Source organism: Engraulis encrasicolus, chromosome 4 (assembly GCF_034702125.1).
Source record: "Engraulis encrasicolus isolate BLACKSEA-1 chromosome 4, IST_EnEncr_1.0, whole genome shotgun sequence".
NCBI classification, from domain to species: domain Eukaryota; kingdom Metazoa; phylum Chordata; class Actinopteri; order Clupeiformes; family Engraulidae; genus Engraulis; species Engraulis encrasicolus.
The window spans coordinates 34,022,817-34,094,905 of NC_085860.1; the positions used below are offsets into that span (position 1 = coordinate 34,022,817).

At 43.3% G+C, this 72,089-nt stretch overlaps 3 protein-coding genes across 4 annotated transcripts in view; 2 read left to right on the forward strand and 1 right to left on the reverse strand.

Annotated features, from left to right (window-relative positions):
• The first annotated feature begins 3,897 nt into the window (after positions 1-3,897).
• On the forward strand, positions 3,898-12,184 carry LOC134447676 (metallophosphoesterase MPPED2-like). Of its 2 annotated transcripts, XM_063197263.1 has the most exons (8): positions 3,898-3,989; positions 4,589-4,781; positions 6,264-6,445; positions 8,964-9,180; positions 9,625-9,740; positions 9,979-10,092; positions 10,679-10,860; positions 11,996-12,184. In XM_063197263.1, exons 2-7 carry the CDS (start codon positions 4,666-4,668, stop codon positions 10,825-10,827), a joined length of 894 nt encoding a protein of 297 aa, XP_063053333.1. In that variant the 5' UTR covers positions 3,898-3,989; positions 4,589-4,665; the 3' UTR covers positions 10,828-10,860; positions 11,996-12,184. The 2 variants fall into 2 exon arrangements, with proteins under 2 accessions (XP_063053333.1, XP_063053332.1); XM_063197262.1 differs by lacking the exon at positions 11,996-12,184 and having other exon boundaries at positions 10,679-11,587.
• Positions 12,185-13,968: 1,784 nt separating this feature from the next.
• LOC134447678 (receptor-type tyrosine-protein phosphatase beta-like) lies at positions 13,969-49,093 on the reverse strand. Its single transcript, XM_063197265.1, has 36 exons — positions 48,919-49,093; positions 48,158-48,562; positions 45,757-47,225; positions 43,423-43,696; positions 40,253-40,531; positions 38,521-38,781; positions 37,855-38,115; positions 34,684-34,956; positions 33,782-34,051; positions 33,124-33,384; positions 32,370-32,636; positions 30,924-31,187; positions 30,458-30,558; positions 30,063-30,225; positions 29,377-29,640; positions 28,512-28,778; positions 27,704-27,973; positions 24,746-25,009; positions 24,197-24,463; positions 22,874-23,158; positions 22,230-22,508; positions 21,504-21,647; positions 21,011-21,251; positions 20,534-20,631; positions 19,982-20,087; positions 18,738-18,815; positions 18,166-18,183; positions 17,979-18,060; positions 17,785-17,875; positions 17,387-17,463; positions 17,093-17,227; positions 16,744-16,866; positions 16,128-16,291; positions 15,689-15,824; positions 15,360-15,480; positions 13,969-14,534 (listed from the first exon to the last, which is right to left on the reverse strand). Exons 1-36 carry the CDS (start codon positions 48,968-48,970, stop codon positions 14,512-14,514), a joined length of 8,133 nt encoding a protein of 2,710 aa, XP_063053335.1. The 5' UTR covers positions 48,971-49,093; the 3' UTR covers positions 13,969-14,511.
• Positions 49,094-67,394: 18,301 nt separating this feature from the next.
• The window catches only part of LOC134448065 (leucine-rich repeat-containing G-protein coupled receptor 5-like), a 35,800-nt gene continuing 31,105 nt past the window's right edge, over positions 67,395-72,089 (forward strand). Inside the window, exon 1 of the mRNA XM_063197826.1 lies at positions 67,395-67,597. Coding sequence (XP_063053896.1) covers positions 67,395-67,597 — 203 coding nt within the window. The remainder of the gene's footprint in view (positions 67,598-72,089) is intronic.

A 72,089-nucleotide genomic window follows, 5' to 3' on the forward strand; every position in this document is an offset into this window, starting at 1 on the left:
CATTGTCACGCAGGCTCCATCCTGTCCTGGAGTCAGAGTAGCAGACGTGTTTATTTACTTCAAGAGAGCTAGTTGAATGAGCAGCCAGTCAACTCCTCCTCCCCCCATGATCCACAGTAAAAACATAGTGTTAGTCCAACACCAAGAGTGTCGATTTAGCATCTACAGTGGATTTGATCCCAGAGTACTCTCTAAGTGTTGATTAAACACTCCTTTTTTACTGTGTGTTGAGGTTATTTGAGAGAAACTTGTAATAGAGGGCACTAAAGGTTGACCACTGTTGACTAAATGATTCACCAGTAAAAGAACAGTGTAAAACATTGCAGCCAGTTAATTGTAAATAAAAGTCAGTTGCCCTGCTGCCTTAAGTTTGTAAGTTGTTAACTCAACTGGAGAAAGCTTCGAATTGAGTTAAGTCGGGAGTTGAGTTAACTTACAAACTTAAGGCAGCAGGGGAACTTGCTTTCTTACGTTTCACTGACTTGCAATGTTTTACAGTGAAGAGCAGCTCAAGCCAGAAGCGCTGAAATAGGTTATGGGGGGGGGGGGGGGGGGCAGCATGGGTGAGCACGGGGTCAGGCCACTGTCCACCCCGCAGCTCACTCCTGTCATGCCACTTCCCTGCCTCTCCAATTCAGAGGTGAAGATTGGTCACCTCTGACTGGATCCACACAAATCATGTATGGCCTGTGCATGTGTGTGTTTCCTAAATGGGATGAATGGAATCTTTGTAGGGAGGAACAGCCGATGCTTTCATAGGGCTTATCAGAGGGCATGCACGGGAGGAGGAGTGTCCCACCCACGTGTTCTCTGTCCACACACCTCGGCAGGGAAGGATTTCACACACTTGGGTTGAAGGAAAACGGGAAATCTGAGACGCCTATGCCCCCTGCTGGTCATATGATAATGGTGGGAAAATATACAGTCAATCTTCATCTATCTATTCATTTAGTAAGTCAATTCCTTCAAGCGTGCTTAAGAAACCAAGTGATCTCCTGTCTATTTGGATTTACCTTCTCAACCATGGGACCCAAACCACACCTGCTTAGAATTGTCCACATAGGTCTACAGTCTAGTATTGTTGTGAAATATGGACTCAGTCACAAAGGAAGACATTTCATATTGCACAATGTTTGAAAACAACTTTTCTGCATCCATAATGGTTGTCTGCTTATGATTGGATGGGAGAGGTTCCTGTTCTCTGATGGGCACCCCTCAGTGGTGTAGTTGCAGTAAGTATTACAGTTTTTCTCAATTGGTTTTGTACAATTCTCACAACAGAATAATAATTCTCAAAACTTTTTGTTCATTTGTAACTTCCTGGTGTTACCTGCACATGATAAAATCAGTTTCTCATAGTTTTCAGCATATAGCAAATGCTTTCATCCACCATGGCTGTGTACAATTCTCAGCTTTTTCGTACGTTATCAATTGCTTTTGTCATATCACTCAAAAAGCTTTGTCACTGAATACATGAAACTATCTCACCCCCCAAAACATTTAGGCCCTAGGTCATATATAAGTCTTGACATGCAAAATGATTTACGAAGCTGTCATAATGTGTTGAGCACTGTATAATTTCCATTGGATTTTTGTCTACAAATGTGATCTGAATGGGTAAATTGCTTGCAAGTTAAATATTGACTCTGTCTAATCAAAGGCAGTAGAAGGGAAAGAGAAAACAGGCATGCTATACAACAATAGGCACTGTGCTGCGTTACATTACTCTATGCCTCATGTGCCCTTTATAATTACGCTCCACGCAAAATTACAATATTTCCCTAGAATTTCACAAGACAGTACGTGCATTTTATACAGTATCAGTGTATTGTTTCAATTTTATTTTGCTTTACAGTTCTATATTTTTTTCACATGGGCCTGCAAGACAAGAAGACAAGAAGTAAAAAGGGGTGGTAGAGGGTGCATTTTGACACCTCAACCAGAGTTGCTAGTTTTTGTGTTTACAGTTTTTCTCGATTGGTTTGGCTAATTTCTCAAAACTGAGAAGAAATTCTCAAAACAACACAAACAAATCCCCAAACCAACTTGCAATTTTCCAAAACAGAATGGCATTTCTCATTGCTTTCATCAAATATCAAATGCTTTGTACATGTCTCAAATGATTAGTAGGCCTACATCTCTGCATATGGCTATGTACAGATACCCTACAGTTGACACACTGAGCATACATTTAGCACATTTTCCAAATAAATTGGCTTTGCTTATCCAAACGAATTAGACAATTGTCAGTGTAATGGTTGCCCTCTCCAAAACATGTCAGCATGATTTCATTGTGTAAGTCATCATATGCAAAGTAGTCTACACAATTGTCAAAACAGTCAAGGACATAATATTTTAAGAATTTTATTAAACAGTAAATTCACGACAGTGTTCAACAGGCCAGATGATATTGTAACTTTACTAGTCTGTAGAAAATGATTTTACAACCATGTATGCTACAATTTCCTCTGTTATTTGGCTCATTTCTTGACATTTTTCCAAACGACATTCTGTTTTGAACAATTGCTAATTGCTTTGGGATTTGTCCATGTTATTTTGAGAATGTTATCTCTGTTTTGAGAAATGGGCCAAACCCATGAGAAACCTGTAATATATGGGCATTACTTTCTGTATATGAATCTACAGTAAAGAAAGTTACTGATAAATGTCCTTGGTGAATTGTCTGTGTTGTCAAACTTCAACGGTTTCACTCACTTTTTCACTAGTCAAAATCTGTTAGCTGAACGTACAAAACATCTAACAATTTTGACTTGCTGTGCTTACACAATGACAAAGGGACAATGTATTTTGGGGGTACTGATGATATATGTGGGGAAGGAATTTAGATTTGACACACGGGTAAACTATTTTTGGAGTGATATAAGCAAATGATGAGGATCCATGTAGATGCTGAACCATCCAGTTTATTTTGACAGAAGGACTAAATGAATGCAAATGAGCCAAAGCAATTGAGAAGGATCTATGCTATGTTGATGGTACTGACCATTTATGTGGGAGAAGGTCTAGTACTGATTCAAGAATGAGCTGTTTTGGGAGGTATATGACATTTTGCTAGTTATCCGAACTGTTGTGCAGAAGTGTAAGAATGTTTAGCCAAATGACCCAAAATTTATAGAAATGTCATCTCGGTTTCAAGAAATTAGCCAAACCAATCGAGAAAAACTGTAAAAGATTCTTCGCCATTGCTGGGCCTATAGGCCTATATCTAGACGCCCCTAGTGACCAGAAATTGAATTGCGGGGACTCCACAAAAAGAAGGCAGAAAGACTTAGGGTGTAACATAGGCCTAGTCAAATGTATCAAGCAGCTTCCTTGGTGGAGGTCTGCGCTCTCTGAGTGCTTCTAGTTGTATTTTGCAATGAGACAACCTGTCAATAAATAGGTCATACTCTAAATATATATCTATTACAATCTTATCTGATCAATGTAATATAAAGTCGAATTCACATTTCCCATCCAATCTAAACAACATTTCGCTTCAGAAAAAATCCTCGAGAGTGTAGGCCTACTCAATTGACAGCGTGACAAATCCATTTGACTAGCTTGTCCATACACTGACACAATGATTAACCATTCTGCTGGCACTGACACGTTCATTGACACTAAAACTTAGTTTTGAAAGACAAACTAAGGATTTTGAGCAAGAGACTTGGTTTTGTAGGTCACCCACGGTGTTTTGCCATTTGTTAAAGCTGTTGTGAGAATGAATATTATGTTTTGCAAATTGCGAGAGAGATTAGAGAAATGTCCAAAAGAAATTGAGAAAAACTGTAATTTGGTTTGGTTGGCTGCCTTTTTGGTCCAAGTTGCCTTTAACAATCGGGCTTCCAGGTGGCCCCTCCTACCGCCTCCTAGCCATAGGCCGTGCGTCGCATGTCGCGCAACGGGAAGTAAATATGGAGTTCCCCTGTCCTGAAATGACAAGTCGAGGTATCAGGGATCTATAACTTCTATTTCAGCGATCGAAGGTAAGGACGGTTTGCCATAGTTGTGGGATACACTTAGGCTAGCCTAGTACTAACGTATTTCATATGAAAACCGTACAAATACGATTTCTCTGCTAACAGGTGCCCATTGTGTTGCTGATGTCTAAATATAAGTGGTAATTGTACTTATGGACACAAAATGTTTGAAAGTGTAATGTTTACAGAGCCAGATCATTTTGGACGTTTTGCGAAATGGCAGGAAGTGGAATAATAGAAACTTACTGGCACAATATTATGCAACAGTCCAGAAAAGTAGCCTAAAGTAGGATTGATCTCTCTCTCTCTCTCTCTCTCTCTCTCTCTCTCTCTCTCTCTCTCTCTCTCTCTCTCTCTCTCTCTCTCTCTCTCTCTCTCTCTCTCTCTCTCTGCGTGTGCGTGTGTTATTACATTATTGTTATTATCACACTATTACAATATAGCCTATGAGCTGATGTTTTGCTGTGGTATTGACTGCTTAGTGATAATGTCTTAACCCTCAAGAGATAACTGAATGCTTACCATTCTGCCTTGGCGCTGAGGCATGCTTTTGCAATATCTTCATGAGGAACAACACATTGTGTATGTAATGTGTTTCTTTGCAGTCTGAGCTTCCCCTCTTGATGACAATCTGACTTGAACTGGAAGCAGGACCCAACTGACCAGTTTGTGAACTCTTGCTATGGGCCAGAGGATGTCCTCTGTAAGCAGTACAATCCTGGTAGATCAGTACAGCACCAACCCAACCCAAGCTTTCGCCCGTAAACAGAGCCGCTTCCTGCCACCGCACGTTCAGGTGTAAGTTCAATGAGCTCAGCTATTGTATTACCTGTTTCCAGGGGTGGAAAAGTAACTTATTACTTTTACTCAATATTGTACTTGAGTAGCTTTTATGAATACTTTGTACTTTTTAAGTAATTTTTTAAATTAATACTTTTACTTGTACTTGAGTACATTTTGACCCAAGTACTTTACTCAATTACACTGGAACCTGGCCTGAGTACTGAGTAAAAAAAAATTGACTGAGAGACAAAATGCCATGCACAATAATGCCACAATCCGCCGGAAATGAAAGATTGTGCAGGATGGCACACAGCATTTCCACTATTTTACTATCTCGTATCAATGTATTGGATGATGGCTGGTGCCAAGCAAGAGATAGAGGTTATGGAGGATGATATTCAAGAAAAATAAACATGACATTCTCAAGAGGAAAGCTAATTAAAAGTAACTAAGTACTTTTTAATCAAATTACATTTTAAGTGAAGTACTTTATACTTTTACTTGAGTAGATTTTTAGATAGGTACTTTTACTTGTACTTGAGTAGAATTTAGGCAAAGTAAAGATACTTTTACTTGAGTACACATTTTCTGTACTCTTTTCATCTCTGCCTGTTTCTCTGTTTGTCTGTGTCTGTCTGTCTGTTTGTTTGTATGTTCGCCTGCAGTGTTTTGGGTTGCCTGGGGGTGGCGCCAATCACACAACATCACGTGCATCTGGAATTGGCAATGGGGCCAGGTTGCCATCTCTGGTTGCTCTTGTTGTGCATTGAATTGAATAGGTGTCCAGAGTTGGTTGCAGCCATTTCAGCACATTCCAGCATTATTATCATACCATAATGACCATAATTCAGTAGCCTACTATGTAGGGGCGATATCCCAAGCAGCAGTTCCCTACTACAAAGGTTGCCTCATATTATGCACCATTCCACCAGTGGAACGCCTCACTATTGAAAAAGCTTTACTGCCATAGTACCAGAGAGAGTAGAGAGATATATACTTAAAGAATCTCTGATAGTACTAGTAACCCATTGATGCTGGGTGTTACATTGCGCAACATTGGCCTTGGCGCCTGGAGCTGCATGACGCAACATTCAGGCTCGTGAGATTTGAGACAATTCTATTAAAAATCTGGCTACGTTAGAGCTGAATGAACACATTGTAATGCAAGATGAGGATCTTAGCATTTAAATGCAACTCATTGCATGTTTTTATGTGCTTCAGAGGCTGAGATATTTAGGTTTTTATAGGCTGAGGGCAACTTTTCTTAAAAAGGGCTTAGGCATTCAGCAGCCTTTTTTGCAGGTGCTTTAGGCATCAATGGGTTAATGCTAAGACATCATACAGTACAGAGTTTAAGTAATACATTACAAGTTGGTCATTGCCATTCTGATAACAACAGACTTTAACAGGAGATGTGTCTCTTATCACAGTAAAGGCAAAATGAAATGTTGAATGTTCAGGATGATGTTAACTTGTTGGCCTTTGATCTAAACCCAGGGTGGAGCCTACGCCCTTTGACACCCCGAAACCTGCGGGTCACACTCGCTTCGTCTGCGTGTCGGACACACACTCCAGGACAGATGGCATCCAGATGCCAGACGGTGACGTCCTGCTGCACACGGGGGACTTCTCAAATCTGGGCCTGCCGTCTGAGGTCAAGAAGTTCAGTGAGTGGCTAGGTAAGGGATCTTGTCCCCCATTACCTACTGTCTATTTGAGGGAGCACTGGCAGCTAAAGAGTATGCAGTGTAACACAACGGCAAAGAGCTGTAATAGAAACTGAGAAAACTGTCTTCAAAGCCTTGATAGTAGGTTGGATATTGTAGTTCCTACAACTTAAACATAGCTATATATCTACGGGGCACATTTGGACCATAAGAAGACCTTAAGAAGATAAAGGAGGTGTGTTAACCATTTTCAGTCTACTGCACTTTGCCTTTGTAGGGTAGTATACTAACGTTGACATAACATTACTTGTTATCCACCTTATTATCCGCAGTTGAACGGGCGGCGGCATTATTATTTCGGTAGATGTTGCTAGTGGCTAATCAGTCAGAAGGTCTATACGCAGCCTAACAGGAAATAGTTAGGAAACCGGAAATGTTGAAATGGGTGGGGTTAGAAGGTGTGGTAATAAGCACAGACAGTAGAGAGAAGTGAAAGTGAAAGCCCAATTGGGAAACTCCAACTCCCATTGTCATTGTGACACAGCACACAAGTGAACACTACACACAACGAAATTGCATTTATGCCTCACCCGTGCAAGGGGGCTAGCCTGATTATCATCGACGTTCAAATCTCTTCGAGACTTGGTCTGACCAAGAGCATAACAATTAACATTTCCCAAACGGCATGGTCCCATCTCCCTTGGTTTGCTTATGGTTGTTTGCTTCCTGACAAAGTGAAAGCAGTTCCCGTATTTTCGGGAACTCAGAAAGTACTTGCATTGCTCTTGACCTGACTAGTTGCAACGCCGAAGGTGTTGCATCACTAGGAGGGTGTGGCCTGGCTACAAGGGGGCAGCCCTCAATGGCGCCCCAAGGGAGCAGTGCGGTGGGACAGTACTACCTCAGTCATGGAGGAGGATGGGGTAGAGCACTGGTTAATTACTCCCCCCACCAACCTGGCAGTTTGCGAGTCGAACCGGCAACCTTAGGCTACAAGTCTGATGCCCTAACTAAACCGCTTACCCATGACTGCCAATGAAGGCGGTTTTCTTCAAAACAAAAACATACCATTTAGGGGGCTAAAACACACCTGTCACATTGGAGTTTTTATTTCTATCCACATTTACACGTGTAACCAGCACCTAAAACTCAGTTTACATGTAAATGAGAGGTCAATGCGTTTTCAAAAATATCCATATAAGTGTAAACAGCTTCTAAGTCCTGTCTTGTGTTGTGTTAAACTTTATATGTAAACGGATTCAAAAATTAATCTGTGAAAAAAACCTAATATGCCTGACTAGCCCCTTGTACACAGGGGAAGCACACGACAGGACACTATCAATAAAACACAGGTGGGCAAACAAGAATAAAGAGAACATGATCATGAAATGGTGAACTGAACAGGTAACAATGAATCAGGCTGTCTACTTAGGGATAGGCGAGAACAATGGAACTAAGAAGACAACAATAAACAATAGGTTTAAACAACAATCAGAAACTGAGGGCAGGTGAACACAACGAGGAACCAGGCAACAGACAAATGGGAAACAGGTGAGGATGAAGGGAAAGTAATAGGTGAAAAAGGGAAAACAAACAAACAAAGATCGAGGAGTCAGGATAACACAGTAAAGCTTGGAAGCTTATGCTCACTGTGGTCCTCTGATGTTGGATGGAAGATGTTAAAATGACAAGAGTGACGCTGACACAACAAACATCAAACCACATTACATATAATGCATACACATTATTCACATTGTTTACTATAAAAATGCATATCATACACTGACCGATCTCTAAGCCATGTTTTCAAAGCATGTTTAAAACCACCTAAGCTAGTGATTATCGTAGCCTCTTACTGCAGATGGGCCCGTGCACAAGCCTATTCGGTACTTGCTAACAACTCTCAACTACATCCTAACAACATTGCTTTGACAATGCAGAGAGTCTTACCGTCAGTAACCGATTAAGACTTGATCGTTAACATTTTGGTGACAATATGGTAATAATAGAGACTCTGCGCTAAGGGTTAAACAAGAGCACATGGAAACCAAAACTGAAAACATGAGAGAAGAAGGAAAACAGTCCCAATCCCAAATCCCAACACCTTGATGGTGAAGATGCATTGCTCTAACTCTGATATATAGCCATAGATTTATATTTAGACATAGGCCGTGACTCAAACCGCTGAGACACCATAGGCCTATTATTTAATTCTAGCCCAAGCTCATTTCCCGATCTTCCCCCATCTCTCGCTCCCACTCATCTCCTGTCATCCTTGCAAACTGTCATGTCTGAATAAAGGCGATTCATAATTGTGTGAATATAACCATCACAGTTACACAAAATAGGTTTGCCAACACACATCTCACTGGCTTGTCATACTGACCTTTCTTAAGAGTACTGTAGGCCTATTTCATGGAAATTATTGAGCAACCAATTATCGAGCAATACACATCTCTGCAACATTTTGAATTCTGTTATGAACTGTTTTAAAATATCTGTACCATTTTGTGTCCTAAACAACCTGTAGATAGTTTGCCTTATGAGACCAAGGTCGTCATCGCTGGGAACCACGAGCTGACCTTTGATAAGGACCTGATGGACAGGATGGTGAAGCAGGAGTACTTACGTTTTCCCAAGCTGAGGGACGTGGACTACGAGAACATCCAGTCTCTGCTCAAAAACTGCATTTACCTCCAAGACTCTGAAACCACAGTCAAGGGATTCAGGATATACGGCTCACCATGGTGAGTAGTAGGCCAAACCTGCAGAGCCACAGGAAGAATGGGCCAGAGGAGGGCAGAATGTTTCGTTCGTACTCCTTCATTGGGCTTTTGGAGCAGATTTTTGGTCACATGTTACTTGAATAGTCCAGAGGATGAGGTGAATAGCAAACTGTTTGCCTAAACCTATTTTTATTTGTATATGTAGTCACATTGAAGAAAATGCCTCTTTTCCAAGTGAGCCCTAGAACTTAATGTTTTAACATTTGGGTTTAATTAAGTTGATCAGTGAGCAAAATGAAATTGAATTTCAAAAAATCATTTGTTTCATTTGTCTTCGTGCGGCCTAACTAAATCAAGTTTTTATGTTAATAAGGAACTGGATCTCATGTGTAAGCAATGGGCCTTTCCATTGTCTATGATTATATATGACCTCTGTGACCCCATTATCAACTTTGTTTCCAATAGGACACCGGAGTTTTACGACTGGGGCTTTAACCTGTCGCGTGGCCAGGCTCTGCTGGACAAGTGGAACGAGATCCCTGAGGGCATAGACATACTCATGACTCATGGACCTCCTCTTGGTAATTTTCCAATGATTTGGTCAAATATTAGCCCACTTGAATGATGCAATCTTTTCAACAATGCATTTTTTCCACTGAGAGGAAACAACTAATCTTTGTAGTAGCTATTGTCTGTGAATCTAATCTGTAGCCACCAAGCACTCCCAAGATTCTTGCAATTCTTGATCTTGTTTTTAATCAATATCAGAACTGCTGCATATTTTCAGTGTTGAATTCTGTGATGTAATTTTGTCCGTAGGTTTCGGGGACCTTATGCCCAGGCAGAAGCAGCGGGCGGGCTGTGTGGAGCTGCTGAACACTGTGCAGAGGAGAGTTCGGCCCAAGCTGCACGCCTTCGGACACATACACGAAGGTCAGCAGCTGATCCAAGAGTTGAAATGACCCTGCCAGACACTTGCACTTACCTGTCTATATATACTGGCTCATTGCAAACATTTGGCCCACCATGGGGTTAGAACAAATGAAAAAAAATATGTGAAGAGTTCAGATGCAAAACCCCCTAACTCCATTTCTGAAGACCTGCACTTCTATATTTTTAGAGAACCCCGTTGTTGGTTTGGTTTACATTCATGTACTTGATAATACATATAAATAGTTATATTACATAAATAAAATAAAAATATATGCAATTTTTATAGCTTTGTATTAAATAAAAATAAATTAAGATTATTTTCTGAAATGGCACTTAGAGGGTTTTGCATCTGAACTCTTCATGTGTGCTATCTGAGGCCTTACGGTCAGGCTATTTGTTTGGCCCTCAGTGTCATTTGCACTACATAATTTGGCCCTTGGTGAAACATAATTGGAGACCACTGCTCTAAGGCATTTTCCTTTTTCTCTGATCTTTGTCATTGTTAGCCTTTAACATACTTAACCTTTAACATGCCTATGAAAGGTAGTCATTTTGTACTGTGCTGTGTGTCCCCACCTCTAACTAGGATATAGTGTGATGACAGATGGCCACACCACGTTTGTCAACTCCTCCACCTGCACAGAGATGTACAAGCCAACCAACCCACCTCTTGTCTTTGACCTTCCCAACCCAGAGAGACCTTCAGAGGCCCTGTCTCAGGATGACACGAGTTAAAACTAATGAAGACACGTGGAACTCGAGCTCAAAGTATCAATTTTGATGCCTCCACTGTCATGTTGAAAGTCTGCCATGTTGAAAGCATTGGGCACCAACATTCCTGAATCAATTGATGTTCCTATTATAGAGTATCAACACACAAGATTTCAAATGAATATGTCCACCTGGTCAAAAGTTAATGCACAAAAAAACCCTTATTGTGATTGGATGCACACCCAGCTGGACAATAGAAGAGCAGTAATTCCACTCTGATCCCTTCAGGTGGAGGCTTAATAATCAGAACACCTGTAAAGGAAATACGTAATGCTCCACATGGGGACTACATGAAAAATAAACCTCTGAATTCAGCTGTGCCAGCAGTCTATAACATGTGCCACTGGCAGTTATTTGTCATGCCATACTGTATATCTTAACGGACAGTCTGACGCGCTAGTGTTCTCGGAAACAGAGGTGCTCATCTCAGTTTGAATTTTTATTTCATTTTTTAATTTACTCAATATGGGCCTAGTCTTGGTGCTGCATTTACTGTGTGAAATTCACGGTTGGTGTGCAAAGGGCATTAGTGCTGTGTTTACTATTGTAGGGTTTTGTAAAATGATATTGGACTGTTATGCATAGTGTATTGCACACTTGTACCTGATTTGTACGCAAATTTCACTCACACCTCTCATGCCAGCATCTGCATCAGATAGAGCTGTGTTTCCCAATAACTCATAAGTAGAACTTAAACCTATATACAGTATTTTACAAACAATGTTTTTCTAAAAATGTATACATACAATCTTTTATAACCCTACAAACATTTCTCTCGCACATGCACTTCACACAAGCATTTTGTTTGCATGTGCGAGAGAAATGTTTGTAGGGTTATAAAAGATTGTATGTATACATTTTTAGTGATGGGTGCCATACTGAAATGGGAGCTTGCGTAAATTCTACCAGGGAGACTTGAATTTCTCGGCTGTCAAACTTACTAGGCTAACCATCCAATCTCCCTTTTGACAGATCATACATGCGTCATCATTGCCCAGGGTCGTCAACCAATCACAACGCGAGATTTGGGAATCCCCGTTACGCATCACTCATGCATCGTTCCCTCTCAGCCAATGGATCACATTCACGTTTGTTTAAAAATCAGTCACTCATTCTGTTCTCTGCTTTCCAGTTAAGCCGACTTTGAAGCCACCACCACCCCTCCGTCCACCGTCACCAGTGGTTCCCGTCTGTTAGGGGGCAGGCTACGCCCGCCTCCATCTCCGCTGGAGGATATGCTGTCCTACCCCGGAGTTCAACGCGAAGACGGGAACCTTCGCCAAACAGATTCATGCATTTTGTATCAAGTGTAATTGTTCGCCAAACGCATTTTTGTATCATGTCTATTGTTCAATAAATGTTAATAACGTTCATTTGCCTCTCGAGTCTTCATGGTAGAAGTACTGCTTAGGCTTAAGTACTACTTCAATGTTTTTGGGAAATGCCGGGAATTGTCCTTTTTGTTCTCTCACTACTTGCACTGTTCCCCATATACTATCAATTTTCACTGTTATATACTTTATTATAATTGTATATATTACTTATATACAAACAAATACTTGCATATACTGTAGCATCTCTACCTCATACTTACCATCGGTCTTAATATGATTATTAATCACTGGACATGATTTTTTTTTTTTTACTGTTTACTGTACAGTCGTAATATTTAATACCAAAGGAAATTATGGTAATATTTAATGATGAATGCTAAATGTATATTGGCGTATTATTATTATTATTATTATTATTATTATGAAAAAAGAACAAATATTCATAGTTATATGCTGCAATATCTCCATGATGAATTCACCTACAGTATGTCAAGGTTAACGAGGGTTGGCAATTGTAATGCATAGTTGTTTGTTTATTTGGATGAATAATCTGTCATGCCAGATATTGAATCTCAACTCACTGAACTCATCAACCACAACTGAACGATATAAAGATAGTTCTTTGGTCATGATTAGAGAGACTGGATGCAGTGGAGCATGTGGTGAGATTTCTGATTCCAGATGTATCTGTATTTATTCCACTAGTCCATCAATTATCAATATTACCTTAGCTGAAAAAACAGCTTAGTTTGAAGACAAGCTTCACTGTCAAAACAATTTGTCAAATTTGACCTTGTCTAACATACACACCTTTCCCCTATTATAAGACCATAAATATTGTTTTGTTGAAAATGATCATTTAATCATGTATTCATTAATTAATTCTCATCATGCATAAAACGTGCCACTATTATAGTTTGTTTTTTTGAATCAAGTGAATTAGACTGCATCTATGTCGTGATAAGGCTATGCTTACGTGAAGTATAATGTGATGAAAAATCATGTGCAATATCATTCTTTTTTCAAATCATACAGATATGGTTTATTCATAATAAAATACATACACAGTAATCACAGGTTAACACTGATGGTAATGTTATTTGATACAAAATATTATATTAGTGTCTATACAATATTTACATAGCCTGTAAAGATCATCTGTTTTCAATGACTTTGTTTCCAGTATACTCAAGTAATGTAGAATACTTCTATACATATAAATACACTATGTAGATTATTTAAAGACATTCATCAAAAGGCATTAATTAGTGGGTAAACAACAGTGGAATGACTCCCAATATGACTCAGTTCTTTCTTCCACTGAGGTTCCAAAAAAGTTACAATTCCGTCAGTGGGTAACACTTCAGAATAACAGTCCCTTAAAAAGCTTTATATTTGTCAACAAAACATTTACAAATGTTTGTAATTGACAAAGAAATACTATTTTTTGAACACAGCAGAAACAGCACAGTTGCAGCAATCCTGGAAGTCTGTCCTTCAAAGAGCAAAAAAAGATGAAGGCACAAGATATAGAAGTATCCGGCAGGAAAACACACATCAAACTCCTCTTATAGTTGATTCTCCCTCCGCTGTGCAGCTGTAGGTTGGTTCTTATGCATTTACAAAGATCAATAAATGTTTTCTTAATAATTAGTTAATTAATAAATGTAAATAAAGTGTTAACAAAGCTTTTTAAATGTAGAGGTATTTATAAAGTGTTACCAGATAGGTTAATACTTAACTATGTTGACAGATATGCAAAACTTAAAAAAAAAATTGCTTCATGATTCCCTGAAACGTCAACCAATGATATGTAGACAAAAACAAAAGCACCCTCATCACCATCCTTACAACGAAATACAGTAATGGACATCAGTGGAATGCTCCAATTGAATAACTACCTTTCACTACCTCTCAAATACAATGCTCCCATTTTCCAGTTTAATGATAAACAGTAAAATCCTCCAGTGGTTTGACACGTTGTTGTAACTCAGATTATTATAATAGATTTGACCGCAACGTTTTTGTGCCATGTAAAAATTCACAGAGAAAAATGCTTACGTATACAATACAGTGTAATTGTTACTCCCAATTTATCACAAATGTAATGTGCAAGGAAAGCAAGTATATATATATACAGATCTGTTACACTTAAATATCAAGAACGTCCATTCACAATTAATACTGCTTACAAAAGTCATACACAAAGTATAAAAATAGAGTCGCTATATAGCTTCTTAGTGCTTTGCATATTATAATTTCACATGTGATTCCCTTTCTCCACCCTTCTTCTCCTCAGTAGTTCATTCAGTCCTTAGCGCCTGGTGTACACCTTATCTGTGTAAAAGAAAAATAGATTTAAAAGATCAATAAAAAAGAGAGAAAACGCACAAAGCAGATTGGTTACAGTGCCACTGCATTTCGATTAACACTTAAATTAACTGATTAAAGTCTTCTCTAAAACATATAACAGTGTTTGGTATAAAAATATTAAATACTTGTATTTTGACATCTTTGTCATTTTGAATTTTGCTCAGGGTTATCTAAGAAAAGGAGGGCGTACTTTGCATCAATTTTTTCTTTATTTTTGTGCACAGACGCGTTTCGGCGTATGCCTTCCTCACTTTGCAGAGGAGTCTAAAGCCCGATTCGGACGGGACTTTTATTACCTATGGACCCCCGGTAATTCGGAATAATTACAGAGAATGTCTGAGTTCTTAGTCCTGTGCGAATGTGCCATGTCTGCGATTTGTGAGGTAATAATTCCGCCGCGAATTACCTACTGTAATTGGGGTAATTTTACATAGGCGCACCGTCTGCACTCCCTTGTAATGTCTGTGTAAGTGTAAATAACAGACGTTTATTTATCCCGTCCGAATGCGCCCCGAAAAATCACGGCGGTCCAGGGGTAATTGCGAAGTACCAGGGGTCCATAGGTAGGCCTAATATTTATCCCGTGCGAATAGGGCTTAAGTATTTATTTAGGCCAGGACCCTTAAAAGTTATCAAGAAACCAGAGTGAAGCCTGCTACATATCATACTTGGCTCAGGGTTATCTAATAATAATCATTGGTAATGTAGCATACAGTACTGTATTACTATATGTGTGGTAAAGTAGAGCGGAGAGGCTGGTGTGTCATGTGATGTCACGAGCCGTCTCACCTCGGTGGTAGTCGGGGTTGACGTTCTCATAGATGGGGTACAGAGGGTTCTCCTGCTCATTCCTCAGCTTGCGAGCCCGCAACACATCCCGCACGCACTGGTGAAGGTATGTATACTGACACTAAAGGGCAGACACAGACACACACACACACTTCAAGTTCAGCCCAACAACACACACATCTACTATGTGCGTGTGATGTGTGAACTACTGTACTCTACAAAAATAAACCAATGTAAACATCTCTGATGGTGTAGTCTATTCTAGGTAGCATGTATGCAATGTACTGCTAATGTGAACTAGTAACATAAGCCTGTGTACTGTACTTTACCTCTGTCTGCACCATGTGGGAGCGGTGTACCCTCAGGTCAAACACTGCACCGTACAGGTCCACTGAGTCCCTGGCGTCCAGCTGCTGCAGCAGTCTGTCCAGCGCTATGAAGGTCCCAGTACGGCCCACCCCAGCACTGAAAACAAACCACACCACAGCAACGGTTTTGAAGTTTTGTTGTCAATTAATTACCACAGATTGAAATTGATCAAAGAGCAGCATGAAACAGTTTATTCGCCATTCGCCAGAGTCATTCGCCATCATGATCTAGTAAAGATGTGTACTCTTCTAAATGTCAGTACAGTCAGTGTAACACAATTCATTGTACAAATATCAGTCTACTGCAGTGTAACATATATAAACATATATATGTATATGTATAGCATAACATACTTATGTATACCAATGTATAACATTGTGTTTTTTGCTCTGGCCTCACCTGCAGTGCACCACGGTGGCTCCAGAGCCTGGTGTCCTGTTGATGTAGTCCCGCACCGTCCTCACAAACTGGATCAGGGACTGCGTGGTCTCAGGAACGCCGTGGTCGGGCCAGACGGTGTAGTGAAACTGGCGAACCACCCTCGAGAAATTCAGCTGATCCTCCTGATTATAAAAAATAACATTAGGATTAGCATGTGAATCCACAGCAGAATGACTTTTGTATAGAAATATGGGGCATTTAGATCCTGTAATGATGTGTACAACTTTCCATTTAACCCATTTAAGCCGAAGGCACCTGCAAGAAAACGCCTGCTGAGTGCCTAAGCCCTTTTTGAGAAAAAGTGCCCTCAGACAATAAAAACCTGAATATTTCACCCTCCGAAGCACATAAAAACATGAAATAATTTCCATTTAAAAGCTAGGGCCCTCATTTAGCATTAAATGGCTTCGTTCAGCTCTTACATACCCAAATTTTAAATTTAAACCCCCCTCAAATATCAACAGTCTGAATGCAGTGTCTATGTGTCGCTCCCGACGCCTAGGTCAATGCAGCATATACACAGGATCAGACTTAAATGGGTTAAAAAAAAGTTGATACAAAGGGCTATACGTACGCTACATATCTTGAACTCCCGGATGGTCCATTCAGGAAGAACTGATTCAGAAAGCATCTGGACAATGAGGTCTCCATAGTAGAGAGGATCCTGGTCAAATGGCCAGTAGTGATCACACTTGACCTGCCAACAACACATATGGACAGACATGTGACATCATAATGGAGGGATGAAAGTAGTAAAGAAAAAAATTCTCAAGTAAAATAAAGGGTCAGGGGTGCAGGATGACATCTGGATGAGGAGAGAGAGAGAGAGAGAGAGAGAGAGAGAGAGAGAGAGAGAGAGAGAGAGAGAGAGAGCGAGAGAGAGAGAGGGTAAATAATACACAGAAGGCAAAAGAGTCTCTTACCCTTCCTTTCTCCACACACTGTGTGACCATGACAACATTGTGTACGTTATGCTCCCACACCATCTTCCAGAAGTCATCCTTAGTGCCAGGCAGAGGGCCCTGGGTGGCAATGTACTCACGCCTGAAGCTATTTCCCTATACACACACAAAACACAGGACAGAGTAATGCTTGTAGGCTACCAGCACATTCCTTAGGTGAACACAGAAATTAAATAGATTAGTGTGTAGAATAGTGTGTGAGTGTGTGTGTGTGTGTGTGTGTGTGCGTGCGTGCGCGCACTGATTTTGTCTTACAGGGATGTAGCTGGCATTGATGTAGTCTGAGCAGGGGTCATCGTCCACATAAGAAAGCTTCACCCTCGTTGAGTCATCTATTTCAGGGAGAAAGGAGAGTCCGCAAACACTAGATTAGAATACCAGAATACCAGTACACATTAAAGCTCATGACACTACACACACCCCTCTAATGCCTCTTTTCAACTGCCGGTTTTCTGGTAGGTCTACAGCTCGACAAAGCGTGACTCGGCTGCCACTTTTTGCTTTTCAAATAGGTATGACACAGCTCAATCATAAAGCAAAAAAGTGGTGGCTGAGTCGCGCTGTGTCGAGCTGTAGGCAGTGGAAAAGAGGCATAAGATACAGGACAAATCTTGAATATGTGATTTCATACACATATGGACAGATGGGCTTACAGGGGAGAATGTTGTTGTATCTGTTTTTCCCTCTGTTTTCAGGCAGCAGGGCTGTGTCCATTGGCTGGTTGCGACCAACATCTTTCAAATCCTAAGACAGAAAGGGGGGGGGGGATTCATGAGGGTTGCATTTTGTGACTTATTCAGTGGTAAGTCACTATTGTACATAATTAGTTGTATGCCATCTCTCTCACCTCAAATTCCTCAGAGAGGAGGTAGTTGGAGTCAGCTTGTAACTTGGTGAGATGGCCCTCAAAGTGCAAAAGCTTGATGGGGCTGTGAAGAGGATTGGAAGTGAAGTTAGACACCAATACCCAAATAATATACAGTAAGATGACACTAGTTGACCAACATCAAAACATGATGACAAAGTTAGGTTACCTTGAAATGCGTCGATTTCTGAAAAGGGTGAAGAGAACAATTACTGACTAAGTGAAAACATTATTGACCGTCAACAAACAGTACAAATGCAATGTGCCACTATTGCTGACTCCACACTTACTTCATCTACCATCAACATACCCACTGCACACCAATAACATCTCGCGACCTTGAGCTAGACCTCAAGCTAACCCTCTGAGGAGAACCTGAAGCTACGCTTGGCCAACATCTAATTTTTAAAACCTAGACATTTCAAACATAGATATGTTGGCTCAATGAACAACATTCAAAAGACACCTCACACTGCTTACTTTTCTTTACTTTATTTTTCGGAGCGAACAACGCGTTTCGCCCAGTGCGTCATCAAGTTCGCTATGGATAGATATGTTGGCATTTAATGTTTGTTTATGCATGTGAAGTTGGTAGGATATGTATAGCAAGTTGTGTTCATGAAGTGGTGCAGAAGTATTTATATTGCATTACTTCAAGCCTGCCTGTTGCCTCCTTCCTTTTTTTTAATAAACTATTTTCAAATACGGCACAAGTCTAGTAGAGGTCAGAGGTCAGCTTACCCTCGGTTGGCAAGGTGTGTTCCAGGGAGTGGACGCTCCCTCCTTATGCTCATTCTCACCACGGGCTCCTGCACACTCCTGTAACAACACAAAACAACTCAGTCAACAACAACGCAGACATTGGATTTCACAGAAGAGCAGTTTCCCCACACGGAGTACATTAACATCCTACAAACCATCCGAGTTTTGAAGTTGATTTGCCCCATGTGTGGTATTTCAGCTTCTGATGAAATTTTTGGAAATGTGATCTCTGAGCCGGGAGGGAGGAAGCCATACAGGACGGAGGCAGAGAGAAACAAAGGAAGTAGTTCCACAAGTGGCAGGTTCACACACCTGCCGATATGTAGTAACCGAGAAGATCTAGTGGGCAGGGCTATTATAGGCTACAACACACACCCCTTATCAATTCAGCCAGTCAGGGAACACCCGCCGAGAAAATGTGGTCGCTCTTGTTTTCCTCCAACTGATTGACCCTCCCCTTGGATTTACGACCTGCTGGCGGCTTATTGAAATGGTTTGTTGCGCAACAAACCTGTGGCGTTTGCTCCGTTGTAGTCACAACATGCCTAGACTTTAGTGTCATCCGCCCTGCCTAACTCAGTCCATTATGTCAAACCCTGCTTCCGCAGAACAGCCCTCACTCACGCACACCTTGTAAGATGGGCTGGGCAATTTAGAATGTAAATGAACGTCATTTGTGGTGCGGTGTGGTGACCAGTATGCCCCCTCAGCCTCTGTGTGTGATTTACTAACATTGCCACTCAGGGCTCTGTTCAAAAGACATGAGTAGTAGTACTAACTGGTTAACTTTAGTTAACTTAACTTAACAGTCTTGTATATGTCTTGTCCTGGCATGGTATAGAGAGAAAACGTAATTTCATTTCCCTTGTATGCCTTGTGCATATGAAGAAAGTGACAATAAAAGCTGACTTGACTTGACTTAAAATATTTGTCACTAAAATTGGCTAGAAAGTCTAGTATATTTCTAGCCAATTTTAGTGACTTTCCCTTGCCAATTTTTCTGGTGAAAAGAACTTTTCGTCTACCTGTTAATCTGTAAGAGGACTAAGGGTTTATACTGTAAGTGGCAAACCTGGACTATGTAAGTTTACAAACGCAGGTCAATGATCTACTGTAGCTGAGCCATAGAAACACAAAAAGTCCCGATTGGTCGCATGCCCAAAGTGGAAAAATGACTTCATGAGTAATGCTTTAAAAACCATTGAAAAATTAAAGCTACTCACACTTTGCGGGCCTTTTGCCTGCATATGAGCAGGGCTGCCACACCCACCATGGTGGCAATGAGGAAGAGACCGGCACTCACGCCCTCAATGACGCCACTCAGAGGCTCTGTGGACACAGGAAACAATCATAGGCTTAAATACTTTGCAGAACAAACATTATTTTAGCATACTGTTATTTCAAGCAGAGACATTAAAAGTAAAAGTAACCACTTCATTCACTTGTAACTTCAATGAGTAATTGAGCTATAGTTATTGTTGTCGATTCTTTACTGGTGGGATCAAATTTGTGGCAGACTTCCTTTTTAGGTTTTTAGGATTTCTTTATTCAGCAACAACATAATCTATCTACTTCATACAGTGGAATAAGTAACAATGATGTACAGTAATAGCTTCTACTTTGTGCTTGTTGCAAAATACCAGGCTCTAGTTTGTCTGTCTAAGGATAATTTGCTATCAGCTACTGCCTTCTTACTCTTTCACACATTATGTGCATGATGCTGCTGCTTTTGAATGAGACAAGATTTAAGACACAAGCACTACCACTTAACCCACCTGCTTCTGTGACGACTGGCAGGGACAGGAAGGTGTCAGTGTAGAGTGGAGAGGAGTGCTCTTCCTCAAAGAGCTGGGTAAAGGCACGCACACTCAGTCTGAAAATCAAAGCAGGAGACAGACATAGTGAAAACCCTGCCATGTAGTATATTTCACAGTATATTTCACCAAGTTTATTTCACTTTTTACTGTAGGGGTAAAGTTGTGGTGTAATCAATGCTCAGAACACATGGTTGGAAGAACTTACTCTGACTTAATATCAATACTCAATAGGCACTCAATATCATGATGTATTCTGTGTGCGAAGGTGAGTTCACATAGCCCACCTGTTTGGTCAATTAACGGTTCACAGTATAATATTATTTTAACCAATCACAAAACGTACATTTTAAATAGTCAACCGGTTCATCACACTTCTGTAAATGGATTTGACAATTCAATCCTTTGTGGTACTAAGTCTGACAACATCTTACTCACCTGTATGCAGTCTTTGGTTTGAGTGGTCCATCACAATAGACGTCCAGTTCAGGAAAGCAGTTGCCGCCGAGGTCCTCTCTCCCTGAGCCCAGGTCGATCTCAAAGCCCTGAGAGCTGTCCAGGCCCTCAGAGCAGTGGCTGGGGAAGTAGTTGGTCTGGTAGGTCTTCACCGAGCTGTTGTATCTGTAGTCCTTATAAGAGGGCAGAGGATGCTGCTGCCAAGGCTGTACCATCTCATTATCTGAAGAAAGACAATGCAGAAGATCTTAAGGAACTGTCCTCCAATAGCACACACAGAGTAGTCCACAGGAAAAACAGACATGATCACACAATGCAGAAAAAATGTCTTGTGATGAACTTTTTAGGCTTTAAAATGCTTACAGCCCTTTACCCAAAGCTCGGCTATACACAGTATTTTGAACAGTCTAAATTGCAAAATGTCATTTTTTGACTAATTCATTCCGTGGACTTGTTTCACTTTCCTGTCACTTACCATCAGACTCGGTCACGATAACAGTGAAGAATTTCACAGCGCCATTGATGTCACTGAACCAGCTGCAGTTGAATTTAAAGGAGATGGTGGACTTGGTGACCTGGGCCACCCTCTCACTGACTCGAGTGGTTGGAACCGGAGGCCCTGAACACATGCACAGGGTAGAAGTTAAGTGGGGTGAAGTCAGGTCAATCAACATTGCAATCAGTCTGTCATAATTACTGAAGCAACAACAATTCAACCTCTATAGTCTTTGGTCACAAAGACACTATTATATACAGTACTACTATGTCAGGTGACTGGAAACTAGTTTGCTCTTTGGAGGATTTGAAGATATATATTTTTTGGTCTTTTTAACTTTATTTGATAGGATATGATATGACAGGACAGTGAAGGTGGTGACAGGAAGCGAGTGGGGAGAGAGAGACGGGGAAGAGCAGGCAAAGGACCCGGGCCGGGAATCGAACCCGGGTCAGCCGCATGGTAGGCAAGTGCCCTACCGTTTGGCCACGGCAGGGCCTAGCTTTTTGGAGGATTTGAACTTGTGGTCTCCGTTGACCTTGTCTGTCTCATTCAAACTGCATTATAGTGCAGTAATAGCCCATAGAGAGAACTGAAGTGGCTTCAACAGTGCCATTCTCATTGTCATGAGTTGATAAACCTGAATGAAACAATTGAGAAAACACTACATTTCAGAATAATAAAGAACTGGCATGGTGTTCTCACGGTCGATCATGGTGACGACGCTCTCCTCGGCGGCCTCGCTGGTCATGCTGTCGGCGACGGCCTTGATGGACACCATGTAGCGCCTGTGGGGCTCCAGCTCCGTGATGTGGTAGGAGGAGCTGTCGCGGCCCGTGCGGCGCGAGTACACCAGCTTGCGCGAGTCCTGCCGCAGGCACTCGATGGTGTAGGAGTCAAAGTCAGCCTCCGGGGGGCTCCACGAGCAGGAGATGGCCGTGGAGCTCTGGGGACGGCAGTGCAACGTCTGGATACGCTGTGGCTCTGGAGGAGGAAGGCAGAGAGAGGGAGAGAGAGAGACAGACAGACAGAGAGAGAAAGATACAGAGATGGATATACAAAGATAAGAGGCAGAGAATGAGGAAGAGATGGAATGAAATTTTGAGATGGATATCAGCAAGGTTCATATTCATATTTAAAGCCATTTAATGTTGAACTTTATTTTAGACAGGACAGGGAAGAGTGAGACAGGAAATGAGTGGGAGAGAGAGACCGGGGAGGACCGGGAAATGACCCGGTTGGGAATCGAACCCGGGTCGCAGTCCAGTGCCCAGCCGACTAAGCCACGGCTGGGCCACATATATTGAATCTTGACTCTTGAATGTAAATGTCCTATGAGCGCCACCTACTGGATCGGATGCTCTGGTAGATGGGTGCGCTGTGGGTCATCTGGGCCGTCCCTGAGCCACTGACGGTGCGGAGGCTGAAGGTGTAGAGGCGTCCGGGGTACAGGCCCTTCAGGATGCGGCTGCCGGAGGTGCGTGTGGGGTAGGGGTTCACCACCGACAGCGGGTCTTTGGGAGTCCACTGGATGTCAAAGTCATCATAGTCCGTGTTGATGGGCCCACTCCAGGTGATCTCCAGAGACGTGTTGGTGATGCCCCCAAACATGAACGATGTCGGAGATAAGGGTGCTGATGAGAGATTGACAAATATTGACATGGAAATTTTAAACTAAGACAAGTTTTTACATAAGATAGCACAGCACTTATCAAAACGGCTACATAGAAAATTGGAATACAGAAAAATGAATTGGTTATGAATCTTGAACCCAAATGTGAATGGTGTTGGATACTTGGTCGCTGAAGAGCAATTGAGTGAAATTCTGGTGTGAATATTTCCAAAGATAGCACAGCACAAAAGGACTTGGCTAAACTGAAAATGAGAATGGACTGCCCCACCAATCAGACCCACATCATCAGATGGCACTGTATGCCTTATTGACTGACATTGAGAAATAAACATTCATATTAAGAAAAACTTGTGGCCTATAACCTGTGTAACTTTTTTCTGGGCCCACCCATTTCATGATTCCTGGTTTTATTTTGTTTTGTTTTTAGTCTCATGAACGTGACTTTATAAGCCCCTATGTTGGTCAGAAACAGGTTTGCTTTTTGAAGTGTTTTCCTGTTACGTAGGTCTGTTGTTTACAGTATATTTGTTTCCATGAAACAAAACACACTTTTGTACGAGCCCTGGGAAGTAGGGAAGTGACAAACCTGGATAAGTCAAACTACACCAGTGGTTCTCAAACTTTTTCAGACCGAGGACCACTTTGTCCCCCCAAAAATGTTCAGGGACCACCTGTCAACCGAATTGACAGTTGACGGGTGCTAATTTGACACTGCTAATATCAATGCAGATCACTTATTTTTTACTCACATGTATTATGTGGTTATTGTGATGAAAATAAGACTCCGGCTATGCTTATCTCTGTTATTATGTTACAAATATAGCCTACTGCTAGCTTGTCTTGGAAAATTAGAAATCCCCGTACGGACCACCTGAGCTGTGTCGCGGACCACTAGTGGTCCCCGGACCACACTTTGAGAATCACTGACCTACACGAAGTGCCAATAGATACCCCACAGGTGCCACTTGAAGACTCTGTTCAACATGATGATTTACCACCTGCAGTCCGAATCTGTGTCTGTGTCTAGCCACCCTCTCACCTGTCCTGCCCTCAGCGGCTGCCTGGTTGGTGAGCTCTCCGCTGCGGGTGAGCATGAGGATGTTGTAGAGGCGTCCGGGCACCAAGTCCTGGAAGGTGTGCTCCAGGCTCTCGGGCCCCAGCTGCCGCTCGGCATGCTGGGAGCCGTCCGGGTTGTAGATGGACAGCACGTAGCCGCTCAGCTCTCCTGCCACGCGCTCCCAGCCCACACGCAGGCTCTGGGTCTGGTTACCACTGGCCGCCTGCAGGGAGCTCACCGCCGCAGGGACTGGAGAGGGAGACACATGCACACACACAAAGACAAATAAATAGACACAGAGACAATGACAGAGACAGAGTAGAGAGGATGACGCAGTGGACATAGGTACGTCAGGGAAAATAACATAGACAGCTCTTTTAATAATAAAAAATAAAATATATAATAAATCAAAAACAAATAATAATAATAACAATTCCCTTGTGTTTACTATTTAATTTGTTCTGGCCTCAGTAATATTGTGTTTCCAGTGACCATATTACTATTTCTACAAATAACAGAACCATCCCTTACCTGTTCTGGCCCAGATGAAGGTGTCATTCTTCTGGTCCCCACTCCTGGTCAGGACCACCATCTTGTAGAGCGCCCCGGGCCTCAGGTTCTGGAAGGAGCACTCCTGCGTCTTGGCATCAGCGTTCTTGCGGTCGTGCAGCACCTCATCGCTGCTGTACAGGAAGATGTCGTAGCCATCAAAGTCGCCCTCCGGTGGAGACCAGCGGAACGACAGGCTGCCGGTGCTGTTGGCCTTGATCAGGAGGTCGTTGACAAATGCGGGACCTGAGGGGAAGTACACAAACAGGCTTTTACATTTCTTTTCTGTATAGTAGCATGTTTTACTTTCATTCATACATAATGTAGTTGATCCATTCACAAACAAACATATTTTAAACACTTTGTTTGTGGTAAAGTGATCTGGATTTGTTTCAATCGACAAATAAAAATGGAGGGTAATCATGGTGTTAATTACCCCTCCATAATGGCATAGACCTAGTTTTTTACTGACTTAGTAATTGTGAAATTACATTAACATGTTATACACCCCACACTACCTAGATTTTTTCCCCTCTACCTTTGGGAAGTATTTGCAGGGTGTCTGCAGGTTTTAACAAGTGAAATTTTAGACTTTTTTAGACCTTTTTTAGACCATCATGGGCAAAATTTTAGACCTTCGCGGAGTATTAAAAAATGAAATAAAGCCAGATTGTGGTCAATTGACACACGCGCGCGCACACACACACACAGACCGACAGGGGGGGACAAAGGGGATAGTTGACCCAGGCCCTGAGAAAGAGGGCCCCCAGAATTGGGACCCAATTGTATTGTATTGATTGAGAGGGGGGCCCTTTCAGATGATTTAGTCCCGGGCCCGGTAAAAGCCGTCAGTGGCCCTGCACACACACACACACACACACACACACACACACACACACACACACACACACACACACACACACACACACACACACACACACACACACACACACACACACACACACACACACACACCTGTGCACCTGAATGAATGCAATAGTGCATATTATAAGCATAAAGAGATCTGATCATAAATGACCAGTGAGAAGGTGCAATGTTCGCTTTCACAATTTCAAGTGATCAAAGCCAGCAATTGTGAACAGCCTGTCTTTACATCGCACTGACTAAGGTATTTAAATGTGAATAAGAATGCCATATGTGCAAGCCTATATCAAGAGGACCTAACCAAGATAGAAGAAAAGAACATGAGCTAACACCACTACAGTACTGCCATAAAATGACGTTTATTTGTTTCATCTATTGGAGGTGTCCAAGAGAACGTCTTATGGCAGTTAATACTAATAACAAAATAGTTCGACATTTTGACCAACTCAGCCCTTGCCACTCAATCCAAAGATGCATGCCTTATTCGTTTTAGGGGGGTTGTACCAGAGGTCTCACGCAAGCGAGAGTGTAACCTGAATGACAGCTCAAGAGAGCGCGACGCGAGAAAGATTCTGCCACGGCGCGAGAGCGCAGCTGGCTATGGTATTCAAAATCTAGCGCTCGTTTGATCTATATTTATTTTCAAGCAGCATAACGTGAAGCTAAATGGTGATCAATTCAGAAGCAGCAGACAAAGAAAACGCAAAACGGTGTCATAACAACTAAATTATCCATCGACAGAGCATATATCTTATCCATTGCATAATATGTTTCATGTGCTTTGACTCCTGAGGTCTTTCAAACATTGACGGACCTAGAGTTAATGAGAAGTGCATTTGACAGCACAAACGAAAAGTTTGTGCGTGGACATGACCGTAACAGCTCAAATGCCCACCAGTTTGCAAATTGCTACCACATAACCAGTACAAAATACCAAGGCATCAAACAGAATAGGCCTACAACAAAGGCACTTCCATGGGAATTCGACTGTTAACTCGCTCATAATTAATTTAAGTTCAGATTAGTCACACACACACACCGTCGCTACTCTCTTTCGCTCGCACAGACACAATCAAGCTTCGCCAACTTTGAGGCTAACAACTACGCTAGACTGCTAAACCACGGCCAACACCTGACTATTCCATCACCACCGCCGCAAGGACTAAAAATCACTTCTTACCTGCAACGATTCACACTGGTGCTGACATATTCCCTTGGCTTGCACTGTCACATTTGTCTTCTGTTTTAAATCGACACCTTTCCTTCCAAATAGAAATCCGTTCTTTTTCAATGAGGTGGTGACTGACTTCCCTCATTAGTTAACTTCTTCCAGGTGTTTAAGCCAGTCAAGAAGCCTAGTTATCTAATGTATGGCCACCGCAACGCCAATGTCGTTTTTACAACGTCTAGATATAAACAATGTCTAGATATAACACTACTAACGTGGGCTAGTAGTCAGAATAGAGAATCTTTGGTCAGACTGCGCGGTGGAAGGGGAGGAGGAGCTACAGTACATTTCCGTATCACATCTGTAGTTTTATTATTGTACGTTGCAAACAGCAACATGTCATGTAGAACTACACAGACCATAACTGCCACAATACCAGAAAAAAGCGGCGTGTAAAAGGACGTAAAATCAAAGCAAAACAGAAAAATAAACATTAATCCTTTGTCGATATTTTGCATTGAAACGTAGGTCTTAAATTACTCAAACTCAATTTTAGACTAAAGTGCAAAAAATCCCTATATTTTAGACTTTTTTAGGCCTAAAATGGATAATGTGTAATTTTAGACTTTTTTAGACTTTTTTAGACCCCGCGGACACCCTGTATTAGGTTTTGATCAGTGGCTATACTGCCTTACAGCACATTATACACATGATGTACAAATTTAAAGGATGTAAAAGCCCTTCATTGTGCCTCTTGTGAACTTCCAATAACCAATTCTCTGCCTCCAACTAATATAGCTAGAATAGAGCTGCAGTACTTTGAGCAGCTTAGGTTATATTGCTACACACTGAAGACACGAAGCAGGCAAAAAAAAACGAGCGCGTACACGTGCGTCCCACCGCCGTCTCGGCCTTGCTGAGGACGCCTCCGCTGAGGGTGTGCACGAGGACGCGGTACTTCTTGCCCGGGGTGAGGTGGGTGAAGCGGTGCTCGGTGGCGGAGGCCCCCTCCGTGCTGTTGGTGACCAGCACACCCCTCTCGTCCAGCAGCTGCAGGCTGTAGCTGTCATACACCCCCCTGCCTGCCTGCCACCACACCTGCAGACTGCCCGTACTGTGCTTGTTGTCCACCTGCAGAGCCGACACAGAGGAAGGGACTGGGGGGTGGGGGGGAGAGAGAGAGAGAAAGAGAAGAGGGGACAGGATGAAGGATTGAAAGAAACAGCTAAGTTGTCCAATCATCTGGATTCCCTCATTCTAGGATTCCGTACTCAGTTATGTAACTGAATTATGTAACACACAACTTTTTCTGTCTTGCCCTTGGATACAGAGACTGCCCAGCACAACCCCCTCAACTAAAAAACACAATGATACAAGAACCCAACCCTCACACACACAGTATACATTCATAGTAAAAAAAAATCTGTGTTCATTCGACTCTATTCAATATATGGTAAGTTACCATTTAATTAGTATACTCTTTGAGTGTTGAATTAACATTGTGAAGCCATGTATGCCCTAAAACAGTGTTAAATTTCACCCTCTACGTATTAATTCAACACTCAAAGAGTTGACACTAAATCAATTGGGACTATTCTCTGCATTGAATTAATACTGACATTTCTTACCCTGTTCTTACATTTTAACCCTTTAAACTAAGTAACTATCAAGCTGGACTCTAGTTAAGCCACTCACTGGTGCGTCCGGAGGCGGTGCTGTTGTTGAGCAGGGACCCGCTGATGGTCTGCACAGTGATGGAGTACTTCTGTCCCTCCTGAAGGTCTTGGAAGCTGAGCTGGTTGACGTGCTTGGGTAGGGCCCTGACGTCCGGCTGCTGCCTGCCGGGGCCCCAGAGGGACACGTTGTAGCTGTCCACGTCCCCCTGTCCTGGTGTCCAGTTGATCTTCAGACTGGTGCTCTGGCCCTCATTGCTGATGTGGATGCTCTTCACTTTGCTGGGCACTGGTGAGGGACAGGATTATTGGGAGTACCCAGAGAGGTAACCAACCGCTAGCCGACATTCTTAATACACACAGTAATGTAACCAAACTGAAATGAATGAAGATGGCAACTCAAACATAGGCCATTCTGTGGCACAGCACCACACAATACTGTCGTACCAAACAAGAAGGCAGCTTCCGGGTAAACTGAGAAAAAAGGCTGCAAAGTTTCCTTCCTGGCCAGACAACTGTGTTGTAGGCAAAGTGGTGGTGACACTTCCTTGTAATACTTTTTAGGATGGAAATGTATGCATTGCACACACAAAAAAACGAAGGGAAAAAACCCCAACAACATTCATATGTCTTTTATCTTCAAGGCAAAGGAGGTATTATAAAGCCCATTTCCAACCTCAACTCAATTTTGAAAGGATACGCAGCTACTGCGTTTGTTTGGTACGGAAGAATAGACACAGAACTCCATAAATTGATCCACAGCCACCTATGCATGTCAATGGGAGTACATGCATAATCCTTACACTGGCTCAATGTTTTTTTAGCCTGTAGCACCACACAACGTCTATGGGAAACACTGACATGGTACACATGGCGGTGCACCTTACCTGTTCTGCCTTCGATGAACTTGGCCTTCTGGTTGGGCCCGCTGAAGGTGGACACCACGATCTTGTAGAGGCGTCCGGGCGTGAGGGAAGTGAGCTGGCACTCGGCCGTGGTGCTGCTGAGGGTGAGGGGGGGGAACACCTTGATGTCGTTGAAGAGCAGCTGCACCTCGTAGTGATCCACGTCACCAGGGGCTGGTGACCATGTCACACGAAGCTCCTCGGTCCCCTGGCCGGCTAGAGTCAGGGACTGCACCACAGCAGGGACTACAGGAAGCCAGGAGGGAAGAGAGGTGTGTGTGTGTGAAATCAGAGCTATATGGAAAACAAAGTTCTTAATTTCATAGTTCACAATTTGCAGTATCAATTAAAAACTAAGAGAGTCAAACGCAGCACTCCAAGTTCCTACCCTATAAGCAGGGTGCGATTTGTAGGGGGGGATGGGGGGGGATTGTCCCCCCTTCTGGTATTGATATAGCCACTTTTTCTACATGATTTTAATCACAGTTCAATGTAATTCCATTGATCTCGATTAAAATCTGAAAAATATCCCTCCTTCTGGTTTTCCGACAAATCGCACCCTGTCTATAAGTGATGAATGAGTACCGTGAAATTGACTGCGTAGAAAAGTACAAAGTACAAAGGTAGAGAATAATAAAAACGAAGATGATGAAAATGGCGGCTCTCACATGTCCTTCCGTCCGTGGCGGCGCTGGAGACGTACTTCCCGCTCCAGGTGCTGACGACAACGGTGTAGAGGCGGCCCGGCTCCAGCCCGGTGAAGACGCACTCGTTCTGGACCTTGGCCACCGTGCGGTTCTGGATCAGGTGGTTGTTGTGCTTGATGCCCACCTGGTAGAAGTAACAGTTCAATGATCCATGCACAGCTTCTAGGTGCTGGGTAAACGCAGGAGTGTTCAATATTTCAAAAGAAATAAGTTTACCGCACACTTGTTTGACTTGTTTGCTCGTTTTATTCAGAGCGAACAATACGTGTCGCCTCTGTGCGTCATAAGGTTCGCTCTGAATAAACTAGCAAAAATCCAAACAAGTTTGCAGTAAACTTATTTCTTTTGATACCCACCTGGTAGAAGTCGAAGTCTCCGTGCGCGTGGCCCCAGTACACGCGCAGGTAGTCGTCCCTGGCTCCATGCATGGCAGAGGGCATCTGGACGCTAGAGGGCTCTATGGGGTTACAACCATCAGCATCGTCAACATTTATTTCTGTTTAGTGAAGTGAGTGGACATGTATGACACAAAAGCACAGATATGTATATCAATTTCATCTTTTTTTACAGGGTAATTGTCACTTCTATCTGATTAGTTTTGAAATGGATTACAAATGTTGCCTTATGATGCCTTATTGTCAAAATGTATTAATAATTAATAATAATAATTGCTATAATAATAAAAGCAGCGCTTCATATAAAGCTGTAAGTCGTATAAAGCTACACTTTGATGGCCGCTTCGCTTTTTGGAGTATCTGCATACAACATAGGTCTGTTCACTTTGTTAAAAGAATCATACAGTAGCATAATCCGAAAACCTACGTGTTCTCTCCTGCACCACGGTGTGGTTCTCATATTTGCCACTGCGGGTGGTGATGGAGATGTTGTAGAGACGCCCCGGCACCAGAGACTTGAAGACGCACTCAGGGCTGGACTTGGAGACGACAGCTGAGTGGATGGTTCTGTCCCTGTCCCTCAAAATGACGAGGTAGCTGTCAACCTCCCCTTGTGACGGAGACCAGGACACGCTCAAGAAGTCAGTTCGGCCATTGTTGCTGACCGTCACCTCCTGGACAGCAGCAGGCACTGAGAGAGAGAGAGAAAGAGAGAGAGAGAGAGAGAGAGAGAGAGAGAGAGAAGAAGAAGTATGTAAGATACACAGATATGTTAAAATTGTTGATATACTGGATTTGTGTGTATATGTTTTTTTCCCTTTTGTTTTTTTCATTACAACTCATCTATGAATAAGACAAATATCAGATATAAATAGAAATATAGCTCCAGCGGAGAAAATGTTATCAAGAATGCATGAGGTCCTCGTACAAACTTTCAACAGATTCCTGCATGGCAACGACTTTTTTAAAAGCACAACATCCTTCCTGAAAGACGAAAAACACAATAGACACAACAGGAAGGCGGGATACGAAAAGGCCTTGGGGTTTAGTTTGTCGTGTACTCCGTTAGCTTCCTGAAAATTCCGGCAGCATTCCAGTGGCAGCATTAGCCCGAACTCCTTTTAACCCCCACGGAGAAAACATGACCATTGTCACCTCCCGCAGTACAAAGGCAGCAGCCATGATGACTGTGTGAATGGCTGCCCTCACGGTCCCTTCCTGTTGCTTTCTCTTTGCTCTACTCTGCACAAGTCTGTGTTTTTTGCGTGAGAAATTTTCCAACACATTCCTGAGGCTCTGCATTTTTCTTCGCACCTTCATTTCCGCACATACTGACAGCGCTAGTAGTGAGTCTTTTGAAAGCTCTCTTTTGAAAAAACACCTGCAAAAGGGTGTGAGAAGGTTATTGTTCATTGAGGTCATGTTCTCCAAAAGAGCATGGTTATAAGCAACCAGACTTAATTTGTATCTAAAATATGAACAACTACAATACTTCTTCCATACATCCAAAAAAAGGGGAACAGATTTTTGGGGGTGATGCGGCAAACCGTGCATGTGCAACCAGGTCCAAGTCCAGCCTGCCTCATATCCCAGCCCTACCTATCTCTATCTCTATCTCTCGCTGCCTCTCATCACTGTCCTATCCTAACACGGCCTGAAAATACCAACATGTACTTTAAGAAATAGGGAAATATCGAAAGTACAACAGAATATATATATTTTTAAAAAACAGAATCAATTTTGCCCATTCTGTGCGAATTATATATTTATCCTTTCATAGGCTTCAAATATAGCAATTAACATCAAATTAGGCAGAGTTGGTGATGCTCTTTGTCAATGACAGCAAGATATTGAATTGAACTGAATTAATTACCTGTGCGTCCCTCTGCTACCGCCTGCCTGGAGGACTTGCCCAGCCTGACGGTGGTGACCACGACCCCGTAGAGGGCCCCGGGCTTCAGGCCCTGGAAGCTGTAGGAGGAGGTGTCGGCCGGCACGCTGTCGTTCTTGATGATGATGCTGTCGTGGATGAGCAGCACACGGTAGGAGTCGATCTCCCCGGCGGCGCGCTGCCAGCTGGTCAGCAGGCTGTCTGTGCTGCCCTCGTTACTCACCTGCAGACTGGTCACCTCCGCAGACACTGGACACAGTCAGGCACATAGACACACACACACACACACACACACAGACAGAAAGACAAAGGGACGGAGTTACAGATCCAAACAGAATGGAAATATGCTGTCTATGGGGGGACATAGATACGCACGCACGCACGCACACACACACGCACACACACACACACACACACACTTACAAATATGGATAAACAATGAATGTAGCTGTAGTGCTGAAAAACCAAAGAGAAATCTGTCAAGTTGTCATACATTGGAAATGTCCACAAACATTTTTTTCAACAAAATGATGGATAAGAATCGCTCAGCTGCATGTTTGCCAATGTTTATATTACGATATATATATATATATTTTTATATTTATAAATGCAATTTCGTTGTGTGCAGTGAACACTTGTGTGCTGTTGAGTGCTGTGTCACAATCACAATGGGAGTTGGAGATTCCCAGGTGGGCTTTCACACGCTTTTCTTTCACTCTCGAAGAGCATGACTCACTGGTTTGTCCAGTCACTGATGCGGTGTTGCTGAGCTCTCCGCTCCTGGTGATGACCGCGATGCTGTATCTGCGTCCCGGGGTCAGCCCAGTGAAGGTGCACTCTGTCTGGGAGGCCTCCAGCGTCCTCCTGCTCACCTCTGCCTCCTGGGACTTCAGCACTACGGTGTAGTTCTCCCACTCGCCAACAGGGGGCCTCCATCGCGCTCCCAGGGACTTCTCATCACTGTGGTGGATGGTCAGCTTCTGAACAGGCCTTGGTGCTGAATGAATGAATGAATGAATGAATGAATGAATGAATGAATGAATGAATGAATGAATGAATGAATGAATGAAACAAATCGGGATTCGTGTACAGTTTGGTTAGTACAAATACTGTCATTAAATTATGTAAAGTCTATGTGTTATCAATGGAAATTTTGTGAACAAAATGATTTTAAACCCTTAAATCAAAATCGCCAGAAGAGCATAAGCAAGTTTTGCTGTGTTGGTAAACAATTTTACTGTTGTACGTATAGTACTGTAAATGCTCATCTTGTAATTTTGTGTATTAAAGCAAAAGCAAAGGCGGAATTGTATTTTGAATCTAATCATCTAATAATACACTCTACTCGACTACTTCTCATGTCCAATCTGATTGGAGGTGCAGGTCGTGTCTACCTAATCTGCCCTGGGTGTAGGCGGTGGAGGCCAGCTGGCCGCTCTCCACCGTGACTGCGGCTCTGTAGAGTCTGCCAGGGACGAGGCTGGGGGGGTTGAACACATACTGCTGTGTGCCCTTCCCCACGGTCCGATTGACCAGCACAGACGAGCCATTCAGCAGCAGCACCGTGTAACGCTGGAACTCCCCATTAGGGGGCGCCCACAGCAGCTTGAGGCTCTTCTGGTCATTCAGCCGCTGCATCCCCAGCTGAGAGGCTTTCCCAGGAACTATTGATGAGGGGGGGCAAGAAGGAACAAGTCTGTATTACTGTGGCATCGAAAGTACTGTATATCAAAATACAGAAGAGCAGTATTATAATTCAAATATCTTCCCCATCAAGGCACCTTTGTTGTGTGGGTGTTATTGTTCTTTCCCTTACTTTTTATGTTACGATACCAGTGTTGAACTGATAACCATACTTGTAAATTATGAAGTTACATAAGTAATTAATACAAGGATGCAAGGATATTTTTTGTCATATACATAGAGACACTTTTGTGTCACATGTCACATATAATGAAATCAATGAATGACCGGTGCAAAACAAGTGTGAAAAGTGTGTGTGTGTGTGTGTGTGTGTGTGTGTGTGTGTGTGTGTGTGTGTGTGTGTGTGTGTGTGTGTGTGTGTGTGTGTGTGTGTGCGTGTGCGTGTGCGTGTGCGTGTGCGTGTGCGTGCTTGTGTTCAGTCAAATCAATTAAGAGGAATTTAATAAGCAAATGGCTTGAGGGAAGAAAGTTACAAAATGACATCGATGTAATTTAAATCCCGGCTTTCAAACTGGCCCTTGAGGCTTTTTTTAAAGGGACAAGATTCCTTTGCTCTGAAACTGATTTAGAAACAGTTAGGCCAGTTGGTTACCTGTTTGGCCTGTGGCTTTGACCTCCTCAGTCATCAGCGTTTCTCCCTGCGTCTTCACTCCAACCTCATAGGTCCTCCCAGGAACCAGCCTCACGAAGGTCCAGCTGGTGCTGTTGAAGGGGACCACGTCAGTGTATTTGGGTTTGAGCGCGCCGGCACTGGACAGGGTGAGCACGTAGTACTTCCCCCTGCCTGGAGCTGGCTCCCAGGAGGCCCTCAGGCTGGCCTGGCTGCCATTGTTCTCCAGCCTCAGGGCCGACACGGTGGCAGGAGCTGGAGGAGAGACAGCGCGTTATAGGGCTGCACAATTAATCGAAAAATAATCAAAATTGTAATAAAATAGTGAAATCGAACTCATGATTTTAATCATGATTTAATCGTGGCAATAGTGACCTACTTTTGAGAGGGTCCTTGAAGCCAGAACATACGGACAGGCTGGTGTTTCTGGCCAGAAATCTGTCCACTTAAGTTTTATGCTATTGCCTTTACATAATTATTACAATTCATTTTATTTTGCTCATCCCGTATGTAATTCATTCTTGGTTATATTTCGTCTTGTTATAATTTTCAAAAAAATCTGCAAAAATCAATAATCGTGATTAATAATCGTGATTATGATTTTGACCAAAATAATCGTGATTATAATTTTTTCCATAATCGTGCAGCCCTAGCAGGTTATGATGAGAGCCATTGTAATGCAGTGAACTACTGCAACCGTTAAGACATTACATTAAATTAAGCTGACACTTTTTTATCCAAAGCGACTCACATTCATTTTAAGGTTACAGTTCCTGGAGCAGTGTGGGGTTAGGTGCCTTGCTCAAGGGCACCTCAGCCATGGAGTGTGGTGGGGGGCAGTAAGGGTGGGATTTGAACCGGCAATCCTCTGATTTAAAGCCCATCTCTTTAACCACTAGGCCACGGCTGCCACTACAAGACACGGTCTCTTTTATATATTTTCTGTTATCACAATGGCAATGACATTGAAGCAGTACTACAGACTGGTGGAATGGTTACAGATGCTCACTTACAGTCGCTTACACTCAATTCATATCACATGTCACTTAATTTTGCTCACTCCATTTTGCAACCACTCACTGTTACAGTCACTCACTCTTATTACTCTCTTTGCATTACACACCACTAATCAATCATTCATACGAAAACAATCTTTGCTTCCTATGCTCCCATTATCCATGGATACAGGTCTACATAGTAACCAAGCTCAGCCATTTGTCACAATTTTGATGAAGAAAACCAAACCACAAAATAGGCATCCAAAGGGAAGATTGTTTTAGTTGAATGTGAACTTTATTTCCATTCCTACATGTTGAGGATTCTGACATTGCCAAAATAAACCTACTGTAGCACAAGAGCCTGTTTGGACTTTTCACTGCTGACATGTCAGATCAGAAGCCAAGCCATAATGGCCTTCATGAGTAGGGCTTGCCATCAGCCAATACATGGGTCTTCCAGGTGTCTAGACAGGACCTCGCTGGCCTGACAACCTTTAACAAACAGCAGTGACTACTCAGGCTTCAGAAACAACTTTTTTTACTTCCTTAAGATTCCAAGAGACTCTGCCCTGCCGTGGCTCAAATGGTAGGGCACTGCACTGCACTGGGATCGGGTTCGATTCTGGCCCAAGGTCATTTCCCAATCTTCCCACATCTCTCTCTCCCACTCGCTTCCTGTCACCATCTCAAAATTGCCTATCTAATAAAGGCATAAAAAAGCCCCAAGGATTTTTTAAAGACTTCAAGAGACTCTGGAAACATGTGAACCAGCTCACGTACGTACGCATGACAAGTATTTCCAGTAAGGAACAGATGACGGGAAAGCTGCTAAGACAGGACAGTGGGTGAACAGGACAGGGGGTGGGTGAGGTGACGCTATCGGAGGTGACGATCTGGGCGGTATAACGATTCTCCCAGCTGCACACTGCCTGCCCGCCTGCCCGCCTGCCTGCTCACTCACTCCCTGCCTGCCTGCTGTGCTTCACGGCTGGGGAAGGGAGGAGGCCTCTGGCTGAAAATATCCCTGGAAAGAGTGATAAAAATGGCAGCTTTCCCTCCGCTAGCTGGAGGGGGGGCCTGCAGCCTGGTTGGTTGGTGGCTGCTGGAGGGTAGGCACTAGGCAGCACTGGAAAGTCAAACAAAAGACTGAAGCAGGTTTTTTTTTTTTTGGCGAGACATGTTCCCTTTGTCCAGCAAGGGGCTTGACACCTGCACCCTGAGAGAGAGAGAGAGAGAGAGAGAGAGAGAGAGAGAGAGAGAGAGAGAGAGAGAGAGAGAGCGAGAGAGAGAGAGATGGGGTGGACTGGGCAAGCGCTGCCAGCTTCCCCTCTGAATGTCACAACACAGGATGCTGGACATTAAAAAGCGAGACAATACACATCAATTCTCCTACTTTGCGCACTTTCATGGCCAGCTTTTGATCAAGGTCAGTGAGAACAAAAGCGCATTGGGAAGAAGGACAATCAAGTGTGTGCTGGGGTCTACAATGTGAACTCTAGCACCGCTTTGATTTTGTGCTCTATGCACTACTTAACAGCAGTCAGTGCTCGGCAATCACCTACATCAAAATGTAAGTGAAAGCCATCAAGTGAAAGCCCAACTGGGAAACTCCAACTCCCATTGTCATTGTGACACAGCACTCCACATCACACTGCACACAACAAAATTACATTTATGCCTCCCCCGTGCTAGTGGCAGCCTCCAATGGTACCCAAAAGGGAGCAGTGTCGTGGGACGGTACCATGCTCAGGTTACCTCATTCATGGAGGAGAATGGGGGAGAGCACTGGTTAATTACTGCCCCCATCAACCTGACAGGTTGAGACTTGAATCGGCTACCTTTGGGTTACAAGTCTGACACCCTAACCGCTTACACATGACTGCCCTAACCTTACCTAACATACTGTAACATAAACCTAACATAGTAGGATCTGTCATCTTGTTGAAGCCTATTGGTACAGAGATGGGATCACCGATGGCCAGCTCACTATTTTGCTGAAAAAAACTCATCATACTACATCATTGCAATATTGCTATGACATTGCAGAGTCTTATGTAGGCCTAACGAATGGACACTTGGTCTATGCTCTATACCATTACCATTAGTATCAGCAAACTTATAACATCAGATCTGCATCAAAGGGTTTTTATCTTACCTGTGTAGACCTCTCTAGACACTGGACTGCTTTTCAACCCCATGGACTCCGCCACCAGCGACACTTTGCACTTTGTACCCGGTGTCACGCCAGTGAAGGTGTGAGAGGTCACCCCGCTGGCCAGAGTGGCATTCTGGGTCATCTTCCCCTGCTCGCTCAGCACCAGCCAGAAGAGGTCTGCCCGACCCGCACCAGGCTGCCAGGACATGCTGATGTTGCCGGGGGTGGAAGACAGCTTCAGGCCAATGATGGCAGATGGGGCTAAGGTAACGACAGAAGACGGAAGTGCAGTGAATCATGGGAACATGTATAAAAGTCAATAAAAGTGCTTGATGACATCAGTATCAGCCACCCAGCACGACTTCATTCATTACTATATTCTGTGTAATAGGTTCAGGTGAAAAATACATAATCTGGCTCTATTATGATCTACCCTTTGTAAACATGAAGACGATTATAAGATATAGATAATGCACCAATGTGATAGGTGACTTTTGAACAATATTTATAAATATAAACATGTATAAACATTAATGATGCTTACTTGCATCCTATTTTGTCTGAGAATATTGTGAAGAGTTGCTTAGTTCAGAAACAAACATGAAGCTTCCATACTGCCCCTACTCAGAATAAAAGCCCTAACAAAACTTTCAATTTCTCCTTTACCTGTGACAGCTGCTTTGGAGATTGGAGCGCTCGGTATCCCAGCCGACACAGCCACCACTGCTACTTTACACAGTGTTCCTGGAGTCACTCCGGAGAAGGTGTATGTGGTGACCTTGGCACCTACAGTGACATTGTGGAGCAGGCTGTCCTGCTCCGTCAGCAGCACCCAGAAGTGCTCCACCCGACCGGGGCCGGGCAGCCAGGACACGTCCAGGTTCCTGGAGGAGGGAGCCAGCTTCAGGCCTCTGATGGGAGATGGAGCTGGAGGCAGAATACAACAATGACAAATGTATACAATTAGGGCCACTGATGGAAGAGGGTCAGATTTACTGAATGTCAAAAAGGACAGGCTTTATTATCTTATTATATTATCTAATGACTTATTATATGATATTATTATATATCTTATTTTATTATCTAATATTTTAAGGAAGCATACTGTGCATTGCATCTGTTTTGAAGAGCTTTAACAACGAAAAATGTTGTGCTGAAAAACGTCATTGTTTTGTTTTTCCAGTTTATTAACATTTATCAAATCATCTGAGCAATTATTTGTGTGGCTAGTGTGTATTCACAGTTAAACTATGAAAAAAAATACTACTGGTTCACATAAAAAGTCCTATGAGAGTGTGGTGAGGGTGGCGTTCTGACACCACATCCCCTTTGTCTAGCTTCCTTATAGGCAAGTCAGGAGACATTGTCTGCGAGCATGTCTAGAACGGCATCCTGTAACTGACAACGATACAGAATTCCTGAAGAGACTAAACAGACCTTACAGTATGGGGCAGGGAGCCCCCCCCCCCCCCCCAATCTGCTCTTACTAACAGATTTATGTTCATTTTTATAACCTCATGAAAGAAACTTTCCAAAGCCTGCTGATTCAAGTTTGACACACAAACTATACGTGCAGTATATGGGGTGGATACTTTAGAACTCTTTTAGATAACCAAATTACGTTTTAACACGGTAGAGAATTTCACTTTCGAGTCAGTCTGGTGAGCCTGGTGAGACTTTTTTCTGCTTCCCACCTTAGACATTTGAAACCAACATAAATCTAACCAGTAACAGAGCTGGGGGTGAACAGGGCATTTGTCATATTGGTGATGGGCACCCTATTATGTCCTTGGCCGGCTGTATGGGGAATCCTATCATACTGTTTTCAGGCCGTGCAGAAGGGTGCCCGTGCCTGTGCCCACATCAGTTACGTCCGGCAGTAAAGTGCTTACCTTCGAACCATCCGTGTTCATACCGAGCTCTGAACTTTTCTGCATATGACTGTGTGTTACCTGGATGTACCTGCTGACGTCGACATTGTTGTCACCGTTCGCAGAGAAAAAACAAGAATTTGCAAATTTGTGGTTTGCGAACACTAAGATCTGCAGCGTGAACACGCTGGCCGGTTCATGATTAGGTACGGGAACGCTCACGATGGCACGGTTCTCAGCCGGCCTGAACACACTATCAGTGTTTTGCCCTGGGGCCCAGTTTGCAATTATTGAGCCACTGCATGCAGTACTACTGCACAGTACTATATGCATGCTGCATATCATACTGCATATTGTCCTTGCTTGGATTGGTTGTAGCTCTGTCCAGTAGTATACAAATTAATTTGATGAAGACCCACTGACCTCACCTCAAAGAACTTTTAATGTATGGGATATTTGCCAGGCCATGCTCTGTGCATGTGCAACTGTCTGTCATGGCAGGTGACCAGTGTCCCCAGCTTTAGTACCTGTGGCAGCTGTCCTGATGGTGGGAACAGATCCTCTGTCCCCTGTGAGAGATCGCAGGCGGAGGGTGTAAGCGGTGCCAGGGGTGAGGGCGGAGAAGCCTGATTGGGTGGCCGCGGTGCCCATCACCCTGGTGGCGGAGACTCGGCGGCCGGTGTCCACCTCCTCCAGAGACAGCTCGTACCAGTCCACCGTGCCACGCGGGTGGGACCAGCGCACACGCAGCCCAGACGTGGCATCTCTGTCGGGCTCCAGCACCACGTCTGAGGGGGGCTCTGGGTCTACGGGGGAGAGTGATGAAGTGATCACATTAGCCTTTAGAGTTCACTCACTTAGCTCATCAGATCAACCGATTACAACGTGTGGAGGTGTGAGAAACAAAGCAGAGCAATACCATTTCTAAAGCAAAAGGCGCAAAGGTGTAGAGTAGAGTAGAGTAGAATAGAGTAGAGTAGAGTAGAGTATCATTTATTGATCCTCAAGTAGCGTACATACATAAATACAGAAGAAACACAAAGACATCAAACACACAACATTGCACATACAGTATCTCCACCATACATATATTCACAGGTCAGATCTCTCTATAAAAATTCAGATAGATGCGGAGGTTGCTGTGAGCTGACCACTATATTGCAAGCCTGTTGCACTTGTGTAAAACTTGGAAAGTGATGGTAAACGGCTGCAATGTTACACAACCACAACAACGGTGGTTTAGAGAATATCCTGGGGATGGCCTGCCTGGGTTTCCTGTCTTTGTGCCGCGGCGTGGGGCTGGCCAAGGCTGAGATCGCCACAGCTGATAGGATTGTTCGGCCACCGCTGAGAATGGAGAGTGCATGTGTCGGGAGATGCAAGTGTTTGTGGGAGAGAGTGTGTATCCATGAATGTGTGTGTGTGTGTGTGTGTGTGTGTGTGTGTGTGTGTGTGTGTGTGTGTGTGTGTGTGTGTGTGTGTGTGTGTGTGTGTGTGTGTGTGTGTGTGTGTGTGTGTGTGTGTGCATCTCATCCCAGTAAGGGAGTCTTTCAGGAAGTAGACAGCTATCCCTGACCCCTGGAAGAAACTGAGACAGAGGGTAAGACTGGGATCCCCCTCAGCCCTTGGCTAGAACACTGAAGGCATCTACTCCCTGTTCTATTAAGGATCTGTCCCAGGCCAGGGGTTATAGAGGCACGGATCTTGGATTGCCAACCCTTTAGATCAAGGGGTGTCAAGCATAAGTAAATCTCTAGCCCCATTATTACAAAGATTCTGCAGGTGTCTGAGATTTTAGGGTTTCAATACTTTAATTTGTCTTTTTTTTTCTTGCCATTGCAGCCAATGCTCCTGAATTTACCCGCTGTCATCTACAGTGCCTTGACATGATCAACACAATACAATTCTGATATGAAGCAGAAAATGCATCATTTTGCAATAACGTTACTGGCCCGGCCCACATGAGATCAAATGTGGCCCCTGAACCAAAATGAGCTTGACACCCCTGCCTTAGATCCTAACTATCAATACTCTGACACACTTTGACATTCTCTGGGAGTCTCCTGTGATGTTTGATCCTCACACCTCCACATGCAATGCCCACTACATTACCATCTTTTTTTTAAAAATCAACTTTTGTCCCACTGCTGTCACAAAAATCTTTCCAGTGTCTTGGATACAGCTTCCAGACAAGTGGGATCTAACTTTACCTGCTCCCTACTAGGCTCCTACTAACCTTCTGTATTCCCCTCCGCCCAAGAGCACGGAGAGAGCAACAGCCAACACCTAACAATGTAATCATCAAAAGCAGTAGCAAGATTTTTTTTTTAAATGTAATTCTGCATTTGTGTTTGACTGAATCATCTGAGATGCCTAATGTTTCCATATATACGTATGGAACTTTTCAAACATGCTTTGACAAACCTATCCATTGTATGGATACAGATATTGTTGCTCGAGACAATGTATATTCAGTAAGTGTCCCAAAGTTTCTAACAAGAGACATCCCCAAGGGAGTGTGCAGGGACTGCGCTGGGGCCTCTCTGGGTAGATCTGAAGGTGTACTAACTGGTGAGAGAGAATAGACGTGTCCTGCCGCCAGGCCCAGACATTTCACGCTCACTCTCTTATCTAATCTATTTGGCTCACAAAACAAAACATTGCATCCGTTGGAACTAGGTAACAATGAGAGGAGAGGGAAACGAGCAAGAGAGAGAGGAGAGGGGCAGGGAGATCTTTCTGGAAACAAACACTTCAGATTAGATGCCCAGCCAGCATTGTTGCTGACTTCTGCTCCAGCAAGGCTGGAAGACCATCACAGGCTTCCAAGGTTCCTTCCCAGGCACCTTTCTCCCTCTCTCTCTCTCTCTCTCTCTCTCTCTCTCTCTCTCTCTCTCTCTCTCTCCCTTTTCCTCTCCACAAGGACTGGACAGTGTGTTCTTTCTAAAACAATAGCACAGACAAATACTTATGTTTGGCTATCTATGAACAATGCTCTGGGATTTAATAGCTACTTAATGCAATGCACTTGTCAGTGGTTGTAGTTCACCCGTACAGTGTACCAATTTGTCATACTTGCAAACCAGCAAGATGCACTGAAATCATTGTAATATATTTTATTGCAGGAACATGGTTGTGTTAACTTCAACTCCAGAAATAAATTAATCTACTTCTTATAAGCACAAATCCATTGTGGAGAACTCACTTTGGGGAAAGAAATATTTCATCTACAACCTCAAGATAATGACATTATAGTCTACATTGTGTAAATGTGAATTGATACGGGAATGTATACGTATTGGGTGAAAAACACCTTCCATTTTGCTTCCAGCATAAACCAGTGCCTTTCTTACTGCATAAGTCCGCATACAATATATTCACTTCACAGAATGTGTGTGTAAGATTTTGATATCAGAAAACCCACTGCAGTATGGCAGGTAGCATTAATTTCAACCAATAGCCTATATCTACTCAGCAAAAGGTGTAAGCTTTGTGAACCACAACAATGAGTAGAACAGAACTATTTCAGTTAGGCTATTTATTGTATTTAGTCCAAGTATCCAAGGATGAATATTGCTAAATTGATTATCCTAATCAATTCTTCTAATGTTTGAAAACTTAGTAGCCCTAAAATCAAAATAACCCTTAAGTTATTAACAGCAGTTATTACACTGTTAGTACGTGTCATCTGGCTTACCTGTTTGCACTGACACATTTTGTCGCTCTCCATCAGTTTTCGAGATGATTCCCAAGTCAAAAGAGGTGCCTGGAGTCAAATCCTCAATAAGACACTGGAAGGATTCACTGTCGCCCAATACTGAACGACACTCCGCTTCGGGGGACACACTACTATAAGCTATAGTAAAATTACAGCCTTCTCGGATGGTGGTGAACTTCACTTCGATTCTGTCAGTGGTGGAATGGACCTCTGTGTCATTTATCCAACATCTGACTGCCTCCGTCGTTTCCAGCTGCAAGCGAAAATAAAAGAAAACAATATTACAATTCGTTCTGGAAATCGAAACAATGTATCCATGATGCACAAATATTGGCGCTAACCTTTACGTGACTCCACCATAAAATGATTACGCCTAAAACGTTCCATGCCAACATGATGGTGTTTTAATCGCGTCCGCACCATAGCCCACGTGATGTTTAGCAGTATAAATTCTGGTTACATTTTTTTGTTATTTATTCTAAATAAAATTTTAGACGTAACAGTTTTCTGCGTAATTCCGAATAAATGATGATTGCGCATCGGAGATGAGACTGCAGCCTTGCATCCCCTGGTTCCCACATCGTCATTCAGCTCGTCCTCCACTTTCAGCACAGCCCCACTTTCACACTTCCTGAGCCAATGACACAGTCCTGACTCGGATCCAACAATTTCAATTGCGATATAAAACGTCTTTAATTATGATACAATTAGATTAATTCCTCAGAAAAAAAACATCCTTGGAGCGCGCAAAAAACATCCGTTCCCAGGGATTTGAGGCTGTTTTCTTTTCTAAAGACGCAATGACTTTGTCAAGGGTAATGGCAAAAAAGATAAATCCATGTTTCCTAAAAGATTCATGGTCCCCAAACTTTCACTTGACTCTGTGACACCAGCACCTTGAGCAATCGCTCTCCTCTCGGTCACCCCACCCTTCTTTCCTTCCTGATGCGAACTTTCTCTGATACACAGTATCTTGGCCTTGGCTCCGAGCCAGATGTTCAGAGCCCCCTTCATAATTTACAAAGTAAACTTCGTCAACAGCCAAAGCACTGCATATGATTGATGAGATTTTTCATTCTAATCATTTCCCATTTTATGTTTGTGTGTAATTCATCAAAGGCCCTTTTATGCTGTTAGGTCTGCTGCAAAATGGCAGAAGGTAATCTGAATTACCAGAGGGCATTATGCACTCTACGGGGAATGACCCATCAAGCAATTTAATGAGCAAACTCATGCAATATTACTAGTAGGCCTTCTGCTGCTTTTTTAGTATTTAACATATGGTATTTAAAAGCTTGGAAATTGAACTGAAATATCTTTTATATAATATATTACATAAATATATCAATATCAATATTGTTGTTGTTGTTGTTGTTGCTATTATTATTATTATTATTTTAGGTCAATATAATTATGATGATGGCTATGATGATTAAGCCAGACATTATAATTTAAAAAATCTGAAGGACATTATTTTATTTTATTTATTTATTTTCTAATGTCTTTTCCTACTCTTTTTGTCTAAAATAATCATTGTCTAGAAGTGCAAAAGGGTGCAATCTGAGATGGGTGACTTTTGTGGTGAGGAATTCCCAAACTCTGTCAGTATAACTCTGTAAATCAATTCGCGTTTTCTCTCTAGTTAAATACTGATGTCTGCTGCTTTTGACAATTCTTCAAATGGCACCTTTAAAACCACAGTGCACAACTTTTGGGTTGAGGCGCCCCCTATGGGCCAGGGTAAAATGTTCACTGTTGGTTCACTGGCTGAGACTGCCACAAACCAACTTGCGAGCAAGTTTTTACCCCTACACAAACAGACAGAGGCGGACGAAAGTGTGTCCTTATACTCCCTGGAATGAGGAATAAATAATAATCTATCAATTGACAAATACGATTCTTTAACCTTGAAAAAAGTTGCAAAGTGTCGCTTTAAATCAAGCAAATGTGCTCTACGTCAAACACTTGAAACATTTGAATCACCACCAAACACCTGCAAACACCAAACACCTGCAAACATGTATGTTACTTAGTTTTACTATATATATATATATATATATATATATATATATATATATATATATATATATATATATATATACATATACATATAAATATACACAGGGTGCGATTTGTTGAAGATATGTTTCAGATTTTAAGCATTACCAATGGAGTTACATACAGCCACATTTAAAATCATGTAGATATATATATATATATATAATATAAGTATAAGTATAAGTAAGTAACATACATGTTTGCAGGTGTTTGGTGTTCTGACTTTATACGTATAAATACATCTGACACACTCACCTGTTGTGTGGTGGCTGTGGTTGTGGGGTAAGTTGTGGTCATCAGGGTGGTTGGAGCAGCAGTGGTTGTAGTGGTGGGAGGCAGTGTGGTGGATCTGGCTTGAGTCGTAGCAGGAGTAGTTATTAACTTTGTGGTAGTTTGTTGTGTAGTTGTGGTGGGGATGTTGGTGGTGGTGGGGATGGTGGTGGTGGTGGTTGTTGAGGTGGTTATCTCAGGGCTGGTGGCAGGGGCGGTAGTTATCAGAACTGTGCTCGGGGTTGTTGGCTTAACAGTGGTGGTGGTGGTGGCAGTGGATTCAGCAGCGATGGAGGTTGTCTGAGCAAACGTGGTTGACCTGAGGCCAGTGGTGCTCACCGGCACCTCAGTAACCTCCACAGGGATGTGGGTGGCTCTGGACGCCGCTGGGCTGTGATGGGCACTGCTCCCTACACCTGGGCCAGTGGTCGAAGGTCCAGATGGGGAAGTTGCTGCCCTAGAGGATGCTGCTGTTCCCATGGCTGTGGTGCCTCGGCTTCTCCCTGGGGGCACTCGACTGGTGGTGAGAGGAGGTTTGGGTGTTGTGGTCGACTCGTCTGATGTGGTGATGTGGAGTCTTGTGGTGGTGGTGCCAGGTCCAGTGGCAGCAGCAGAGGAGGAAGAGGAGGATGAGGGTGCCAATGTCTCCTCCTCAGCCTGTGTAGTACCACCACCACCACCACCACCACCACCAGCATGCAGCCCGCCGTCATGTGTCATCATGGCAGTTAGATCCTTACCAGTCACTAGGTCTGTGGAATCGGCAGGGGCCATCCCTGACGTGGTGTGACTGTGGGGCGCAGGGTTCGAGTCAAGGTCTGTGAGGGGCCTGTGTGGCACAGCGTTAGAAACGAGGTCTGTTGGGGTTGGGGACACAATCTTGGTGCTGTCAGGGGGCAAATCTGTGGTGGGAAGCCGTGCTGCTGTCTTGTGGGCACTGACTGATCCCACAGACATTTCATCAACGGCTCCGGGCTGCGTTTGAGGGGCAAAGGTCTCGGCGGATGAAGCCGTTTCATCCCGAAACCCACGCTGCGGCACAGTGGCAGGGCTAGTGGGTGAGTCAGACTCACCGGTCCACAGATCTACTGCATGGGAAGTTTCAGTGAGAGAGGGGTCAGATCCTGTGACCACCGTGGTGATGTCACTTCTGTTCAGAGCGTTGGGGGTTACTGGTATCGTCGACACAGGCCTCAGATCAGTGGTCAAGGCCCTCCTGGTCCGAGGCTTCACAGTGTCACTACTAGGATGCGTCACCGCCCTGTTCCGAACAGTGACCGGGGCTCTCAGGGTGATCTGCTGTGTGACTGAGTGTGTCCACAGCACTTGGTTGGTGTCTGTGATGAGTTTAGGGTGGAGTGATGTTTGTGTTTCAGTGGCTTCTTGTGATGTACTGGTATAAGTGGTGGATTTGTGTGTTGATGAGAATGTGGATGTTGAGACTGTGGTGGAACCTGTCAAGGCATAAAAAGGGTCTAAATGTGTTTACTAATCCAAACACAATGTGAAACCATGTTAAGAAGGCTACTGGTACATTTGGCATGTAATGTATCATTGCATTTCCTATGGACAGTCCTGTAGACTTAATAACATTTACTATGACTAACTGTTTCATCACTGTCATGTAAATATTTAAGTTAGAGGGTAACTTTGATTGAACAAAAGAAGTCAGTGAACAGGGGGGCAGACTTTCCAAATGAATGTTGCTGATATTATTATTGTGGTGGTTGTTGCTGTTGTTGTTGTTGTTATTATTATTGTTATTATTATTTTGTTATTAAAATACCCATGGCTACATAATTAAACCAAATGCCACATTTTCTGGTAGCCTAATAGATTTAGTGCTACTTAGCTGAACATGTGAACAATCTACGTTTGTAGTCACAGCCAGCTTAAATTAAAACATGCTATCGACTGAATTGGGCATCCGTTATGTGGTGATACCAGATTTTTGTGGCAATGAAAAGGCATACCACATCTGTGCCATAGACCTATCATTCGCCAAGATGTGTACCTACAAAAATATAGCTGCTAGGCCTCAGGCTTTCAATTGTTTACAGTAATAGTCGTGCTCATGTCATAGTAGGCCTAGGCCAATGATGGAGCACTTACAGGAAAGACTGCTGCTTACGACATTCCTGTGACGGCTGACAGAGGCCTTGAACACAATGTGCAAGGAAACCGTGCACCAGGAATGTCATCCTCTGCTTTCCTACGCAGAGATTTTAAGAGTTTCTGTTTCCCCATAGTCATTAATGATGTGTAGGACTATGTTATGAGTTAAATTGCGTTATTTATTTATATATAATTTTCTATAAATAATTGTAGTTAAATTGTCTTCTGTAGCCTAAACTACTGATGACACCCCCATTGTATGTGAACTCACCTTTAATTTGGCAAATGGGTGCCATCTTCTGTTTGTCCCCATTATCGATGTGTGAAGCAGTCCAGTTGGAAAAAATAGGGTTCTTTTGAATGATAACTCTTATGCCTTGCGTCTTCAGATACAATGGCTTGTCTGCTAATCCAAAGATACCCCATTCGTCGTAGCATTTCCATGAAGGTGACCCGCTACAGTTTTTGAGACTGACAAGACGAGTTCCAAGTTGCCCGCCTCTTCTGTCTGCCGAGAGACACTTGGATGATTGTTGGTGATAAAGCTTCATGTTGTCCGTCCATGTCCATTGCTGGGCTGGATTGGTGCTGTCACATGTGCCAAGGTAAACTATTTCGCTTTTGTGTAACCTGGATATGCAGAGTCCTTTCGTTGTATGTGCAATAATGAAACTCACTGGGTAGGGAAACCAACACAAAGGCGTTTATTAATTAGGCCTAACTATAACATATGTTTATGACATATGAGGAATTTAACTTTCTTGGACTGTAACTTTTAAAAAACGACACGCGGAAAGCATACCACAACAGACTCTCCAAAACATGTAGGCTACCCAAATCCGTTTAACTACTGCCATGTTCTAAAATGTTTTCTGATTGTTCTAAACTGTCTCGAAAATAACTATTTTATATTTTACTGACTTTACAGACCTTACAGTTGCCCGTTATAAAATAACATATAATTAACAATTATTAAAATGTAGCAGTGGACACAAGACAACACAGGGCAAGTTAACGAATGTTATAACTCACGTGTGCCAGAAAAACGCAGGATTATCAGTAATGCATAAAGCAGAGTATCCATTTTGGTTGTAACTGACTCTGGAGCTACACTGGTTCAGATGAGCAAGGTTGAGGCGACAAAAGGAAATGCGCCTTCATAGGAGGAAAAAGTCAGAGAACAGTGCTTCCTCCCATTCTGTTGTTTTGCGGCTTCGCAGTGAAGCCCCCGGTAAAGCTGCTGCATCTGACTGGGCTCGCTCCCCTCTCGGAAATTCCAGGGGCCATCGCAGATGTTCGAGTGGCAAGTGAATAAATAGATGCATTGTGGTGTGTTTATCATCAGCGGTGCATTGTTATTACATGATTATAACCTGGTGCATCAAGTTCAGGACATGCTTGCCTTCTTCTTTCCTGTTCTCAAAACACCTTTCACTGTTCACACCAGAACAGTTAAAATTAAAAGAAATGATGAAAGCACACAAGTAATGAGGATATTAATGTATTTAATATACTCAGTAATTTACTACAAATGCTTCACAGTGAAGTGCAATTCATATGTGCACACATAAAACAGACAAAACAGATATAAAAAAAGAAGAAAATCCACGAAATGGTGTTTAGTATACAGTATTAGAACCACTAATGACACATGTGTAGTCTAAAACAACAAACAAATTGTTCATCGACGTGAAATAGTAGCCCATTTAAACCAAAAAACTCATAATTTTCACAATACAGCAAATACAATAAGCAAAACAGGCTTCAAATTTAGCCCGCATGAAGAGCCAAACAAGTATGGGGCCAAAAAAATATTTTTTGAAATGTTGAGAGGCTATATAGTGAGATCTGTGTTGCCTACATTATACCTGTCCGAGGCATTTTCAGTGGTCATATCCAGTCTACAGTGACAAATCAGCAGTGATGCAAATGTCCTCTGGCCATAAACATCACATGACACCAACATTATACAGTATTTTTTATTTCATTCCATAATATTCACCCAAACTCCTTTTTTGATGAGATCATTAATAAAGCTCACTATGTTACCCTGTTGTGTGTGAAATGAGTCACTGTAGGCCTTCTTAAAATCAGAGCTGTAGTACTCGAGTCCGTTTTTTATGGACTTGGACTTGTCTTGGACTCGCTATCAATTGCACTCGGACTTGTCTTGGACTCGGACATTGGTCTTGTCAAATTAAGCTTTTGGACTCGACCGGGTTTGTCTTCATTTGTTTAGGACATTGGCTATCATAGATTCTAGAGTAGAGCAACAACAACATACAAAATTGTCTTCACCTCCATGGCATATATGTTACCTTCAAACATTCTCAATATTGAAACTCATCCATTTCTTCATTTAACACGGACCGACATGTGACTGGGACTTGACTTGGACTCTAATCTTTTTGGACTCTGTCTTGTCTCGGACTCGCGAACCTCTTTGGACTTGGACTTGTCTCGGATTTGTCTTGGACTCTACTAAGGTGGACTTTGACTACAGCCCTGCATAAAATCGACTTGGGTTGCCTTGTCTGTCAGTTTTTAGGTCAGTCAACACAAAACAACACTTCAAGTGAGTTTTTGGCAAGGGCTGCAACAGGGTATGCAACAAACAACACTTCCAAATCTATGCTATCGTGCAGTATAGTTGCTGAATTAGTATCTTGCTGAAAGGGGTGAGATATTGTTGGGGAAGGGGCCCAGGGAGGACAGGTTGTTTGGAGAGTTCTTCAGAATCTTTTTGTGTCACCAGAGCTCTCATCCCCTTCCTGTCTTTATCTCCAAGGCTGTACCCCCCACCATCCAGCCCCCACCAACAGCATCAGCCAGTCTCTCTCTCCTCCTGTTCTGCTGTGTTTCTCTTTCTCCATTGTCCCAACAGAAGTAGTAAACCTGGAAATCTCTCTCTCTCTCTCTCTCTCTGTCTCTGTCTGTCTGTCTCTCTCTCTCTCTCTCTCTCTCTCTCTCTCTCTCTCTCTCTCTCTCCCCCCTCTCTCTCTCCTCTCTCTCTCTCTCTCTCTCTCTCTTACACACACACACACACACACACACACACACACACACACACACACACACACACACACACACACACACACACACACACACACACACACACACACACACACACACACACACACACACACACACACACACACACACACACACTCGCATGTGCAAACACAAACACACACAAACTTCTCATCCAAACAGACATATGAACACACACTAACACACACACACACACACACACACACACACACACACACACACACACACACACACACACACACACACACACACACACACACCCTCACCCCCTCACTCCCTCACTCCTATCGACCCTCTGTGCCTTTCCCCCTGCGGAACACCCTCCCTAGGCCTGACATCCTGCCCTGGATCAGTGTTGAGCTGGGATGGCCTGGCCAGGCAGTCAGGACAGGAGGTAGGACATCGTCCCCACCCTGCCTGCATCCTCGCCTTGACACCCAGGCCCTCTCTACAACTACCCAGTGTAACGGAGGCCAACTAGCAGAGTGTGGCGTGGAGCATTAGTAAACCTCCCTCCCGAAGCCTCAATACAGTGCGGTGGCGTTGAGCTATCGGACCGGCCCTTTAGCTCAGCGGTCTCGTACTGTGCCTCCCATTGCCAAATCGATGCGTTGACAAGGTGATGAGGTCACACCAGCACCAAACACCCCGACTCTCCGCAGCAGCACCAGACACCCCAACTTTACACACCAATACATGCAGACACCCAACAAAATACCAGCAGGCTACACCAGTACAGTCAGAGACCCAATCCTTCACACTAGCCTACTACCAATCCAGACAATGCAACCCACACCTTCCATCAATACAAAGACCTTGACCTCCACACCCACACAGGCAATATATGGACTTATTCAGTTCAGTTCCTGACCAGTGTAGTGTGTCTGAAGTGCATATGAACAAAGAACCTGTATAAACTCACTCTCCTCTCTTCCTCAGGTGTTGCTGCCAGCATGTAGCTCATTGTTCTGGGTAAGTGTACGTGGGGAACCTTTTTAATTCGAAGGGCCACTTCAAATTCCTCCGAGGGCCCTAAAATTCCTCCAAGGGCCGTATTATGAACACACTGCACTTTAGGCCTATATTTAAGGCAGCCACCTTTAAAACAGACCCAACTTTCTCTAGGTCCCCTGAATGTAACTTAATTGTATTGCAAATGTAATTTCTAAGATTCCTTTACAAAATATGTCACCTTTCATGTGATGCTGCAAAACATAAAAATTATATTGGGGGCCACCCGTAGTGTACACACTACACGACTTTGTAATTTATTAATTCAGCAACTGCAATTCATGCAAAGAACCAATTAAAACCAATTTTAATGCATAACTCAAAAATAACTGAAACTGCACAACTACAGAAACTCAAGCCTCCTCAGCCTCAAAACAAAGATCCTCACTGGTCCTAACCAACAAAGAGACCAAGACAACCCCCCCCCCACACACACACACACCAACACAGAGGAGTGTAGCTGTAGCACTTCATTGCACTAATGGTGAGCAGCAAATTCCTATTCTTCAATGCCACTGATCCACACCACTGAAGTGCTTTCATATACCGGTAGTCCTGCTGCTGCTGCTGCTGCTGCTGCTGCTGCTTGTGTTATGGTTGAGGAGCATGGCACCGTCACAAGTCCTACTCTCTCACAGAGTTGTATGAAGCAAAAATAGAAGTACTCGTATAGATGTACCTGTAATTAAAACACTGGTGGCTGATACATGGTTTCAATTTTGTAGTGCCTTAGTACTAATGCTATAAGTACATCTGTAAGAGTACTCTTACTTCTCTTTTATACAACACTGCTCACTCTTGAATGCTGTGAACAGTGGATTTCACATTGTTCAATCAACACTTAGCGAGGATGAACAACACTGTGAGTGTTGAATCAACACTGAAAGGTTTACTGTGTGGTGTTCACTTAGAGAGGGCACAGCTGATGATTACTATTAATATTACTTTATTACGTTGATCAAATTATCTGGGTTGGTGAACTACAGTAGAGGCTTGCATCGTGTTTCTGGTCAAATGTCAAATATGTATTTAAGTACATATAGGGAATTAGAATCTGAATCTGGACATCAGAATCTGGACAACCGTGATTAAGGTGACAGTCTTTACCCTGACCCAGGCCAAAAATTACAAAAAACAGTTTATGAAAGATCTGAGTGTGCCATGACACCCTATCCTTGACTTAACCCCTTAGCACAGAGCCTATGTTATAACCTTATTGTCACCACAATTGTAATAGCTATATTTTAATCTGTTACTTAAGGCTCTCAGTACTGTCACAGCAATGTTGTTATTTGAGTATTAGTTGAGTACTTTCAGCAAATAGTGAATAGGCCCGCCGGCGACCCCATCTGCACTAAGAGGCTATAGTGTTTTTTTATGTAAACCGCTGTGTGTACTGCATGAGTTTTCAACAGTCTGTCTCCTACAGTTTTGTTCATTATTTTCTCCTACCTCCCCTCTTGCTTTCTGTCAGTCCTCATTCTTATTAGGTGAAGGCAGACACCCTACCAAAAGTCTTGCCAAATTACACGCCTGACTTGTCGTCTGCGGCTCATATTTTTTCGCCCGTTCCCAGGGCTGGGCTGAGGGAGAGATAAGGCCCTGGCTGGCACTTTTGGCTTAAACCCCCCCTTCACAGAACTGACTCACCGGTGGGCCCCGCACCCTCGTGGGCCCCTATTTTCAGAAATGTAAGTATATAAATGGTTTACATTTCTGAAAATAGGGGCCCACGAGGGTGCGGTACCCACCGGGAAATGCCCGCTATGCCACATGGCCAGTCCAGCCCTGCCCGTTCCTCCTGTAGAGTGGCAAGCCTCAGTCAGAAGGAAGGAAACGCGCAGACAGCTACTCTGAGACAAAGAATCCAGAGAGCACTTAGGCAAACACGCCTGCTCTGATGGACAAAACCCCTCAGCAACTAGTCTTGGACTATGAGTGGCTCTAAAACTATAACACACTGTTCGACTCTTGATAAGAAGACATTTAAAAAAAGAAAACTCATTTGCATTACATTTAATCTATCTTTGCGCACAGGCAACTGCTCCAAAACCATTTGAAGTCTTGAAGCCAAAAGTCTTAGAAAATCAAAGTCACTCATTTCAATACGATTTAATAGGCCCATGAATATGTCAAGCACTTTGTACACAGGCCACTACTACTACTACTTGAAACTACAGTGTTGTTGCTCCACACACAATTGTGTTGCCTTCAATGATAATGGCAGTAAATCCTTGAAACTTGAAACTTGATTTAAGTGGGTAGTAAACAAGCTTTACCATATATGGCAGGGAGGACTTTTTCACCGAGCAGGATATGACTGAGGTGTTCCTAAACTCTCAAAATGGAACAATAAAAGGGCTCTAAAATGCTACTGCTTGATTGAATGATTAACAGCTCAACATACAATGCAACAGGTGGTTACAATGGTTTACTGCAGTACATGATGCATGGGACATAACTTACATAATTTATCACAGACGCATACACATGTATTTAACATCAAACCTTCTCTTTCAGACAGTGGAAGCTGATGTGTGGTGACTCCCTGTCCTTTGGGGCCCGTGTTGTCCAGCGCCCAGTCTCCTATCTGTGGAGAAAAGGAAACCAATCACACAGCTCTTGTATCCTCTTAAATCCTCCATCAACGCCTTTGCTTGTCTTCTTCCAATAACAGAGACCAACTCCCTAGGGAGCCTGACGCTATAGAGCACTGTATATGCCGATTGAGTTTACTTAAGATCAATATGGAATAAGATGAATTTTGATGAAAGTTGAAGTTGACAATTACTTACATCCTATATACAGGTAAATCCAAGTTATACAGGCTTGTATAAGTCCACAAAACGCCCAGAGACGACCAAGACTCAAGACTCCTTTTCGGCGCTGGGTTGCGAGTGGGAGCAAGTGCACCTCAGACGCCCGTAATGCTGATGTTTTCCCCTGTGGTCCCCTGTATCCCCTCCCTCTTATAATACTTCACATATTGTTCTGCATCTCCTTCAGATGATGAAGGAGAGACCTGTTTGGCCACAGGGGCCTCTTGAGGGGAGATAGATTGAATGTGGGGCCTCAATTGTTGATACTTCAGCCTTCAGAAGCCAGGGCGTTCCCCCACTATATGCACGCACGCACACACACACACACACACACACTAGCACACACACACACACACACACACACACACACACACACACTAGCATACACACTCTCTCTTTCAGACACACACACACACACACACACACACACACACACACACACACACACACACACACACACACACACACACACACACACACACACACACTAGCATACACACTCTCTCTTTCAGACACACCAGACACACATACACACACACACACACTAGCACACACACACGCACACACACATACACACACACACACACACACACACACACTAGCACACACACACACACACACACACACACACACACACACACACTCTCTCTTTCAGACACACACATACACACACACACACTAGCACACACACACACACACACACTAGCACACACACACGCACACACACACACTTTTCTTCACCCACACCCTTCCTTCACCTTATCTGCTGATCAGGTTTGGAGCACCAGCTATTGTTAGGGCCTTGGACCCCGAGTCATAACAGTTGCTTACGTGTCATTGTGCAGGCATGGCCCGAGCCTCTGAGTTGCCTCCACAAACCGAGATATGTCACATAATAGATTTTTGGGAAAGGTAGATCTGATGAACTGAGCTGGTTTGATGTTTCATGTAACCGTTGCAAGACTGGGCTAAAGTATTGGTCCGTTTCTATGACATTTGGTAACTGGAGGGGTCAACTTGGAGATCACATACAGTAGCAGCACTTAAACGTCCCTCTCTGCCAGTGACTATAAGAGGGCACTTTTTTATGCAGGAAAGGGCACACATTTGGACACTACAAAAGGTGGAAGCATGTTCAATTAGGCGATTTATTCACATTCTATAAAACTTGATAAAATCAGTCTTTATGTCACCAAAGCTAGTCACTCATTGCTGAAAACCATAAAATCTTTCCCAGAATTAGCAGAAAAATCTTAAAAGGTGAAAAACATCCCTTTGCAGTAAAGCTTGTTAGTGTATTAAAGCTTCAATAATAATTTAAAAAATACAATAATGTCCGTAGAAAAAGACATTACATGTCATCAGTCATTGCCAGGGCCATCTTTGCGTGCGAGTCATGGCACACCGTTTTCTGCTCTCTGCAGAAATCTGTTCACCTCACTCACGCTAATGCATGATTTGTGTGCGAGTGTTGTGTCCGTGTGTGTGTAACCTCTCTTGAAACTGTTCTTCAGCACATTGGCGAGAAGGAAGCTACACCCACCACAGGAAGACATGGCACGTAACCCCCCGCCGGCCCAGGCCACGAGCACTCGCCTCCTGCCTTCCAACGAGCGGAGACCAAACACAGAGGCAGAGAGGCCACTGCAAAGTCCACAACGACTTGAGTGAAATATCGAAAATGTCTGGTCTGGGTCGTATGCAAATCTAGCAGTCCCAAAATCTCAAGGCTTCCATTTACGCCTGCATCACAATCAGACTTTTTTGGGGGGATTTTCTCTGCACAGTTGTGTATTTGGTGTCTTGCTTGGACACTGCCATTTTTACTAAATGCTTGACTGTTTTTGCAGTTGTTGAACTGTAAGAGGCTGTATGTGCATATTAGGCAACATTCAGGAAAGTATTTTGTGCTTGTGTCCTACGGAAAAGCCTGCTGATATTTTATATCATAATCAAACAGAGGTAGTTTTTGCAAAGCAAAGCACAAAACAGACCACAGGTTTCAGCGTAGGACCACAGTTAATCAAGGGAAGGACTTGCACCATCACGCACAAGTTTTTTGCATTCAATGGAAAAGTCTTGTTACATAATTAAATGATAATCAAAGAAAAGGTTGTGCATTCCACACTGTTGCGCTGTTCTGTTCTTTTCTGCAACAACAATCGTGCGGTGTGGTGTGGTAAGGGTCCTCCTGGGTCAATGAAACGCGCTGCCTAATTTCACATGTGCTCACCTTGACCCTTTTCCTTCCAGTGTCCCGAACAGACGCAATAAAGCTCTTCCTCCCCCGTCTTTCAGCGGGACCCCGGGTGCGTCCACCAATACCGCGGCAGGAAACCTCCAGTTCCTTCGCAATTAGCGGCTTCCTCAGCCAATCAGACCCTTTGGCCTTCAGGCCTTGAGCTGCATGCAGGCCCACCTACCCAAGTACGAGCACTTCATCTGACACCTTTGAAGGTAATGTGTACACACACCACTGTTGTCATCACCAATGCTCTTTCTGATTCATTTGTGCCTTTAGGCTCCTCTCAACATGAACCGACGCAGCACAAATATGTAAAAATTGCATGTGTGGTGCAATATTGCAATATTTAAAATGTTCTCTACATTTAATTGAAGCATTCATTGAATATAAGTTTACTTCACTGAAGTATACTTTACCAAGTGTGGGTTTTCAGAGGAAATTGATAGCACCCCTATTCACATTTTATGTAGGAGAGCTCTGATTTTCTCCCGTTTTATTTCCAGGAAATAGCTAGCTAGCTAACCTATACATAGGTTTTTTCATTTACAAACATTGATGTTCTGAGGAGGGGCAAGATACCAGCAGCCAACCACGTGAGCTCATTTTTTGACCACAGCACTTTCCAACAATCATGGGTTGAACAGTGCACAGCCAGGGTTGCGCAGCCAGGGATTGTTTACAAATGTGAAACCCATGTATTGACCATATTCAATTATCTTTATGGATATGGGTTCAACTTGACATTTTCCATAAAGGTGTTCCATAAAGAATGCCCCCTAGGTACAGTATGTATTTGAGCACAAGACCCCTCCTGTGCCTTTGTGCTCATTTGAAGTAACTTTTAGTAAGTTAGTTTCCTGGTGATGGAATGACAATCACAAGGGTTGTAGGTGTACCCTGATTGGCTTACCGGTATTAATAGTGCTCAGAAGTCAGAACACACCTACAGTGTGGTGATGAAGAGGACAGGATTCTGAGACATGTGGGGTAACTCTAACCTGGTTCCTACCAGACCTCTGTGTGTGTGTGTAGCTCTGGAGTCCCCTGGTGGCGCTCAACATACACAGAGGTGTGGGAGCATGCAGCAGGATTCCATTTCTCCTGTCAAAAAATAATCAGAGAATTTATTGCTTCAATATCAATGGCAGCTTGCATTGAGGAGTCACAGGACACATTATAGACTACTGTACATTGACGCTTTAGAGATCAGCAGAAAACATTTTTGAAGAATTTGTTGATATTGAAGCAATAAATGCTCAGATTAATTTTTGACTTGAGAAATGGAATCCTGCTACATGCTTCCAGACCTAATAGTGGAGCTCTACAGGTCGGGCAAGAGCCAGGCAAAGGTAACTCCTCTTCTTAACCCTTTGTGCAGAGCCTATGTTATTACTTTACTGTCACCAAAATTGTGATGACCAAGTCTTAATCTGTTACTTAAGGCTCTTGGTAATATCATAGCAATGTTGTTATGATGTAGTTGAGTCTTTTCAGCAGAGTGAACGGGCCCGTCAGTGGGTCCATCTGCGCAAAGATTCTACATTCCCTCTTCTGGCAACTAGCGTAACGTATGACGTGAGGGCCTGCCAAGGACCACTAGGGAAGAGGAGGGAAGAGTAGGGAAGAGAGGAGTAGAGTAGATGTCTTTACTTGGCTGACCAGAAGCTGGAGCTCCTCCAGTAACACTGGTGCTGACCTGACCGGTGCACTTGCCCCAGTGGACCGCTTAACATCCTGCTACACAGGAACCCAGCTCACAGACAAGCCAACAGCTTTCCAATGTTTTATAATCAGCACGACTTTATACAGCTCTGTGTTTTTGAGAGAGTGGAACCTGGAGTACCTGGCCCCCCGGAGATTATGTATGCACACAGCAAAAAATGCAGTGTGACTTCAACACTTAGCGTGCACTCTGGCACATAATACAATCTAGAAGATGTCAAATCGGCTGTATAAGTGCAGATTTAACACTGCATTTTTACAGTGAATGCATTTGTGCCCTGTAGTAATGTGAGAACACAGTGACAGAATTATTGATCTTGATATTGATATAGTCGTATGGAACTTAGTTAAACTTTTACCTGATTTACTGTACTATAGAGTGCATGAGTATGATGTATTTGTGCACCAGAAGTAGGCTACTGTGTATTATGATCAAAGTGAAACATAACCAGCTTGCAGTGTCCGGCCAGGGCTGTCAAATACAGCTAAGCAACACAAGCAAGTTTTCAATTTACGCAGCATCATATTATTCCACTTTAACTCCATTGATGTGATGTCCTCTGTGTCTATTTCCTCTGTTTTATCCTTTGTATCAAAGATCACAAAAATATTCAGTTTATTCTGGCAATCCTGCCGGAGCACGTTTGCAATAGTCTGACAGTCTGAAATAAGTTTGTATGAATTCAGACTGCCCGAATTAATCCTACCATTTCCTGTCACAAAACAAACTCTCCTTCCGCTTTCTACACTTGTCATTATGTAACACTGCGCTATTAAGTATCACTCTGACCATGTATGGAAATAAAATGTGTACCTCTGTCTGCTACTATCCTGTCCAGACCCAGGGCCACTACACGATATAAGATCATAAAGAGCAGGAAACACCACCCAACGTGTGGCCCGTCACCTCCGCTATGCCCCCCATTACTCACCCACACCCAGGTACTGCACACTACACTACACACCCATCATTGCCATGGGGCTGGGAAACTGATGGAACGGGTGAGTTGGCCCGGGCCCAGGCAGACAGGGGCCCCAGAATTTGGTCCATTCTGGTGACTTGTTACCGGGTCCTGCCAAAGCTGTCAGCAGGCCTGGCCATGGGATCTGAATATAAATCACAACACATCGGATGGAGCATATACAAATAGAAAAGAGGTTTGCACACTGCTTGCAAAGGACTGAAATTAGTCATATGAAGAGAGCAATATTGTTTATATTATTTCTACTTCAGGCATCTTTGGCTAATCCTTATTTACCGGTATTTCATATTTTGTTATCCTACAAGCCTAAAAGATCGACTTTTTGATTAAGGACCATCTGGAATTCCTCTCTTAAAAGTGTGCATCCTTCACTATACATTAAACAGTGCTAAGTAATGTTAAAAGGCCATTGGGTTCTTTTGTGACTATACAGTAATGTTTAGTCTCAGGTCTCATATTTGTTGTTTTGTGCTGTTTGGAACTCTAATGTGCATTTTGCATGGCCGTATGTGTAATTAATTTCCCTTACAATTACGTTTGTAGTATGAAGTTGTAATTCTGAATAGAATATGGCCCTAATAGGGTGTTATTACCATGCTTCTGAACTGAGTATACCAATGTCTTGGTGGCCTGGCAGAAAGAGTCACCTCTTCTCTGCTGTGGCTTTTTTTTTAAATGTTGCACAATCATGTGGGTTTGTGAATTGGAGGAAAAAGAAGAACAGAAAATGCATTGAAAAGTGATACTTGGCGGAAATGATGTCAATAATACACATCTTGTCGAATGAAACTTGACTGAAATATCAAAGGGGAGAGTCCAGAGTTATGTACTTTGGGTTACGATGACAATGGGGGGGGAAACAGGAACGAGAAAATGCAATATTTTCAACTCTGGATTTCATGGTGTCAGCATATTTTCTGCAAATTCTCACAATATTATATACTGTATATCTTCACACCCAGAGCCGAACACTAGCACGACTACATGACTTATGTAATTTATTCAGCTATATGACTAGCCTACATGAAGTGCTTATTATACTCTTTGCTTGCCTGATTATCATAGACTTGCAATCGAGATTCGATCAACGCCGCCGAAGGTGTTGCGTCACTAGGAGGGCGCAGCCTGGCTAACTCTTTGCAGCCCACAGCCTCAATCGTCTTCATCTAGGATAGGCCTATATCAATCCAGAATTCACTCATGGTTACATTACGTTTGTGTGTGTGTGTTTGCCTAATACACTTACCTGTACTTTACTGTGACATTGTGAGAATTTTCAACCCCTATCATACTCTGTATACTGCATACTTCTATATACTATACTATATCATAGATGTATCCATCAACACTTGTTCCAGGTCATGTTAAGATTGTCTACCTTAACTGACAGAGTATGTTTTTCTGCATTGGTCTATCCCAACTCACAGAATGTCTCTTTGCACAATTACCTTTTTTACATTCTAATATTTTATTTTATTTTCCCCTCCCTGATGACTATTCCTGTGTTATTTGTGTCTTGAAATGTCCATGTGGGCTTTTGTGTATTTGTGTATTTATGTAAGCTACTGGATACCTGAATTTCCCCCTGGGGATCAATAAAGTTACTCTACTCTACTCTACTCTACATTAAGGGCAAATAAACAAAGCAGTTATGCCCTGATAAAACATCCAATGTTTTACTTTGTTCATTACGTAGAAATGTCATTGCCACCTGAGGACATAAATGGCAGCATCAGGAGCTTGCTTGTGCACTTATCACAAGTGTGACATGTGGACTCAACCAGAACCCCACCCCTACCAGCCCGTCCCCCCTCGATCCCCACCACAGATCACAAAACCAGAGCCACGCCTTCAAAGCTGGGCAGGAAGACTCCAATTGGTTGATCAACGTACCGGTAACTTATTGCTCATTACAAATCCAGTATCAACAGCAGTGGTAGTAGCAGTAGTAATAGTAGTAATCTCATACTATTAACAATAATAACATTACCATGGATATGAATTAAACATTGAGAACCCCTACATGGCCGGAGACATGTTACTAGTGGGAAAAAAGCATCTATATAAAAACAGGAGAACTCAGTTTCGAATGGAATGATGCTCCATTGCTATAACAGGTGTGTGTGTGGGCGTGGCAAAGCCTCTCGGTTGGGGCCTGACCCCGCCTCCACATCAGGGAGGTATTCGGGTCAGCAGGTTCAGTTACCTGGCTGAGTTAACCACAGTTATTATATGGTTGTGACGTCATCTGTCGAATGCTCCATTCATTTCAACGGGGCTCCCCAACGTTCGGACGTCTGTTATTTTTCGATAACGGACGGGTTGGTCTATAACAGACCGCTGTCAATGGCAACAAGACTTTTCACTGCTAAAGCGACTTTTCAACAAGACTCTAATCAGCTGCTGTGATAGACAGCACCCGTTGTCCTGTGGTCAATGGCAACAAGACGTTCTGCTTGTATACAAGCCAGTGGCTAAAGCGAATGTTTCATATCACTCCGCAGGGGGTCCGGTCTTTTGTCACTCTAATCAGCTGCTGTGATAGACAACACCTGTTGTCCTGGCTACCTAGCTGTTGCCTAGCGGTGTTCCACAACGGCACTGTTTTGTTTTGCGCAGCAACAATCTTAACATTAAATAGGTCTAAAGAAATGTCCCCGCCATGTGTGAATCATTTAAGTATATCCATATAATAAGCGGGTTAACTTTCGGCGAGTCGGTCGCTTTGTGGAATAGCAGCACTTCAGAGAGAACAAGACCCCTCCGCTCCGCGTCGGGGTCTAAAGATTCTCTCTGTCGTGCTGCTATTCCACGGTAGCGACCTTCTCGCCGAACGTTAACCCTTACTTAAAGCCTGTGATAAATCTCCTGAAAGAGGGTTCATGAAGCATTGTTCTCATAGGAAATCAAAGCCATAAGGTTCCTACATTAGGAGGTTTACCTTTTACTTCAAGTGAACCTTTTATGATTTTCACATATTTGCAGTATTTCCGAGCATTATTCATGAATGTGCATATCATTTTCTTCCTAGTGTTTTCAGTACTCAGATTTATTGGATCAGAATTATTAGCATGGCTTAGCATAATCACTGGAAGTAAATGGGCAGAATTAGCATTAGTGGCTTGAAGGGCTGCTGACAGCTTTAAAACTCAATTTTGAAACTCTTTGAATCTCATCATAAAACTCAATTTTGGGCCCCCTGTCTCCATGGGCCCGGACAACTGACCCTTAGTGGAGTCTGTTAAGGGTATTACCGTTACAGAAGTGACATGGTGTTTCTTTAGGGTATTTGCTGTAATTCTAGCCTAGGAGCCCTTGGAAAAAAACGTTCTAAGATGTCATATACAATATGTCATGTTGTATAATGCATTACATTGTTATTACATTTCATTATACTTAGCTGACAATGTAGTCCCAAATGCAGCCTAGCCTGCTTGCCAAATGGATGAAACTACAAAAATGTACATGTGTGAAAGTATGGGTGAGTCTGTGCTTACATGCTGGGCAGCAAATGGAACATCATGAACGATTTGAGAAGATACATACTTGGCCTGAATTAAAACGAGTATTTCCCACACTAAAACTGGAATAGACTGCTGCTAATGCTCACTCAGCTGCATCTGAATGGGGAAGTGTCCGTGAAATAAGGTGTCCAATGTAGCAGCCTCTCCATCCTCTAATTTCCATAACATAGATATTTTTGTTTGCGTGAGAGAGGGTAAAGGACAGGACCTCTCCATATGTATTAATAACCCATAAGATCACCAAGTTCTACATTTTCACAAGTAGCATTGTGCATATGGCGAGTGCATTTCAGTCATCTTTATGAATGGCTTTACAGATCTTCAGTTCAAATGAAGTATAGGAAATGATTTCTAAGTAGGTGTTGAGTAAGTAGGCAGAGGTAGGTAGGCAGAGGTAAATAGTCCCCCCCCCCAGAATTTGCTAGCAAGTCCTCTCCTACAGTAGTAGTAGCCGGGCTCCGCCCTACTGGTGACGCAATGCCTTCGGCTCAGCTACAGAGCAGTACGTGATCTGACGTCTATGAAAATCAGGCAACAGTAGTAGGCTACTTGTGCCACAAGTTGTATTACAGTTAGCTCAGTAATCATTCAGTGCTTCAAGTGTTATTTCAAAACTGACAGCTCATGGACAACATGTGCAGTAGGTCTTTGCCACCCTTACCCATAGGAGAAATATATATATAAAACAAAAATTCTCATATAGCATATACACTAAAAGCGTACCATTACTCATTTTCTTGATATGCAAGGCACACATATAGTCTGGGAGTAAGAATAGCCTACCATGCATGAGATATACATATCTGAACACAAATCAGCACACATTTTACTTGCAATGGCCTTATTGAGGTAGATCATCCAAGCTGTCACTGACACTTAAAATGTACATGGACTATTCACTTGATTGATATGAAAATTGAATATTTGAGTTGGGCTCCTAGGCTTAAATCATTGAGGGGTCCTTAGGAAGCATCATGCAAAATTTGACGCTTTTGTCAGCTCTGTAACGGTAATGGCCCTTTTCTCCCGTAACAGGCTCCACTAGGCCTATATTATAAGCAGCCCAGAATTCTTTAAAATGCTGTTCCTTGAAGTGCCACTAGATGTCCTCCTCTATGGTTCTAAGCACATGATGGTTTGAATTTAATTCAAGCATGCTGTCATAGCAGACTGTTCTTTTTTTGCTATTTACATTTTTATTGATTGATTTTTGTAGATTGTTGTTCCTAAAGCAGAGGTATTATACACACAAGGAAAAAGCCAAAGACAGTGTAACTAAAGGGAACCAGGGGAGTTGTATAAAAATAATAAATATTTCCTTTCTGAGGAGGAAAAGCAAAACAAAATCTTCAGAGAAAATCTGGTCTCTTACGTGCCACAAAGTAAAGCCATATCATCCATTCATCATTAAACTGATCTTGTTGGTTTTTCATTATACATAGGTAATCCTTTCCATTTTAAACACTTCGTACGCCACATCTAGCCATTCATCTATACAGTACTAGGTGGGTCTCTTTGAAGCCATTTCCTTGGTTCTGCCTTTTTAGCCGCAGACTGTTGTTCTAATGCTCCAGCAACTGCACTATATGTGTGAGTAGTAATTCAGGTGTATGTGTTTCATTAAGGTTTATGATACAGTAAGCATTAGCTGCTTTTCATTATTGAGCCTATACAGTGCAACATTGGTTGCTCTTCTGTCTCATCACTGTTCAGAGCAAGTGCTCTAGATCAGTGTTTCTCAACTGGTGGGTCACGACCCAAAAGTGGGTCGCGGAGGGGTCATGGGTGGGTCGCTGAGTCATGGTGTAAAAAAACGTAATTCTAAAAAAAAAAATCTAACTTTTCCTGCAACAATTTGCAACTTTTATGTTGATAGGCTAGTGAAACTTGAACGCTAAAAAAATTGGGTCGCGACCGAATGAGAGTGGAAAATGATGGGTCCCCAGACTGTTCCAGTTGAGAACCACTGCTCTAGATTAACGTTCTACTTAATTAACCGCTACTCTCAAACTGAGAAGTGTACAACTGAAAGTGTGTGTGTGTGTGTGTGTGTGTGTGTGTGTGTGTGTGTGTGTGTGTGTGTGTGTGTGTGTGTGTTCGTGCGTGTGTGTGTGTGTGTGTGTGTGTGTGTGCGTGTGTGTGTGCGTGTGTGTGATTCACATTGTCAGAAGTGCCTGAACCAGAATGGATGTGAGTTTTAGACAAAATGGTGACAAAGCAATGAAATTATGATTGCAAATTCCATTACACTTTGAAAGTTACTTCTCACATTGCAAGCGTCCTCGAGAGGCATGTGTAATGTGGCATTACCTGTCAGCACTAGAGGGCAGCATCACACAGGCAACTTCTGAACTAGAAGTAGTGATTTGTGTACACTGTATCACCAAAAGCATTCACTAACCTGACTTGACTCACATATGAAGTAAACTGCCCTATTCCCATTCCTAACCTATAGGGTTCAATGATATCGGTCCAGTTTTGCAGACATTATAGCTTCAAACTATCTGGGAAGGCTGTCCACAAGGTTGAGGAGTTTGTTTATAGGGATTTTTGACCAGTCTTCCATAAGCCCATCGGTGAGGTCACACAGTGATGTTGGTCAAGAAGACCTCCACTCTAATTCATCCCAACGGTGTAAACACACTCGTCGTCAATCATGTGTCCAGCCTTCCCAGATGAGTTTAAGTTGTAATTGCTGCAAAAGGTGAAACGGTGTCATCTTGACACCTGTTGGTTAGGAATGGGATAGCAATAAGATAATTTGTTAGTCAAGGTAGGTTAGCGAATACTTTTGGTAACATAGTGTATGTAGGCCTACCACATTATTGGGGCGGTGTTGGCTCAGTTGGAAGAGGAGCCTGTGGAGCCTGTTGCAGGTTCAAGCCCCACTCTGTCTGACCCCCATCGATGTGCCCCGGAGCAAGACACTTAACCCAAACTTGCTCCTAGTGGCAGGGTGGAGGTCAGGGCCACCAGTGTGTAAATGTGAGTGTGAATGGGTGAATGTGAGGCATAATTGTAAAGCGCAATGAGTGTGAAGGGGAAGAGGAATGGAAATGATTTAACTCACCTACTATATAGGACATTGCCTAACATACAGGTATTTTACTCTGTGCTGGTATAGTCTCAGTCTTTAAAATATTGCAATTGTACTGTCCTTATTTTGTATACTTGAGAAAACGATTCGGTGTGTTAATCAACTAGTTTATTTGTTCATTTGTGAAAACTTTCAAATAAATGATACATGTTTTTACTCTATATGGCACGAAAAAAAAATGATATTTGTCACGTTTGACTGCAATTTAGACTAACTTCACAAAGGCCTACCTTTCAAGTAGGTCTAGGCTACTTCTCGCATCAATCATCAGGGGAAACGTTTTAGGATATTCGTCAAATAATGCCAGCTCCACCTCCCCATGCGATTTGATACTGAGCGTATTAAGTGCTATCCAAGGTCCTGAAACCAATATTTCTCATATCCTGCCGACAACCGAATATGAACCCCCGAGGCCATGTACTGGTGAGTGGTGGTGGTGGGGGTGTCAGGAGGATTGTGATATATTTTCATAAAAGCAGCAGTCAATATTTCAGTCAGTCCTGCCACTGTCTAATACGCGTTCGGGAACGCACCTTGTCTCCAAACGCACGAAATTCAATTTCAAGTTAGTTGCAATTATTAGCCCGCAGATGGCGATACATTACAACATTTTCCGCTATTAGGTTTTCAAGGGTAGGATAAAATATTACTAATTTCAGTCATGCCACCATTACGCACATTTATACACAAGGCATAAATCATAGTCATATCTTTATCGGACACATGAAGTACAATTAACACAGGCAAAACAAATAACGAAGTGGTTACAACATGATTGCGTATTTACTGACCCTGCGGTTTGCATACGTGCATTTACGCATGAGAACCCAATTCCTTTGCATGCCAATGGATCTTTAACCCTTCTCTCCCCACCCGCATCCTCTTCATATTTCTGGGGTGGTCTTGAATGACAGCACGTGACGTCAGAAGGTGCACAACTTGGGGACACAAGCATACCTTCGGCCAGCAAAGTAGACGGCACGCGCTTAGTGGCACTGCGAGTGGTGTGTGCACTTGCCTGTGATGGGGAAGCGACACTTTACCTGCTTGGACATTATGGAAGTTGAGTTTTTTTGCATCATTTTTCTCACGTTGACACTGGACGTCAGTAAATGTAGTGGGAACGGGATTCATATTCGAGACAGCGCGTGTCCTTTGCGTTGTAATTGCGAAAATGAAGACGTACTCCAACGTGTTGATTGCGCTTACCTCGGACTCACAGCTCTGCCCGCCAACCTCAGCGTCTTTACCTCGTTTTTGTAAGTATAGTATATCATTCATTCCAGATCAAGATCATAGAACAAAATGTAAATATTTGCCAACGATTTAACCAAAAACACAACTGACTGTTATACTGCTAATGCCAAGAACTGCCTGTGATAGCGAATATGTCAAATTTTAAAGATAAGAAATGTGTTATCAATTTAACCAAGAAGATATGGCAGCAGTAACCAAAACATATCAATTTTCTCTCTGCTCATGCCATTCCTCTTTTAAATAGAATTGGATTTTTGTCATCATAAAGCACACTATATGTCAGTTTTAAATATTTGCCCAGCACGGTGTGTCCACCTTGTCTCAAAGGATGTGGTCTGAATACCTGTTTCTCTTTGCGGCAAGGATAGGAAATGAGAAAAGTCCATATATGTTCCTTGCTGCTGTAATTTCCTTCCAAGACAGAATTCCCAATATGTGATACGGTTGGGGACAAAACACCCTGAGGAGCAAATATACTGAGGGAATGTGAGTGTGCAAGGCTGCAAAATATGCACGTCTACCTGAAAGAATGCGACGAGACGCATGTTTGATATCCGACATCGTTTATGCGTAAAGTCTTTCAGGTGTCCGACGGCCAAACTTGAGTCTATGTAGACCTGTAATGTAAAGACCAGCAACAATATATCACACTCGATTGTTATGGCTTTGAAGACCCCCCACCCAAACTGCACGTACCAGACGCATAACAAGGGCACATTTTTGGCAATATCAGCGGACGGCATCAGTCACTCGTCTTTGGACTTATCATGTTTTGATTACTCGTTCTCAGACTTGCTCCATCATACCTGGCTCAAAGAGCCTTCACCCCGGAGAAAGGCAGGCTCTCCTGTGTTTACAGTTTCGTTTTTGTCCACTCTCGATAGCGCGACCGGGGTACACCTGCCAACGTGCGTAAACCTGCCTTATCTGCTGGCGCGTTCAAAAGGAGACTTCCCCTTTATAAAGAATTGTATGAATACCAGTGATCACCACACCACAGAGTTAGACAGAGCCTAAAGTATGGTAATGAACCAGAAAGTTGTTGAGGCAAACTTCCTCTTTTCCTCAGTAAAAACTACTACATTTGAAAACATTCGATCAGCTTTTTTCAACGGTTGTTGCCAGCAGGTGACATGTCAGGCTATCGGGTTTCCGTTGCATTCAGGGAAGGGATGTTTAGTTAATGGGGAGCGGGACTAGGCAGGCACGAGTGACTTCATTTATTTAATGGACTGTAAGACCACCGCAGGTGGCCATATGAAAGTAGTGAGTAGATGAACGCTAAAGAAACAACCGCACGCTTGCTTCACCCCTCCGCCGTCTCCTCCCTCGGCGAGATGAATGGAGGCATGGCATGGTTTTAAACAGTCCACTCAAGTGCCGCTCGCTGGGCTTAGCTGACAGCTTTGACAAAGCGCCAGCCCTAGGAGCAAAGGGGGTTTGCTTTTTTTCCTCCTCTAGAAAAACTCCTCTGATCCTTTTCTTTTTCTCCTACCTAATTGGTGATAACAAAGGCAAATCACTTTATATTTATTCATTGTACCATTCAATCATGTAATAACGGGTTCATTATCATTGATTGGATGAAGGGTACTAATTTTGATTGCTTTAAGCAGGCCCCGTGGCTGCCAGTGAGAAACCTCCGTCTACAAAGAGGCCGTTGAACAAACTCCAGCACAGCCCTAAAGTAGCAGTGAACTGTCATCACATGCTAAGCCGCGGTGACTTCATGTCTCAGTGTGGAGACTGTGTTTTGGTTTTTGCGAATGTAAAAACAAATGGAGGTGTGATATTTATTGGCGAGGGGGAAAGCATAGATTTCCATCTCGTTAAATTAATCAGAGGAAAAGGGACCTTTCTGCGTCTCAAGGCCTTCTTTGTGCGCCTTTTCCTGCCCGTGCCCATGCATCGCGCTCTCTCGTGTTTAGATAGCGGGCTCGCGGGAAAAGGCGCCAAGCACAACGTACACACGATCATGAAAAGACGCCTTTTAACTCTTGCCTGTCCGAAGCCCGCTGAGAGATATCCTTGGGATTTCCTAAGGAAATGCTGCAGATTCCTTAGATTCGTTGCTGAGCAAATGGTTAACCCAACGTGGCCGAGCATAGGGGGGTCTTTGTGAGGGGTTTTGAGAGAGGGGGGAGAGGAGTGGCACTGGACTCCACACCCCTATTCACCCTGTCACTTCTCTCCATGGCCCTCACCACTCATGGAGTGGGACTGTAGACGACACACTGGCACTTTGACAGTTACTAACTGCATCTTTCCAGCCAGTTATTGCAAGACAGTGCAATGTACGGCCCTACGCACTGGACGGTATTGAACAGTGGTAGCTAGATTGTTCTAATTTATTATGAAGATCAAAGTGTCAATGCACTTAATTGTAGCTGCAACAACAGTTAACAGATAAGTTAGACTGGCGCCCTGTGTTGAAGATGCATTGAATTGTTTACAATGCGGAAACCTTCAACCAGATTCCCTCTTGCATTTATCATATCAGATGGCCACTATTATACAAGTAGAAGCAGTGTAGGGACCAGTTTTATACACAGCATTGTGTGAGGCCCTAACAGCACAGCAAAGACTTGACAGATGCTGCAGGCACTTCATCTACATTGAATTCAATGGCAGTAAATGTAAATGAATAAGTAAGCACAGGTAAGTAATTTTGCCTCCTCCGTTAGCCCTAGTGCCTCCACGGTATGCTACTTCTGCCCGGGCCCCGGGAAGGAGGCTTCAGGTTTCAAACGAGGGACCACCTGTTGCTTTATCGGTCGAGCCGATCAGCCGAGCGGCGGAGAGTACACAGCCATTCAAATTCAAATGACCCTGCCACTCTGGAGCATCGTGTTGCCCGGGCTCCAGTAACGCGCCCACCTCCACTCTCAGCTCATTAGGCCCATTTAGAGGCAGCCTTTGTCTGGCCAACTCTGGCAGATCGAATGACTGCAAGTTTACCATCTATACATCAAAAGGTTAAGCGATACAACAAGTTTTTGCGGTTTTTGGCCCAGCCAGAGTTTCGCTCCAACTAATATCTGAGCAGGTGTTCTTGCGAACAAAAAAGATCCATGTAAAAACAACCAGAGTAAGTGCGGCGCCTGAGCCTTTCACCCTGACTGAAATGGAGGTGGCCTGTTGAAACGACATGGCAATCGTCCCACCATGAACCCACCTACCATGTTTTTGCTGAGCTGTATTTGATGTGACAACGTTGACAGAATGGAGCTCAATGGCCTGGGGAACAACAGTAACTGAAAGGTTTAATCGGCACTGTTCCTGGACGCTGGGGAAACAAGTTGCATGGCTCACAGCACAACACCTTTGCTAGTCTGCAGTTGCTGCAGTTGCAAAGGGGGCAGTTGTCCCGGGCCCAGGCAGAAAGAATTAGGGTCTCGTTACATTGTATGTATTGAAGGGGGGAGGCCCTTTCAGGTGACTTTACCCGGATCCCAGCCAAAGCTGTCAGTGGCACTGGTGTTTGTCAGGGGCTCAGTTCCTAATACGGTCCAATGACTTATTTTAATTTTTCATTCTCAGGTGGAGATCAAGGGGACATTGGGAGGCTTATGATGAGGTCAAGGGCGTTTGTTCAAAAAAAACTTTGGGAACCATTGTTCTCTTTTCATATACTATAGGGGGTTTTGCCTTTATTTTTGATAGGACAGTGGAGGAGAGACAGGAAATGAGTGGGGAGAGAGAGACGGGGAAAGGATCGGCAAATGACCCGGGCCGGAATCGAACTCAGGTCGCCGGCATAGTAACCCATTGCCCTACCATTAGGCCACGGCAGGGAACTACTGTTCCCAATAGTAACCACTGATCTCAATAGTATTTGTACAAATGTAATTTCATTTTTCCTTGTATGACTTGTGCATATGAAGAAAGTGACAATAAAAGCTGACTTGACTTGACTTGATTTGGTACCTGAATGTTCTCTAAGTGTTGATTTATCACTGCAGGTGTTACTGTGTACTCTCTACCCTTGCCTCCCCACTCCACCAGCTCCACTGTTTGGTGGGCAGTCATGGGTAAGCTGTTAGGGCGTCAGACTTGTAGCCCAAAGGTTGCCGGTTCGACTCCCGACCCGCCAGGTTGGTGGGGGGAGTAATCAACCAGTGCTCTCTCCCATCCTCCTCCATGACTGAGGTACCCTGAGCATGGTACCGTCCCGCCGCACTGCTCCCTAGGGGCGCCATTGAGGGCTGCCCCCTTGCACGGGTGAGGCATAAATGCAATTTCATTGTGTGCAGTGTGCAATGGTCACTTGTGTGCTGTGGAGTGCTGTGTCACAATGACAATGGGAGTTGGAGTTTCCCAGTTGGGCTTTCACTTTCATGTGGGCATGGGCAATGTGTACTGCTTTACGTCAAAGTCTTCAGGCATTGCACCGAACATAACAACAATAGACAGACCTACATGCATACACGCACACACGCACATACAGACACACACGCACGCGCACACACACACACACACACACAGGGAGATACA

Excerpts from the sequence above, each read along its gene's own strand:
- LOC134447678 (XM_063197265.1), bottom strand. The coding sequence starts at position 48,970 with ATGGATACTCTGCTTTATGCATTACTGATAATCCTGCGTTTTTCTGGC. Across the intron at positions 25,010-27,703 it reads GACGGCGGTGGGACGCACGT|GTCCCGCATTTGTCAACGAC; the intron begins GTACGCGCTCGT and ends ACTTCCCCTCAG. Across the intron at positions 17,228-17,386 it reads TCAATGCCAGCTACATCCCT|GGAAATAGCTTCAGGCGTGA; the intron begins GTAAGACAAAAT and ends GTGTGTGTATAG.
- LOC134447676 (XM_063197263.1), top strand. The coding sequence starts at position 4,666 with ATGGGCCAGAGGATGTCCTCTGTAAGCAGTACAATCCTGGTAGATCAG. Across the intron at positions 9,181-9,624 it reads AGGATATACGGCTCACCATG|GACACCGGAGTTTTACGACT; the intron begins GTGAGTAGTAGG and ends TGTTTCCAATAG. Across the intron at positions 9,741-9,978 it reads GACTCATGGACCTCCTCTTG|GTTTCGGGGACCTTATGCCC; the intron begins GTAATTTTCCAA and ends TTTTGTCCGTAG.